The 72,089-nt window shown below is 36.5% G+C and overlaps 1 protein-coding gene across 2 annotated transcripts; it reads right to left on the minus strand.

The window, feature by feature from the left end:
- Positions 1-27,708: 27,708 nt before the first annotated feature.
- On the minus strand, positions 27,709-56,268 carry LOC149815582 (uncharacterized). Of its 2 annotated transcripts, XM_089988453.1 has the most exons (6): positions 56,147-56,268; positions 53,675-55,303; positions 50,754-51,773; positions 49,972-50,197; positions 28,284-28,426; positions 27,709-28,190 (listed from the first exon to the last, which is right to left on the minus strand). In XM_089988453.1, exons 1-6 carry the CDS (start codon positions 56,153-56,155, stop codon positions 27,879-27,881), a joined length of 3,339 nt encoding a protein of 1,112 aa, XP_089844579.1. In that variant the 5' UTR covers positions 56,156-56,268; the 3' UTR covers positions 27,709-27,878. The 2 variants fall into 2 exon arrangements, with proteins under 2 accessions (XP_089844579.1, XP_089844580.1); XM_089988454.1 differs by lacking the exons at positions 27,709-28,190; positions 28,284-28,426 and having other exon boundaries at positions 49,978-50,175.
- Between the last annotated feature and the right edge of the window lie 15,821 nt (positions 56,269-72,089).

A 72,089-nucleotide genomic window follows, 5' to 3' on the forward strand; every position in this document is an offset into this window, starting at 1 on the left:
TTGTTACATGTTAAAGTTTGTTAGAGTAGTTTTTTTATTTTTCTTGATTAAATTATTAAATTTCAATAGTGTTTTTTTTAGTGGTTCTGCTTGTTTTATGATTTTTGTTTTGCAGGAAAGCGTTCAGAAGTGCGGTAAGCCCTCAAAAGTACCCTTGAAGGGCCCTCTGAGGTCCCCTCAAAAGGCCCTTCAAGCTTTTTAGAGAGCCCCTCAAGAGGACCATTCACAATAAGCAATTGAAGCAACAAGAACTATCAAATAAGGGACTAGAAGCTCAAGCACTGAAGCCATTTTCTTTTATTTTTAGATTAAGATTTATTTTATTTTATTCATTGGGTTTGTAATAAGGCTACTTAATTATTATTTTTATTTGTTTAAGCCCTTTGTAGAGGGCCGCACTCTCATTTATCAATAAATTTACAAAACATCTTAAGCATAAATTCTAGGCATAGAAATTTGTTAAAAAAGCATGCATTAAAACAACTGTCAATGTATGGAAAACATTATCAGAGTATGTGAAACTCTAAACATACAAAAAAAATCAAAATATATGTTAATTCTGGGCATGCAAAAACAGTCTGCTCATGTTTTGAACAGGGTCAAACCGATTCAATCACCCAAACTGGTTCATATTGATCAAACCAAACACAGAAAAATTCCAGATTTTTACACGATGGTCTGATCATGCTTAAATAATATTGTAAAAACGTGACAACAAAATTTTTTTATACCGAGATACCTGATTCAACATAACCAAAGAAATAAATATATTTGTTCTTGCTGGGATGTTAGCTACATAACTTTCAAAGCAAAATAAAATACCAGATTTCCATTTTAGGCCAAAATATCAATCGAGAACCATCACGAACCGGGTCGTATTGAGATTAAACATCTGTACATGCCTGGATAAAAAAAAACAATATACATATCCTACAAATTGAAATCTGGACCTCATGATACTTCAAATGCAAACAGAATTTAATGAAATCAGAAATCATCTATCAAAACTAATTTTATTTTTCCCCTTTTTGTCACTCAAGCATGGGATCGAAAACACACATCCTAAAGAAGGTTAGAAAATTTTATTTCTTAAACCTATATTTTTTATTGACTCATACTAGATTCCTCACCTATCGAACCAAGGGAGAGAGACCCGTACCTTGCAATTGATTCCTGAAGAAAAGAAGAAGATGCAGGAGACGTAGAAGAAACAACAAGCACACTGCCTGCAGTCGGACTCCCACTCAGGGTTCTCTCTCTCTCTCAAAGTCGATATTGTGAGAGAGGCATACTGTCACAGTCTTATTTTTTTTCAACAAGCCAGTGTGGCGTGACGGTCCTTCCTTACCACCGCAAGCCTTTCTATTGCTCTGTCATGGGCATAGAATGCTTCACAAACCCGCGACGCACCAAGCTGGCCAGCCTAACGGCCAAAGGCTGCGCGCACCAACACTTTTCTATGTGCTGAATTCATTGGCCATGCACACTACCCCATGTGTAGCTGTCTAGCGAAAGCGATCAAGCGCATTTTCAAATGCGTATTCTATGTAGTCCATGCCACTTAATATATAGTTGTCCCATACCAGCTATCACTTTCGAAAGAGACAAAAACTTTTGCCTTAGCCTTGTGTGCCATGGAGCGTATTGCGACTCTATACGCACAACACAACAAAACCTCACCACCAAAAGAACAAGACTTTGTTGCTCCCAGTCCGAAGACTAGTTGATGATTGAACACCATAGTGAAAAGCACCACCCAGACTCATTCGTCGGTGCCTAGGCATTCACTCGCCTAGCCCCGAGTCACCATACTCGGTTGGAATCACCTAATATAATCTCTCAGGGAATTAGCTTTAACCCACATGCATCTCCGTGCATCTAACCGCTACGCATAGGACATCTTTCAAGCTAAGAGGTCCTTAACCAAATCTCCAAAGGCAACATACTCTGATCCGCTAGCACTGCTTAACCAAAGAATGCTCCTCGTTAGTGCTGCCACGCATTGATGTACTAACAATGATACTGATACCTACCACATGTCGTGCTACCACCGCACATCACCGAGCAAGTGAACGCATACTGTGTGTTCCTACACTCTATGCATTTTCCACTCAGTAGAGCTCCACACTGCACATGCCCTATTTCGAAAGATCGGCCCGGGACATTATCCCCCACCCAAAACCATTATCATCGTCGACAATGCTGGTGCAGGTAAGAACACATTCTTCACTGATATGTCACTTTCTCTTTTTATTTATCTTTGGTTTACTCATTTTCTTCAGCCTACTCAACTTGTTCTGGTTTACATCCACCATCACCATAATATTTATTACGCCAAGTTTCATTCCTTAACGCATCTCCAATCACTTAGACAACGGTCTTCTGCTTTATCAACATCGAGCATTCTCTGCTCGTGAGACCCTACTATAGTCTCGTACACAAGCAGGTCATACTCGCCCGCATGAAAAACTTGCCTTCATCATACTCATGGTTGGGGTGCCTTCCAACCCCAGCAAGGGCAACTTCAAGCCCTTCGTGGTCCTCACAGAGTAAGACGACCACCAATGCGTGTCGCGAGAATATCAACTCCCTTAAGCACCAACTTGCAGTTTTTCAATGGTCAAAACTAGTGCTCATGTGGGGGATGCCTTCTTGCATATCACCCTAAAGTGGTCATTCAAAGTGTCTTCCTGAACACTCATCCTTACAAGGGCACTTTGGCCCAATGCTGCAACTTTCCTCCCGAAACCAACACACTGTACTCACTTTCAGAGTCAGTAAAATATTTCTGTAAGAACCAACGAGCCACGAACAATAACTTTTCTGCATACACAATTTGCAGAGTATCTGCCAACTCAAGGGACCAAAACAACGAGCATTCTGCTAACCCACAATCTTGGGAGAGAATCTAGAAGTTTACTTAAGTCTTCCATACCCAAAAGTGCAAATCCATCCAGCCGAATCCAACGTGCATTCTCTGCATGCACAAGGAAAACACCATGCTCCACCTATGAGCCTAACACACAATTGATAGGAATCTTGTGGCTTATATACGTTCCCTTAGCCAACTAAAGCGCAACCTTACATTTTTGCTTATCATTGACAAGATGTCCCATACCATCTTGGCAACATATTGCTTCTGTGCTCGGTGAACCACACTTTAGCTGCAAAAATTTGTGTAACTAAGGAAAACCATTTTTTTCCTCTTCATTGTCGCACACAATGAATAACAAGTTCTCCGTGAATCTTTCTGCTCTGATGTCAATTTATCACGAGCTTATTTTTTTTAACAAGCCAGTGCAATACGATGGTCCTTCTTTACCACCACAAGTCTTTCTATCGCTCTGTCACAGGCATAGAATGCTTCGCAAACCCATGACACACCAAGCTGGCCAGCCTAACAGCTAAAGGCCGCACATCAATACTTTTCTATATGCTGAATCATTTTTATTGGCCCTACACACCACCCCGTGCATAGCTGTCTAGCGAAAGCTAATCAAGCACATTTTTAAATGTGTATTCTATGTAGTCCATGTTGTTTAATGCATAGTTGTCCCATACCAACTATCACTTTCAAAAGAGGCACAAACTTTTGCCTTAGCCTTGTGTGCCATGGAGCGTATTGCAACTCCATGGGCACGACACAACAAAATCTCACCACTGAAGGAACAAGACCTTGTGCCCTCCAATCCAAAGACCAGTTGATGATTGAACACCATAGTGAAGAGCATCACCCAGACTCATTCGCTGGTGCCTAGGCATTCACTCGCCTAGCCCTGAGTCACCATACTCGGTTGGAATCACCTAATATGATCCCTGGGAGAATTAGCCCTAACCCACACACACCCATGTGCATCCAACCACTACGTGTGGAACATCTTCCAAGCCGAGTGGTTCTTAACCAAATCTCTAAAAGCAACATCCTCTGATCTACTGGCACTACTTAACCAAACAACTCTCCACGTCTGTGACACCACACAACGATGCACTAACGACGATATCGATGCCTATCGTGTGTTGTGCTACCGCTGCATGTCACCGATCAAACGTACACATACTGCATGTTCCTACATTCAATGCATTTTCCACTCGGTAGAGCTTCGCACTGCACATGCCCTATTCCGAAAGATTGGCCCAGGACACACACACCTTTTTTATAAAACAAGGACTCCTCAGACGTCGCATATAAAAACAGAGTCTTTATTTTTTTATGAAAATAGAAGTCTCTCTTAGACAAAATTCTTAAATAAAAAATATATAATATATATTGTCTTTTGAGATCCATTATAAAAAATATATAATATAAAAAAATAAAACCCCTCTTATATATAAAAATAAATATAATATTAAATAAATTTTATTTTTAAAACTTATTTATCCTATTACAAATAGGTCATGGATCTCGGCCTAAAGGGTTCAAGATCCAAGGTAAGATCAACCACTATATACATATATTATACATATTATATCACTTTAAACAACTATAATAAATTTATTTAATAAAAAATATATTTATTAAATTTAAAATTAGGCATAATTTTATAAGATAATACAAATAAGGTGGCTATACGATGGTAGGGTAAAAAGACAAACGTACACCTGTATGAGAAAAAATAATTAGGTATTCATGATGTGTGTGACAAGACACCATGTTCTATTGACAGAATATGAAATTGTGTGTCAAGACACAATGTTTAGTTAGTTATAATTAATGAAACTCTAACAATGTGGGTTTTGAGCATACTTTAATTTGGTAGTGCAAATTTAGTCAAACTTTTGTCTCCAATAAGTACTTTTATAATAAGTTGCTTGAAAAAGGGTCTGCGAAAAGATATAAATACCATTACTATAGAGTGGTCGGGTAGGAAGACAAAACTATCATTGAAATTGATATGTATGTCGATGTATACATGGTGTCATATTCAACAAGATTGTGTGAAAGTGTGAATCCCAAGATATGATGTTCAATGACTACTACTCTGTTGATGGATACAATAAGAGGTTGACCATATGAAATAAGAAAAAATAAAAGCGCTATACGATGATGAGGTAAAATGGCAAACTTACCCTTACATTATAAAACAACAACACATTCATAATGCCAAAATATGATGTTCAATTACTTATTATCCTCGAAACTCTAACTATATAATGTTTGTGAGTTTTCACCAACCTTTAATTTTCATTAGCGAACTTAGTTGGTCTCTCATCTCCAAGGGAATACATGGTGGTAGGGTAAAAAGACAAAATTATCCCTAAAAGACATATCTATGTCAATGTATACACGGTCTCCTTCCTGAATTATCAAGGAAATGATTGTTTTTAACTTTTGAAAATTAATATTATTAGAACGCTATTACTACTGTTATAAATGATCTATAGGAGAAATGGTTCATCCCGAACCAACCATGTTTTCTAATATAAAGATAAAATAGTGACTACAAAATCACAAAAAAGATTATAAGCCTTCATATATGCTTTGGTGAAAAGAGGGAGCCCCAATTGATTACTAATAATTACTATTGAGTCTTAGATATATTATTCAACTGCATTACGTTGACACCAATAATGAAATCAATAGCACCCAATCCAACTCTAAAACTTGTCATTAAATACTACGAGCGTGGCCAGCGGGGTGGTTGTGACTTGTAAGCGTATTGAGATAAACATGGTGGATCAAACTCTGTTGGTGCACGAGTGTGTTTGTAGCTTTTAGGGGTGATTCACGTAAGGAAAGCAAGGTGGTCGTGGAGCCCTACCACTACAAGTAAAATGCGTATTAGCGAAGGATGCTTTTCGTCTCTAGCGTGTTTAACGATGGATGAGCGACAGAAAGCACCAGTCGCATAATCCTAGTCACTAAAATATGACAAAATTTATCTATCTCCAATTCATCGCTAATTAGCGATGAATTAGAGATGGATCATGTCTACCGCTAATCCATCCGTAAATAAGGACTGATTTGGTTTTGCGAAGGAATGTATTCTGTCGCTAAAATTTAATGATGAATACGTATCTGTCACTAATGTTCATCACCAATTTAGCGAGGGATTAGTGATAGATTAAGTTTCATCACAAAACATAGATTGATTTAAATTGGCGACGGATATTAGCGATGGATAATATCCATCGCTAATCCGTCGCAAATTTTTAAAAAAAATAAATTTTTTTGAAATATGAATATCAAGAAAAAAATTCTCGTTATAAAATTTATGTAACCTGTGTATAAAAAACAAAATACACATAAAAATACATATACAAAGTAGGTGAAAAAAATTTAACACAAGTTATAAGTTAAATAAATTTAATAACCCAATACTGTCTTTGCCAAGTTCTAATTAGTTACACATACGTGAAACAAATTAAACACATGAATCAAATCCTTGTCAAGATTCGAGGCATCATCCTCTTCATTGTCTCGATCCGCCCCTTCATCCATGCCTCTATCACCTCCTCTACGCTGGTCATCTTTAGCATCCTACAAGAGAACCAAAATGTTAGTATTGATAAACAAAATATAATGAAATAAATTATATGCAATGCACCTAATCTAATGCAATCAAAGTAAATGGTTGAATGACACATAGAAAAGCAATAAAGTGAAGGAGAATAACAGAATTCAGATATGTGTTCTAAGACTGACAAAAAAAATTCATAGTGATTCAATCATGCAAATATGTGTTCTAAGGTTGTCAAAAAAAAATGTCACAGTGATTCACACATGCATATAATGTTTATAAGCCTATCAAATAAATGTGTTATGTATCACAATCATGCATATATATGTTATAAGGCAGTAAAAAAACTTTCATAGTGATGAAATCATGCATATATGTGTTATAAGGCAGTCAAAAAACTTTCATAGTGATGAAATCATGCATATATGTGTTCTAAGGCAGTAAAATAATTTCATAATGATTCAATCATGCATATATGTGTTCTAAGGTAGTAAAACAATTTCATAGTGATGAAATCATGCTTATATGTGTTCTAAGGTTGTCAAAAAACTTTCATAAGACTTTTATAGTGATTCAATCATGCATATATGTGTTTAAAGGTTGTCAAAAAACTTTCATATATGCTAATATCATGCTCATATGTGTTCTAAGGTTGTCAGAAAACTTTCATGGTGATTCAATCATGCTCATATGTGTTATAAGGCAGTAAAAAAACTTTCATAGTGATTCAATCATGCTCATATGTGTTCTAAGGCAGTCAAAAAACTTTTATAGTTATTTAATCATGCATATATGTGTTTTAAGGTTGTCAAAAAACTTTCATAATGATTCAATCATGCATATATGTGTTCTAAGGCAGTAAAATTTTTTTATAATGATTCAATTATGCATATATGTGTTCTAAGGCAGTAAAACAATTTCATAGTGATGAAATCATGCTTATATATGTTCTAAGGTTGTCAAAAAACTTTCATAGTGATTCAATCAGGCATATATGTATTATGAGGCAGTAAAAAAACTTTCATAGTGATGAAATCATGCTTATATGTGTTCTAAGGTTGTCAAAAAACTTTTATAGTTATTCAATCATGCATATATGTGTTCTAAAAGTGTCAAAAAAATCTAAAGTGATTCAATCATGCATATACTAGCTTGAAATCTAACGACATAAAATAAATTACATGAATCTTTATACCTGACGGGCACCGGAGCTCATGTTGAATGCAGACGAAGTTCTTCTGTCTCAATAAAAATTGTACAACTCATATGGACAAGGTTGAGAATGACTTCATGTAAAAAGTCACACATTTTGTTTTCAAGACTCTGACAAACACCATCCCAAGACATAGCAGGGTCAATCGAACCGTGGGAGTTGATGTTGGCGAGAGAACTCTGAGAGCACTGACTGCAGAAGGCAATGACTGGTGTGGTGTTCATGTTACTCTCAAACCCGAACACACAACCCTTTTTGGGTTCACCGGTTGCAGTCACCCATGCTACAGGATCAAAAGGCAGATGCTGAGTGGAGTCATCGCCATATCGCTCTACCATCTGCTGCTCGTATGACTCCTACAAAGTAATGATTAAAATATAAATTAATAAGTAAGAATTATAATGTTTATGATAATGTAATTTATAGTACATTATATATTACAATATTTATTAATATAATAAATACATACTGATGTCGCTCTCGCCTTCTCTGATATAAACTCTTCCATGCTCTTACGTTTATGTGTTTCAACAAACACATCCTTATAAGGCACAATGCCTCTTTTTTCTGCTTCTTGCATGGTTAAATGATAAAAAAATTAATTAAAAAGTATACATAAATACTTATAAATTTGACAATATATATATATATATATATATATATATTGATGAATTACCATTTTCTTATGGTGGCTCCCAAAAGTCCTAGATCCACCTGTGTGTAGATGGGCATCGGGCATCTTCGCTCGGTTTTGTGCAGCCTTTGCTGAGCGGTTTCAAAATTTATTGCTCGCCCACTTGTCGCACATTCTCTCCCAATAGTAGAAGGGTCATGACCCTTCCACTGCAGTGGATCATCTATCCCACCAACTGCTTTTATTGTTGTAGTCTTCATATTTTGCAACATATTGGTAAATCGATTGATAGCCACCTTCTGCCACACTACCCTCGCGTCCTTCTCCTCGTTCGCAGTCGCAAAGCGATGCGAAGCCTACAAATACTTTCAGAAAGTTAACACACATGACTATAATAAAAAATTAAATATGAAACACATTTGTTATGATAAACGATTGCATACCATGAATGAGGATAATAATCTATCTAACACCTCCTTCGGATACTCTTTCCATTGAGGGACCGGTTCTGAAAGATGCCGAAGTAGTAACTTCTTAATTTCTCGTATTACTTTTTGTGGCTCAAACCTTGCATTGCATATGAATTGATACACATTAACAATCGACTGTCGATATACACTATTTATAAGATAAGTATTGAACATGTGACAATGAAATACTTATGGTCGACTATCGATATACACTATTTGAATCAGTCATCGTGTGTCAGACTGAGAAGACCCTGCATCCGGTATTATCTCGTGATATATATGAGTAGCTGGTGTAGATGGGTCATGTGTAGGTGAAACATCACCTACAGTTAAATAAGTTAGAAATTCACACAATGCATATTTAAACTAATCAAGTATACAATTATTTAAATGATATACCTATCAAAGCATTACGTGAAGATGAAGGTTGAGACTGACTATCACTAAGCTGGGATCCTATAAAGACGATTAACAAGTAACAATTTTTATATCAACATATAAGCAAAAACATAATGAATGCCTATATTTAAATATAATACAAATACATCTACCTAATGATGTCCCACGGCCTCCACTTGGTCCTCGACCACTGGCTGCTTGACCACTGTTACCTCCACGAACCATATTCTAACAAATAAAAATGTTATTTGGATCAGTCACATGATATGCAATTTCATGGATACATAATCAAATAAAAAATAACTTCATGCATGCATGGATACAGTCACATCAAATATGGCAATACATTCAAATCATTCATATCACATCAATGTCAAACATGTACCTCCAACAAACATATTCAAATATCCTGCTAACTACTACCATGACTAGCATAGTCTCCAAACTACAAAAATGAGAGCATATGAGAAAGTGATGTGGTACGTATTACAAGATATATTTTACTAGCTCGAGTATGCTTCTTCATCACTTTTTTTAACTTTCATATTCTTATTCTTCTTCCTTTTCCTCTTTGTCTTCTTCATTAGGCGCCCATCCACTTGGTATATCATTTGGATCACATTCTTTCATACGTGTGCTATCGGACAATGGAGATGTGACATGCAGACCATGTGTGACATCGTGACCATAAAAGAAGTCATACATATCATCTGATTGATAGTAATCACCCTCTTCAACAATCTTGTCTTCCTGCAACTGATCATACTCGGGGTATAGTTTAGACTTCACCTTGCAAACCGCCCACCATTCATTTCTATCTGACTTCCTTGTATTCGAATATGAAGTATAGTAAACTTATTAAGCTTGTGATGCTAATATGAATGGTTCATATGTTCCAAACCTTGATTTATGATTCACCTCTACAATACCTGAGGCTTTGTCGACTCTTGTTGCTGTGGGATCAAACCAATGACACTTGAATAAAGTTACCTTGTTATTTAAGCCTAAGTAAGTCAACTCCATTATTTCTTCAATAACATCGTAATCGTCAAGTTCATTTTCATCGTAATTGTTACCCTTGACACACATGCCACTATTCATCGTTGACTTTTTTACACCGTGATTTTCTGTATGAAATCGATAACCATTTACGATGTATCCGTTGTAACATTGCACAACTTTGGTCAAACCATTTTATAAATCACATATTCCTTGGTCATTAACATCACCATGGCGGACCACAAGCATAAACAATGACTGTAAACACGACCAATTAAGTAACATATTGTTGTTTACTAGGAAAGAATGCATGTCATCATCCTTACCAACTCTTTCAACCATGCCACAAACTTATTTTCACATTCTTTTTGTAATTCTGAATCAGTGAGATGGAAAAGTTCTCTTTGCAACTCCAGATCAAATCGTCTGCACTTAACAAATAATTATATTACCGAACCATGTACGTAGAGAACTTAGTGTAACATATTATGTATACTTACTCGATGTAGGGGTCGATCACTGAGCAATTAAAAAGGATATAGATTTGTGTTGTGTCTTGCTCTCGATCTTCCAAGAGTCTTGACAGACAACTACCAAAGGCATGCTCAAGTGGTTGAAATATCGACAGTTTGTCAGCTACAGTAAATTGTTCTACATCATCATTACGAGGTGTGCAAGTGTAATATGTTGGAATGTAAGGCTCAAAGTACATAGATGAGAAATTTGAAATCTCTTTTAAAGTGTATGCCTCACAAATAGAACATTCCACTCTTGCTTTATTCTAAACCTTTTTTTTGAGGTCAAACATGCATCTGTCAACAATATATATCTCGTAATACAATAATTTTCCAATAGCATTAAAGAGAAAAATATAAAAAAAAATATACCTTTCAAATGGGTACATCCACCGATATTGCACAGAACCACCAACCCTAAGTTCATATGGCAAGTGTATGATCACATGTTCCATAACGTCGAAAAATGCTGGAGGAAATATCTTCTCTAGCTGACAAATAGTAGTGACGACAAAATCTTTTAGATTCTTTACCTCAGTTACTACAACTTTCGATACACATGTTCTAAAAAATTGACTCAACTCGAATAATACCCCCATATAGGTTTGTCTAACATATCATGGAATGCTAGGGGAATCAACCGTTGCATAATAACATGACAATCATGGATCTTCAACCCATATAAGTGTTCCTCGTCTATCTTCACAGCCCAAGCAATGCTAGAGATGTATCCATCTGGAAATCTCAACTGTCTCAACCACTGACATACCTGCCTTACTTGATCTGGTCCAAGCACGTACATTGCCTTTAGTTTCAGTAGTTTGCCATTATATTCTTTGAGCTCCAATTCTAATCTTTTACATATTATTTTTAAATCTATACGCACCTTCGGATTATCCTTCGTTTTTCCTTTGACATTCATTATCGTATTGAATACATTATCAAACACATTTTTTTCCACATGCATCACATTCAAATTATGTCGTATCAATAAGGTCGGCCAATATGGCAATTCCCAAAATATAGATTTCTTTGTCCAATTGTGATTCTTCTCAAATTCAAGGAAGGGCGTCAGACTACGGCATCTGTCAATCCATATAGAAAGTATCACAATCGTCTTAAAATCTCTATGCTAGACAACCGTGTAGGTGGACCTTCTATTTCAGTTGTACCTGCTTTGAACACATTCTTTTATCGTCGAAATGGATGATCGTTGGGTAGAAATCGACAATGACAATCAAACCAGCATGACTTCCTTTCATGTATCAATCTAAAAGATTTTGTATCCTCTATGCAGTACGGACATGCCAACCTCTCATGTGTGCTCCAACCAGATAACATACCATATGCAGGGAAGTCACTGATTGTCCATAGAACAACAACCTTCATATTAAAGTTTTGCTTTTTTTGGGTATCGTACGTGAGAACACCATCATCCCACAGTATTTTAAGTTCATTAATCAATGACCTTAAATATACATCAAGATTTTGGCCCGGAGACGTCGGGCTAGGGATCAATAGAGACAAGAAAAGATTTTGATGCTTCATACACAAGCTTGAAGGAAGGTTGTATGGGGTGACAAATACTGACCAACACGAGTATGAGGTTGATCTACCCCCAAATGGATTAAATTCATCTATACATAAACCGAGCCTAACATTTCTCGCTTCCATTGCGAAGGTCTGATGAGTACAATCAAAGTGCTTTCAAGCTTCAGTATCAACAGGATGTATGATCTTATCTTCATCATGTCGAACTTTATTTGCATGCCATCTTATATGTGTAGCTGTCCTCGAAGACATATACAATCGTTGCAATCTAGGGGTAAGAGGAAAGTAGTGGAGCGACTTGTATGGCATTTCTTTTGACCTCGTGCTATCATTGCCCCTTATCTTTATCTTGAACCAAGGATACCCACATGATGGACATAATCTGTTGTTTTCTTGATCTTTGAAATACAACATGCAGTGATTTGGACAAACATTTATCTTTTGATACCCCATACCTAAAGCGTTGACCATAACCTTCGCACGATAAAAAATTTATGGCAATTTCTTATCTTTGGGCAACATACTTATCACAATAGAGCACAAACAATCAAAACATGATTGACTTAAATTATACTCGGACTTCAAATTCATTAGTTGAAGAACTGTAGATAAGATAGTGTGACTTGCGCAACCATTCCAAAATGGCTCATCAACATCATTGTTATAGGGTATTTCACAGTTAAAACAACCTCGTCGTTATAGGATACCTTGTTGCTATTAGTCTTCCTAGTTTTGGTGAGATTCTTCACTGGTATTGGTTCATCCTTTAACAGTGACCTATTAATGTCATCGTTATTGGTCAATAAAGGACATTTTTTGACTTATCGGTGACAATGCTCACCGTTATAGGCCAATAGCAATGAGAAATAGAGTAATAGCAGTGAGAAAACTTGCCACTATTGACCCTCATCCTTGTAGTGTAATTAGCATACAAAGATAGTACACAATGTTCATTCCTCTTGGCTCGCTGACACCCAAATGATCAGGTATTACCCCATTTTGAACCGAGTAGAATTGGATAGGATCCAAGTTTTGGCAATTAACTATGTGGGTCAGACCCGTAGGGTTTAAGTGGTATATGGATTCATATATTTATGAGATTTCACATGCAACATTGATGTACAAAGATCCATTGTTCTTCAGTGTAAAAATAATTCTACTAGGTATGAACTTATGTAGTCAAAAGAGCTAGGCGATGCCTAGTAGGTGGAGCCCTAAAAAGATTAATTGAATTCTAGGTGGTACTTTAATTAAAAATATAAAAATATACAAATGAAATGTTAAAATTAGTAACAAACATGCATGAAACATAAAATTAATCAACAATAAGCAAAAAAAGTATGTCAAACATTATAAAATCTGCCCAAATATTAAAAATAATTGAATGAGCAAATCAAACAAATATCAAAAAATTTAAAAATAATCTAAATTCTTAAAATAAAGTGATAAAACTAATAGCAAACATGTATCCAATATAAAATTAATCGACAAAAGATGCACGAAGCATAAGATATTGCAAGCATACTAAACATGTTATATAATTTAAGTATAATATCAAGTCTTAAAGATATTAAAATAGCATCCATGTCATTGATGCACCATCAATAAATCTAAAATAAGACAACCAATTGACCTTCAAATAAAATATGCATATGTATATTCATTCAATGTCACATCCACACACATAACAATTCAATGTCACATCTATATAAACAAACACGTATAACAAATTAATTAAAAACAAATCAACAAATACACATAACCTACTTAAACCTAAAGTCAAGTCCAACACATAGACACAATAATCAACAACAAAGAATAGGGATAGAGCAATTACAACAATTACTGAACTAAGAAGCAACATCAAAAAATAAAGAGAAGAAGAAGAAGAAGATGCAGAGAAAGTGTAACGCCAAAAAAATTTAACCCAAAACTTCATAGATTTTTTTTTTAAAATATGAGGTCTCATCTATGGAATTGCCTTAAACAAATTGATCTCTAATGAGTCAGCCTTCACAATCTTCAGCATTTAATAGCTCCTTAGAACCAAATCCGATAAAAAAATATCCAATTGATAAAACCCTTTATTTTGAAATCACATATAATTTATAATTTATAGCAAGAACATTATTTTAAAAATGGTTAAACATTTTGGGCAAGTTATAGGTATTTAAAATAGTATTAACAATCCATAAACTAATCTAATTCATTCATTCCATAATCAAATAATCCATATCAATTATTCAAAGAAATAAGCAGTAATCAAAGTAAACATTCACAGGATCTAAATAAAATAAATGGTTCTCATGGCACCCCCTACAACATTCCACAACTACTCTTCAGCTCATTCATTATCTACACATTAGGGTGTCAGACTCGTAAGACACACATTAACATTTCATGCATACACAATATCAGGCATACATATGCATGTATCAACAACAACAACATATAACATCAGGCATTCAAATGAATACTACAACAATTAAATTCAGGAAACACAATTATTAGAACATGGCATCACTAAATATCATTATAGGCATGCTTTTAACACAACAATAAAATAAACATAATTGTATAAACATAAAGTGTTCCTAATCAACTATTTAATTATTTTTCTTGTTTATATCTTTTATGTACGTCGAGACAACACCATCATTTCAGTTGAGACCACTCAAGCATTTATTATGCTATGTATTTTATTATAACCCTAATGACTAACTGCATGGCAATCGAGAGAAAATCTTCAGAGGCACACAACAATTGGATTGATTTAGAAAAGACTCTATAGGTCAAGGAAACTACCACTTAAGCTATATGGTAATTATGACCCCCTAACTTTTGGGACTGGGGACTAAGTGAGATGCCTCGCTCTTACAAAACAACAACAATGTCCTAGGAGCATGTATCCTCTACCCTTTCCATGGTATACTTGGGATATTGGATCTCACAAATTTCGATAACCCTTCCACGATAATCCATGAATCGTCAAGTGTAGGGTTATCTTCATTAAGGTCAGAGGTCAATGATATTTTTATAAATTGATGCACAATCAACACCTCATGGGCTCACAATTGGGCATTCCAATGTGTTTGCGTGTCATACACACCTTACAACAAAAGAATATTGTTTGACCACATCCACACAGTCGTGCACACAAGGCACCTCAGTGGTTCCTTGAACCACACATCATTAATCAACATGTGCATATATGTCTCTACATGCTTTACTACACGTCCATATGGGCACATGCAACACAACATTTCATGTTCTCAAGCACCGATCAGTTCCTTGAACTGTAAGCTCACTCATGATCATTCAATCATGCATAATGCAATTTACGTATCGTAGCATATAACAATAATAATTAATCATCATGATGTATGCTCATAATTTATATCATAAACATACATTGCATATCATACTCATTGAAACATGTAAACATAGCATGCATACATTCATTTAACTGTGCAATTAAAATTCATCATATGCATAATCATCACATTGCATATCTTAAACACCATTTAAAATACACACTGGTCTCCAACAATTAGTGTATCTATTTGGTTTAGTTTTGGAACCAGAATACACAGATCGCAAGAGTTCCAACTTGAAACCGTAGTGATATAATTTTATCAATTGGTATAAAAACTATCATAGCCAGATTATAGTGAGTAAAAATAAAAATTTTTTACAACAGACATACGAACGTGTTAGCTAAACATAACCATAAACCTTGCCTCAATAGGAGTCTGGAGCAAGGATAAATAAATAATTTACCAAAACTGGTTTTTTGTTCACTAAACAGACATGTTCGGTTTAGTCCCTCCGAAGAAGCATCAACCATTAAATTGATATAAGAAAAAAATTGCAAAATTTCTTGTAACTTGATGGACATGTCTGGAAAAAAATTTCATAGAGATCAAGTTGACACTCCATCCCAACTATAAATTATATGTTTGGACATCCATTAATATCATAAATACTACCAGTTATATGAGAGCATTCATTATAATAAATTAAATGTTGAATATTCATTAATGACATTTCTCAAGGCATATTCCAAGGCTAACTATAGTGCATTTGCATAATTTAAAGAGCAAGCATCATAAGAGATTAAATGTCCGAACATTTATAGAGTCAACATATCTCAAGCACATCACAAAACTAACCATAGTGCATTTACACAATTCATTATGTAAAAATCAATTGCATTCAGAAATGTAAACTTGTAAGTTATTATTTATGTTTCATAATTGACCCTCTATGGGTACGTGCAGTTCACTTATGTCGAGACATATGAGACCATTCAGGGGTTTATTATGCTTGAGTGTTTTAATACCTCGAATGACTATCTGAAATGGATTCCTAAAGGGGCAGCGTAATGTTCGAGATAACTCCTCTAAAGGCTGAAATTTCAAGATGCATCTGACTTTTGTAGAAGTTGTAGGACCAGGTTTCCTAACTCTCTAGGGCAAGCAACCATCGACCTATTTCCGCTCATAGCAAGTTGGGCATATACCTCCAGTATACAAGAGTTTGTATCATCTACCCTCTCCAAGGTAGCATCGAGACCAGATGAGCATCAACCTTATCAATTTAGTGTTTATGACATTATTGTACCTGCCTTATTAGGCAACCAGTCTTCGAGAGCCCACGTACTACACTAGGGTATGCAAAAAGTTTGCCTTCATGGCAAGAACACCAACTACTCTAGTGTGATAGTCAATACATTATTTTATGATACATTATGATCACTAATCTAGTGTACTCATGGTTTCAGAACACCGACAAAGTTCGAAACCAAGCCCCAGTACAAAACCAGTTAGGCCATAATTTATATTTATGTTCATGCACTTATTCATTATTACTACCTTAGACATATGTAGAGTACCACATTGGTCCAATTCGACCACGTACCCAGCTTGTGGGTGAACACACAAGTGCACTCATGACACTGCCATATAAGTATTGGTATGACACACAAACACAATCTCAAGTACTTGTGTGACACTATAGAGGTTCTACTGAACCCGTTTTGGTCATCTTTGAGCTTTCACATAATCATGAACCATACACAAGTTCCCAACCATACAATATATCTGGCACATGCAAATAATAACATTCAATCATAATCATAACTATGGTTATAACATGCATAGGCGAAATAAACATAATTTAATGTAGAACAAATATGCATACCAGTTATCACACATTCTCGCAAAGTCAAATAAAAGATACCTAAATCTTTTTATGCATAAGTAATAGAATTCCAGCTTATGAAATATCACATTTTTGCCAAGCTCAATGATACTACCCGAATCAATTCATGCACAATTGATGGAATTTCATCTCATGCCATAACACATTCTTGTACACTAATAAATGCAACATTAATTTCAATGCAAACACACATACACATTGACGTATATATCATATGTCTCACCATATATATATATATATATATATATATATATATATATATATATATATATATATATATATATATATCAAGAGTTACAACTTAACTCTAGGCATACATGTCAAATTGGTCATGCAAATAGGACAAAATTTTCTCTTCTGTTGTGACAGTCATATCTCTTATAAAATAGGTTTAAATAAATTAAAACGATATACCAATTTGAAGTCTTAAATGTGTAGATTATGATAGAATCCTTATTTGCATCTATTGGATTAGTTATCTAGGAGATACAAATTTTATTTCAAAGCTAGTTGGGTTAGAAAATCTAGTCAATCCTGCAAACAGAACAAAACTTAATCCCTTGTTGCAACAGACATATCTCTTATAAAACTGGTTTAAATAAATAAAAAAATCCAAGTTCTGGATGTATAAATCATGATATAATCATTATTTGCATTTATTGGATTCATTATCTAGGATATACAAATTTTTTTTAAAACTAATCTAGTTAGAAAATTTGGACAATCCTACAAACAAAACAAAACTTAGTTCTTTGTTGCAATGAATATATCTCTTATAAAACAAATTCAAATAAATCAAAACAATATACCAAATTTAAGTTTTGAATGTGTAGATTATGATAAAATCATTATTTTCATTTATTGGATTTGTTATCTAAGATATACAAATTTTCTTCTGAAACTAGTCGAGTTAGAAAATCTGGACAATCATGTAAACATGGCAGAACTTCATTCCCTGTTGCAACAAATATATCTTTGATGAAATAGATTCAAATAAATCAAAATAATATACCAAATTCAAGTTTTGGATATGTAAATCATGATAAAATCCTTACTTGCATTTATTGGATTTCTAAGAGATGCAAATTTTCTTTCAAAATTGGTTGAGTTAAAAATAATTTGGACAATTTATGCCATCAATCTGACCAGTCATGGTGGATCGATGCACATAGGGATGTGCATCCAACATGGTCCTCCCTGCTGGTTCGTCATCTATGAACAATGGTACAAGAAACCCTACCTTTTTTATGCAAAGATGGATAATAGTGCAACCTACATGTGTACACCCTTTACTAGCACTAAACTGCGCAACTCCTCTAATGGAGGTCCTTCACTCAAACTGTGTGAGTGAGATGAGAGGGAAGATAGAAGAGTTGATAGAGAGAACTCGTTGGAGAGAAAGAGAGAGAGAGAGACTTGATAGAGATATAGAAAGGGAGTATGAGAGATAAAGGAAGAGAGAGAAAATAAAGAGAGTAGGAGGGTTGTGCGTGAGCCCCCTCCTTCCTTATAAAACTCTCTCAGCCCCTCTTTCCCATATAGGTTCAACCTATTACAAGGTAAGTATTGAATATTTATCTTTGCTTAATTTTTTTTTTCAGATTTCTTCCTTTTCTTGTAGCTTTATCTTCTCTTGACTTTTTTTTTATTCACTTTTATAGAGAGAAGGGGGTGTTGACCTTCATTTCTTTAGTAGGTAGGTCCCACTAGGGTCGAGTCACCTTATGCTCTTATGGTAATTTAACCTAAATTAAATTTTAATGGATAATAAAAATTGTCTCTTCCTCTGCTGATTGGCGGGCAGGGGCGCAACCCTGCCCTATTTGGGGACTCAGACCCTTTTAATTCTGAGCATTTTAGTATATTGGGTTAAGTTCTCACTTTTTACTTTTCGCAGCTCATGCAACGGATCTTCGCTCATGTCTGAAGCTCGATCCTTCTGTCACCTACACTCGAAGGCGTCAGCAACCCCGACATTCCCTGAGGTAGGGGAAAGTTGTGCAAAGAACAATGAATGAACTAAATTAAGCATTTAACATTTAAACAAAAATAAATATATATATATATATATATATATACATATATATATGTGAAATTTAACTCAAAGATGCAGTTTTGCAATCCTTGTCCTTTCCTTTCTGTTATTTACTGCTTTTTGTCTTTACTTTGTTGTCGCGCTTTAGTGTACAGGCTTCTGCTTTCGCATTTACTGCTTTCTGTTTTTACTTTGCCGCCGCACTTTAGTGAACATGCTTCTGCTTTCGTATTTACTGTTTTTTGTCAGTCACTTTGCTATCGCGCTTTAGTGCACAAGCTACTGCTTTCGTATTTACTATTTTATGTTGTTTACTTTGCCGCCATGCTTTAGTGCACAGGCTACTGCTTTTACATTTATTTAGCCGGGGTATATTTTTGTACCACGTGCACTACTTATAGACTTATTTGCTTATATTCTTGCTGTCACGCTGCAATGTGCACAAGTCTGTATTATGTAGTATATATATAATCCTCACATAAATACAACCTCGTAGGACAAGCAAGTGCATGTTCTATTCTATCAGTTTTCCCACTTGCGCTTTTTTGAAAGACACGGGTTTGCGCATAAGCGTTAGAGCTTTTAAGAAAAGGGGATTCCTTGCAGGAATCCAACTTTTCAAATGCATATCTTTGCAAAGCAAAGTATGCTTGCTTTTAAGTTGTGAATTTGCAACCAAGCTTTTCCAAGTCGGCGCATTTGGGAGAAATATTTTTCAACTTCGGTTTGAGCTTCTGATAACACCGATTGGGGGCGTGAGCATGTGCTTCGGCAGGGTTTTGCTGAGAAACCCATATATTGTTTATTACAAACAATATGGTAAGACATGCGCAGCATGATGATATTGCGATAAATGGATGGGAGATCTATAATGATCTTGTATCGTGCAAATTGCACAAGGATACACAAGTGTTTTAAAAAGACTAGATCATGTCAAACTAAATATGTATTGCATCATTTCTTTTACAAAACAATTGAGTCGGGGTTTCTATTAAGAAACCAATACCCCTCTCATCGTAGCCATACTTTTAGACAAGCACAACATGATAGTACTACGATGATTGAATGAGAGGTTCAGGTAACCTTGATGCTTGTGAATAGCACATTATGAAAATCATTTACATAGTGATGTTTCGCCTTCACAGGCAAGATGCTCGTGTTGGTTTAAAAGATCAGAGCATGTCAAATATAAATTAAAATGACTACATTGTTTCTTTCACAACACATTAAAGCTAAGGTTTCTTTTGAGAAACCAATACCTCTCTCATCGTAGTCATACTTTTAGACAGGCACGGCATGTTAGTACTACGATGAGTGAATGAGAGATTTGTGGTAACCTCAAAACGTGTGATTGGCACTATGTTGAAATCACATAAATGGTGATGATTCGTTTTCATAGGCAAGATGTTCGAGTTGGTTTTAAAGACCAGAGCATGCAGAATGGGTCTTCAGTTAAATAAAATTTGATGCATTCATTTGCTATGTTGTTTTCCATCAAGGGAGAAGATGAGATGGTATAAAAACTCCAATGAACAGGTTGTTGACAACCACCTCTCGGGCAAATGACTCAGTGTCTTCAGTTATCAAAGTTAGGGGATAGGACTACCAAAAATTATCCTAGGTGGTAGATCTCATGGTCTTCTGCAGAAGTTGGATGCATCCCTTGAATGAGTGGCCTTTGGGGAATCCTCTCTCAATCACCGACCATCCCCTTAAGAGCGAACTCAGCTAGCTACTCAGAGTATCGAAAATATATGGCATAATAAACCACCAGATTAGTCTCAATTGTTTCTACATTTTTCGTTTGTGCGTACCTGCAGGACAACTAATATCGAAACAAAAGTTATCATGTTCACAATCTTCATTAATTATGCATCTTGTGTTAATTAATTGCTTATTACTTGTGTTAATTAACTTTTTATTACTTGCATTAATCAACTACCTAAGATAGATTTAGCTTATTACTTGTTTAAAATTGCTTATCATGTTAGAATGAAATGCATATACTTACCTACTAGTTTTTCGTAAAGCTGACCCATTTTATAGATACAAGTGATGATTTGGTCAGTACGACAAGCGATGAAACAATGATGTAATGGTATCAAGATGAGACTATTTCCTTAATGTTTCTCTTCTGAGAGCATTTCTATAATTTTACATAAGAGTTTCCTTGAAAATTCTTCTCTTGTATAAACTTTAAATTACTAAAACTGCATTTTTACTCTATTTGGTTTTGAATATACAGAGTTTTAAATCTGTTGTGTAAAGAAAAGGTTTCGCAATTAATGCACCCAAGATCCATTGATTTGTTATTTCAAAAACACTATTTTTTTGTTGAATTACTATTTAAAACTCCGATAAAAGAATGATTACAAAGTTTTCAAACTTTTCATAAAAAGTTACAAGTCCAAGATTTTGGAGGCGTTACAGAAACTTTAACAACATAATGCATGTGGGTTTTGAGCATACTTTAATTTGGTAGTGTAAATTGAGTGGGACTTTCAACTCCAACAAGTACTTTTATGATAAGTTGCTTGAAAAAAGGGTCTGCAGAAAGATATAAATACTACTACTACAAAGTGGTGGGATAGGTAGACAAAGTTATCTCTGAAATAGATATGTATGTCGATGTATACATGGTGTCGCATTCAACACAATCATATGAAAGTGTGAATCACAAGGTGTAATGTTCAACAACTAGTAATCTGGTGATGACTACAATAAGAGGCTGACCATTTGAAATAAGAAAAATAGGAGAGCTACAGAAAGGCGAGGTATAAATACAAATCTACCCTTATGTGAGAAAACAATAAGACATTTATAATGTCATCTTCAGCAAGATAGAGTGTGAAGTTGTGAGTGGCAAGATACGATGTTTAGTCATTTATTATCCTTGAAACTCTAACTATATGATGTTTGTGGGTTTTCACCAACCTTTAATTTTCATTAGCGAATTTAGTTAGTCTCATCTCCAACAAGGATTACATGATGGTAGGTGTAAAAAGACAAAACTAGCCCTGAAAGATATATCTTTGTCGATGTATACATGCTTTTGTGGTCAACAAGAATGAGTGTGAATATATGGATGATACCATATATTGTTGAGCAAGAAGAATGTTGGTGATGGATTTTGTTTAGGGATTAACCAAATAAAACGACAGAAATGGGAGAGCTACACGAATAAAATGATAAACTTATCATTAACCCAACATTCATAATATCATTTATGACAAGATGAAATATGAATGTGCCATTGATAATTATGTGACCATATAAAATAATAAAAATAGGACAACTACACGGTGGTGGTGTAAAATGACAAACCTATCCTTAAGTGAGAAAATAACAAGTCATTTGTAATGTCATCTTCTACAAGTTGAAATATAAAAGTGTGAATGACAAGATATAATGTTTAGTTACTTATTATCCTTAAAACTCTATCTATATGATGTTTATCGGTTTTCACCAAACTTTAATTATCGCGAACTTAATATGTCTCTCATCTCCATCAAGGACTACATGATGATCGGGTTAAAAAGATAAAACTAACTCTGAAGTAAATATCTATGTCGATGTGTGCATGGTGTTGTGGTCAACAAGAACAAGTGTGAAAATTGTTGATGACACGATATGATATTCATCAAGAAGAACATTGGTGGTATAGAAAGATAAACCTATCCTTATGGTGGTGGTGTAAAAAAACAAACTTACCCTGACTTGAGAAAAACACAACAAGCTATTCATAATGCCATCTTCAACCAGGAATATGAAAGTGTCATGTAACTTGAAACAATAAGCAAGGCATTTATAATGCCATGTACGACAAGATGAAATGTGGAAGTGTCATTGACAAGGTACGATATTAAGTTACTTATAACTTGAAACTCTAACAATATAACGCATGTAGGTATTCACTATACTTTAATTTTGATGTATTTGTTTCCAACTAGTACTTTTATTGATGGCTAATATGCGAAAAACCACAAAAAGCTCAATCTGGCAAAATTAAATGCCAAAGCATACTGCTGCAAATTCCCAGTCATCTCAGTGACCTCACAGAAATGTATACTTGAATGATAAGCTTACCCTAGTTCACCTAGAATCTTCTTTTGGAAAAAACATCATTCCCATGGACCTCTACCAATTCCCAGAGTCATCCTTGCGACCTCACAGAAATAATGTATACTTAATGATAAGGTTACCCTAGTTCACCTAGAACCTTCTTTGGGGAAAAGATCATGCCCAAGGGCCTCTAGCAACGATGAGTAATTCTAGGAGGGAAAAAGATGTAAACTTCAACATACCAGACTGAGAGAATGGTAGTAGAACCACGTGAATGGTTAAAAAAGTTTTCCTACTTTAGTAAGGTTGAGAAGAACAAGTATAGAAGATAAATAAAGCTGAAAATATACTTCAATAGCATAACGGGGCTCATATTGGGTGCAGGTATCACTTTTTCTGAGCAAAAGATAAGCCACTAATGAGAAGCTTCTGTTGTACCTCTGACAGAACCTCACAGCTTACTCGTCAATAAACAGTTATTTGGTAAACCCAGAAAAAAATTTACCAACAGAATTACCACCTAATATAGAAATTATATGAAACTGTCTTCTCCACATTGTAGAATTTTGGTTGTTGAAAACCACTTGAAGCTTCAGATATGGAATCACCAATAGTATATTGAATTTTAAGTGTAGAACCATACACATTATTCTGTTTCAAGATAGCAAGGTCAACTGACAGAAGCGGAGGGACAACAGAGAACAAGCATGAATAACGAAATTAGCCAACTGACATGTCCATAAGTAGATAAAATTTAAGATTGCTTTCTGCAGCATGATAATTGTGGGAAAATCAATAACTAACCTAGCAGATAAGATAACAAACTCCCCAACAAAATGAAAGCAAGACATGGAAGACAACCTGATAGAAAATTACAGTTTTTCCACCACCACTTAATCCTGCTAGGACTATTGTATTGGATTTTACTCGGCTTAAGAAAAGAGCTGCAAAGAAGTAAAAAAATGCTTAAGAGTATGTCCATAGATGGGTTGGGGTCAGCATCTTCATCAAGATCCAACTATGACTCATTGTTGGATCAGGATATATGACCTTAAATTACAAGGTTCATGGTCTGATCAGATATAGAAAAGGTCATATTCTGAGAACGTATAGAACTCAAGACATGGACCCAATCAGATCCAACACACTGGACCAGACAAACACATTAGAAAAAATGGTTCAAATCCATGTCAGATGTGACTTTTGACTACCCAACTTACAAAGTTTCAAACCAGGAACACTGGAATGCAGTTCCAATCTCTACGATGAACAGCTCAAATTGACAACTGTAAAAAAATTGGAAAAGAATGCATAAAAGAAAAAAGTGAAAAGTTAAACTAGTCACTCACATAAAAAGAGTAGCACAGTTTGTCACAAACAACACTGCCAAAGCAACATACACTTGCAGAGAGGTTAGCTGATTAATCAAATTGTTCCACTTCTCCATGGTTGCGGATTGCAAATTCATGTTCTCCTTACAAACTGGAATCACATACATGAGGAGGAACCTTTAAAATTTTCAACCCTTGCATTTATCTAAGGTAAGTTTTCAATCTGACCTGCATTTATTACATGCCAAAATCATTCGAGCACAAGCACAAGGTTAATCCCTTGCTGCAAACAACTAGCTGAAGTTATAAAAAAATATTGACGTTTAGAGCAAATAGACAATTATCACTCGAACAACAAGAACATCTAGGACAACTACGAGAAATTAACCACCAAGAGAACAACACAAAATCAATACCATTAATCAAAAACAGAAAACATGTTGGATTCAGATTGGATATTCGACCATATTTGATCTGTTTGCAGCTCTACGGCATTTGTTAAAAAAAAATGTGAAAAAAATGCAAGAAATTGGCCGGCTGATTTTTTCTAATAAAAGTGCCAGAAATTAATGTATTTTTAGTTTTACTTTTGTAAAATAATAAAATGATTTTTATTTTATATTTCTTATTTTGCTTTTTTGCTAAAAACTAAAAAAACAATTTATCGTAAGATTTTTGCTGCCGATATTTACTAAAAACACATTTTGTCACTATGCCTACTGGGCATCACAAAATGGGCTAGGACGTACTATTTCCCATCCGCCTACTAAAAGAGAAGAGAGGGGAAGGTGGCAAGAATTGGGGTTGTCAATGGGTTGGGTTTGTGTTGAATATTTCACCCGACCCAAACTCGAATATTCGGGAATGATAATGTGCTGTCAGAATACTTTTTGGGTTGACCTGAACCTTATTCCGAGTAGCATGCTGGCCAAAACCTGGCTATGATTTTTGCTAGATATCTGATCTGACCCAGTTGACCCTAGTACTATGTGTATTTTCAAGTGATGCAAACATGCTATATGAGTTTTTCAGCTTTTCAATTTCTTTTTGCGGTTCCGACCCCATAAATATGTTTGGCATGGTCAATTTACTAAGAATTGACAGTATCATGTGTTTTCAATGAAAAAAGATATTTGGAACCTTGAAAATCTACAAAAAAATTGGACCATTGATTTTTTGAACCTTATAAAAACCTCATCCATGTTTCGGAATGGAAAGCTCCAAGAGCTGATCTCTACAAAATCAAATAAGTAGATCACACTGAAAGCTTAGAATTGCATCACCCTATTATTTAGTACCCTTTAAATTATACAGGTTTGATTTGGGTTTTTCCCATTTTCCCCTTCCAATGTAACCAGAAGCCTATAGGTTGTTACTTGGGCAGGGTTGGGTAAGTCCTGATAGGTCAGATACCCGGTCGACTGACAGCCTTATCGAATCAAGGAGAGAGAATGTGAGAAGCCATTTTTGCGTGATGTCAATTTGACATGGCATTGTATCTGTTTATGAAGAGTGGATCTGATCATAGAACATGTTCGACTTTGATGTCATAGTAGAGTCTTGAATATGGTTATGATCCGAGGTTCCTGTGGTATTGAATTAGATGAAAGTGAGTAAAATCTATTGACTTTTATGCGATGAAAGGTAAAACCATTCAGTTTAAACTTGATGCAACCCAAATCTAAGCATATTTATTTAATTGATTCTAACCCCTAGATCCAATCATATTTGTTCCAAACCCAACCCAGATACTACCAAATCTGATAAGGTGGGTAAGTAGTGGTTTGAACTGTGGTAAGGACTCTGACCAGTCCCTAGCCTTTTCGTCCACTCCAATAAGGATTTGTTTGGGATTTGGTGTTGGGAGCAACGATGAGGATCTGCAGAATTCCCACCAGCTTCTTTCATTTCGTGTTTCAGATATGGAATGAGGGGAGATTAGAAGAGATTTGGCTTCCATCTTTTGATTCCAACTACATCCATGCAATTCATCAAATAAAAAAGAAAAGGAAAACTACTTCCATGCAAGGATGTTATGAAATCCACTCCTATACATCACCCTTTCCCTATCCCTCCCAACAGTGGTTCTCAAACAGAGCCTTTTAAATATTTTTCAGGGAAAGAGCTCTTGACTGAACCAACCAAGTCTATGCATCTATGTACCTCAAGAAAAGAAACAAAACCATATATCAATCTGGGTTGGGATGTGATTGCAAGTGATGAACCCTGAAATAGACCTGAACTCGCCTATACTTTGTTCATTCGGATATAGATTCAATATGTTGATATGATTTGTCATTAGACTGCACATTCCTTTAAGGTTTGTTGGAACACCAAGGGTTAGAAATCCTCGAAATGCCAAGCAACATGAGCTTTTGCCATAGCATAGGATTAGGTTTATCTAAATTCTAGAGGTAGCAACCTAAGAAATGCTAGTTTGATTCGTCTGGATAACAAAGGAAACCAAGACAAACAGTGTGCAAATCCTCAAAGTAGACACCTAAAACTGCTACTTAAACATGGGAGACTCTGGATTACACACTTTTCATGAACACACATCTATGGAAGGAGGTAATAGATCATCTGCTTTGGAGATCTAAACCTACCAAATCATTCTTGAGAGGTTTACACATAAGGCGCATAGAGAGTTCAATTATACTGAAAAAACATAGTTCAACCAACAGAACACCAGACCTTGCTGCTGATTATCGAATCACAACTATTATAATCTTTGCCAGAAATTCTGGTATAAAGTTCATGGATTTTTTCAAGTTCACATGGAAGAAAAATTGATAGTTCCTGGCACAACCCTGGTGATGACTTTGAGATTTTCATTGACCTTGATTACGTGTAACACGTATAAATAAGAGATGCATACCGTCTGCTACACGAATGATACAACATAAATATGATGATATAATACAAGCACAACAAAACCAATATAAACCCCATCAGGGTCAAACTTAAAACCATGTAACATGCCCTCTGTTAAGGGGGTAGACTGGATAATGAACCCATTAGAATAACAGGACTGCTCTTAGATCTCCATGGATTTTCAATCTTTACCATTGAAAATAGATTAGACAACACACTTTTAGCTGATCCTGAATCCTTGTTCCTTGGGGACAAACCCAAAATGCCTCCCAGTTCATTGTCTGATCCATGCTTCTGATCTTCCACAGAGTCGGCTCTTGACGTAATCTCAGCAGCAGCCATGCCACAAGGGCAGCATGGAAGCTTCTTGAAACAGTGATCATGAAAAACTGACCCACAAGAGCTGCAATGAGCTACCTCACTCTCCTGCTAGTTGTCAACAGGGTTGTCGATGAATGATAATCAGAGATGATTTATCTTAAAAGCAACAATTTTTGTAGCAGCTCAAAAAATACCAACCTGAAAAGGAAATATAAGTGAAGATGGATCATCACAGGCCAATCGAGCACCACATGGCTCACCTACATCGCAGCATACAAGACATTGCTGTGTGATGTGCTCTAGAATTTTCTTTGACAGTATCTCCATCATAACTGGCAATGCTGCAAAGAAGAAGGCAGGGCAAGGACTTGTGGAGTGAGATTAAAACAATGTATATGGCATCACAAGTGCATACACGAGAGAGAGAGATGCTAATGCCAAATAAGCTTGCTAAACAATAACGTTCATCACCACAAAAGGATGATATATATATATATATATATATATATATATATATATATATATATATATAATATATATATATATAGGGAAGGGAGACCGTCCAACCAAAGGAAGGTCCAAAATTTACAACCGATCCATGATCTACGGCATTCCTTCTCTAACAATCGAGTTTTTCATTGATCGGACTTTACATATTAGATTTTTATCATTCATTTAGTAGGCAACATGTTTTAGATTATGAATTTTTTATATTTAGATGTGCTTTTGAAAGTGCTAAAAATCAACGGCCCACAATACTTTCTATTGTAAAGTATTAAATTCATTGTGAGCTGTCAATTTTTCAAGTATCGAAAAACATGTCTAGATGTCATAGTCTCTGCATAAAGTATATTTCTTACTAAATAGGTTATAAAGAACAAATATATAAGGTATGATCAGTGAAATGCTCAAACAATGGAGAAGGGGAGCCGTCATTGGTTGTAGATCTTGGACCATTATTTGGTTGGACGGTCCCCCCTTCCCTATCCCTATCCCTATCCCTATGTGTGTGTGTGTGTGTGTGTGTCATACTTGAAATTGTGGGCATGATAATTTTGTCAGGTAAGAACTTCAAAAATCAAAGAATGCATCTGATAGTCCATGGGAAAGGAAGTGGTCCACGTACTCTATTCGGTCCAAGAAGCAAAAGGCTTGTAACAAGCTTCAGAACTGTGTTTAGTGTAGTGCTCAAAAAATCAGTCACTAGATGAAAACTTGGACCTTGGATGACTTCTCCAATCCCAAGCCTGAGATGATATTACCGAGTCACCGTCCACGGAGTTACACTGAATCACAATCAATCAATCTGATGGGCTCTGAAACTGGGTCAAGGCCTGCCCAAAACCCAGGTAGGACAACTTGCATGAATCTATGGTTTAGATTTATAAGATAACCCCTGGATATAAGAATTCAATCCAAACAATTTTACTCCATGTATCGTCTTCAGAAACAGCAACTCAATTAAGGATCAAAGTTTGTTTAACTTTAACTAGAGGGGTATCATTTACAATGACTCCTCTCATCATTTCTAAAAGACCATCAGACTTAGGACTTTTCTCTAATGCAGATTTAAGGGATATAATGTCTTGATATATGCTTTCCTCAGACAGCAAAAACAATGATATCTTCTACTTCACTATCTATTTTTGTTGGTTTCCCTTCAGACAAAAGCACGTTCATGATATACAACCTATCAAGTCTAAGCAGCACATGCAACGGTTAGAAATCCGGAGAAACAGGTAAATCATGTTGAATTCCAAAGATCCTGCAATCTAAGATTTGCACTTCAGCCAAGCAGGATAGGTTTTTGTCACACAAACTAAGTGGTCCCACCACTTTGTCTGACTCTGAGTGCTCTAATCTTCAAGCACAATGCCAATGTTAAATCACAGAGGCCACTCTAAGAAAAAATGAAAGAGCAAAAAACACTATTCTGAAAGATGCTGAAATAAGGTAATGCTAATTGACGACAGTGACATATAGAATCATACTGTAATATCGTGTATTTTGGTACTTATTCATTTTATGCGATTTTTGAAAATTTGGCAAAGTCTGAGAGAAAAATCATTTGAGGCTCGATTTTTAGACAGAAGTCTTTGAGTCTGGGCTTGACCCAGGTCTCACCGACAAGATCGAGACGAGCCAAACGAAACGTGAGAAAGAGTTTTAATTTTGACTATTAAATTCAAGCGAAAATCAAGCAAAATTTGGGTTATTTTAGAGCAAAATTCGGAATTTGGTATTTGTGTAATATATCATTGGATGTGTCTCGGAATTCTGAGCGCAACGATATTTTGTTTTCCTGAATTCGAGTTTCGGTTGGCCCAGAAATCGCGTTTTTGTGAAAATTGAGCAGTTTGTCGAAATGGATCCGGAGTTGGATCGGATTGGATCCAAGGCCTACGATCCGAACTAATATGGATTTGGGTCCTATTTAAGTCCTACTTAAATCTGGATTTGATCCAGGCAGTGTTGTGAAAAGCGTTGAGGCGTAGCGAGGCGCTCCACCAAAATCTGAGGCGAGGCGTAAGCCTCGAGGGGTAAAGCGTAAGCCTCAAAAAAAAATTTAACTTAAGAAAACTATAAAAAATATCTAAAGTTATAAATAAATAAAAAATTCTTTATTGATGAAGCACCAACCAACAAGAAATAATAAATCTCAAATAAATACTGAAAAAATATGAGATTAACATGTAAATAAATACTGAAAAAATATGAGATTAACATGTAAAAGTAACATTAATGCAACAATCTATGTAAGTATCTAAAAAATAAAACATGGGCATTCATTAAATAAAAAATTAACATTAACAACGAAATGCATCTTAGCATTAACAATACCATGTCATAATTAGAAAATGTAAACATTAGAAACCAAAATTCTCTTCAATTAAAATGATCTCTTGCCGCATTTGCAGAAAAAAAAAAACAGAGCTAAAAAAATATCTATTGAGAACATTGCATCTATGCAGAAATCAATATTAAAATCTGATAAGTGAAAATCAATATTAAAAGTATATCATGTCATTAATATTGTGATCTATGAAGAAAATTCAGGTCATTTGACAACACCTTAGAATGATTTTCATTCAAACAATAAATAACATGCAAACATGATATCAATGTCCAAACAAATATTCTAAATCTTAAAGACCATTTAGATTATACTGTATAAGGAGGAAAGAGGATAAAGACATAGCACAATATAATTTAATGCAACAAGAGAGCATCCAATGAACAGATTTTTGTTTTTTTCAACAAGGGAACATCCAATGAAAATAAAATGCTAATACAAATACAGCAAGGGGACAAAAAGTAGAACAATACAGCAATTTATTGTTTGCACATGCTAATAAAAACCATTCATTATAAATGAAATGCAAACGACACTCATTTCAACAATATAAAAACAAATCAGGAAACAAAAAAAGAAACCAGCTAAGGTTTTTCAACAGACACTATATGGGATGTTGTTCATTGCATGGATGAATGGCATCAGGTTGACCTCTACCATCGAAAGTAGAGGTCACGCGTGGACTGCAAAATCCATCAAATGTTGCAACAAATGGTCTGCAAGAACTCACGCGTGGGCTGGACCTGCTAAAAGCATCCACGCTCATCTAAAGGAGATGGGACGCTGCACTAGACATGCCTGTGATAGTACGCTAACAGCACAACAGTTGCAGAGTTGCTGATTTTCGCAGACACTCGTTAAAAGGGGGGAAGAGCATCAACGATTGAGAGAGAGTGGGGAAAGAGCACACCTGACCTCCGAGAGAGGGAGAGCGAGCCGGCTCAATGGTGGCAGTGGTGGCGACGTGGGTAGGTGAGGAGAGGGAAGCACGAGCAGGAGAGGAGAGGGAAGCGCGAGCTGGAGATCGAGCAGGCGAAGGAGGAGCATGAAAATACCTTTTTAAAACTGCGTGAAAACCCCTAATTTTTGGTCAAATGGGGGCTTTGACCCTCATTTGACCAAAAAATTAGAAGCGTACGCCTTGGCTTGAGGCGCGCCTCACCCTGAGGCGTGCGCCTCAAGGCGTATGAGGTGCACGCCTCGAGCCTTTTGCGCTTTATATGTGCGCCTCAAGGCAAAAATCCCCTCGCCTTGAGGCGAGGTGCGCTTTTTGCGCCTTGACGCGCGTTTTTAATAACACTGGATCCAGGTCTTGATCTATTTTTGTTTTGGGTATGGGTTTGGATCTTGGATCCGGATTCGGATCCAAACCCAAGCCCAACGTTTTTTCAGCTTTAAATTCAATGTAAAGCCTTAATTTGGAGTTTATTATAGTTAATAAGACTTTAGAGTTAATTTGGTTATTTTTGGAATTTTTTAGATAATTTTAATTAATTAATAATTAAATAAATAAATAAATAATATCAATTCCGAATTTTTATTTTTCGGTGGAGTGAGACTCTCTAAAAGAGTTTCTATTCTTACCTAAGAGAGGTTAAGAAAGAGTTTTATAAAAAGTGAAAGTTAAAAAAAAAATAGAAAAGTCAACTTTTTGAATAGTTTCAAAAAGTTTGGAAACTAGGTAGAGAAAGAGTCCCTTTTGGGGAACTCTTTTACAAAAGGCTGGAGAAGGGGGAGACGTCACCCCCTCTATCTCACTTTATAAAAGAAAAAAAAAGGGAAAGAAAGAAAGAGAGAAGAAAGAAGAAAGAAAGGAAAAGAGAAGAAGAAAGAGAAGAAGAGGGAAAAGGGGAGAGGAAGAGGAAGAGGAAGAAGCGTGGGAGAAGAAGGTACCCACGTTTTTGCACCTCAGCCCCAATTTGTTTTCGTTTTTCGCACAAGGTACAGGTCTCCTCTCATGAATCAAATGAGATATTGATCATAGATGGGTTTTTCATGCTTGATTTAGGTGGAAATCCATGGAAAAGGAGTGAATCTGGATATTCACTCTAAAAATACATGATTGGGGATGTGTGAATCCTCTTTATTGGGTGTATTTTTATTTCTATACGTCTTTGTCAAAAAAAAATTATATATATGTGTTTGTTTTCATATTAAAATAGAATTTATTTATGCTAAATGGCTTGTTATGTGTTGGCGCCATGAAGTTAGCAATTTTCATCATTGATTAACTTATAAATTTATGTAAATCCGAATATTTTTGGGTTAATAGCATGTTCATGGTTTTTCCTACATTGGTTATTGCATAGGCATGTTAAGGATGAAAGCATGTGTTAATGTAAATATGTATATGCATGTGTCCTTATGAAACTGGTATTTGAACTACCTGTGTATAAGACAATACATGCACCTACATGCTGTTAAAAAAAAACTGTGGGCATGATTCTTTCAACTAGCCTTACCTAGCCATGTGTCAAAAGAGAGTTTCCATTACTCATCACTCCAACTCATTACCTAGTTCAAGAAACCTAATAAAAATATGAAAATGATGATCTTCATTATATCACTATATGGCTACGTGCTCTGTTATGTTGCAGCAACCTCATCTTCAAATTTCTAGTTGCTCTGTCAATGACATTGTCTTGGATACTCCTTTTGTAGAACCCATCATAGGTTTTTTTTTAAAGCTTTCCAACTCACGGTTGTGCTTCCCTGCAGCCTGCTACATCTTTAAAAAAAAAGAAAGGGAGTTTATAAAGAAACAGTTTTTTTAGGCCTTTGCTGGGCTGACTGGCAGCCCAGCCAAGTCATACTCGGATGGCCTGTCAAGCCCCGGTAAACCTGCACAGGTTCAGCCTGTGCAGGGAGGTTTTCTTCTGTGGGTTGGTCTGGCCAGCTTGGTTTGGCAGCCTCCTGCCAGGCCCAGCTGGGTACAGTGCTTTTTAAATATATATATATATATATATATATATAGAGAGAGAGAGAGAGAGAGAAGCGATTTAAAAAGAGTTTCTTTTTGTTTCTTTAACAGACACAGTGCTGACTTAAATCTAGAAGTTTAAAGATTATATGCTTGTTAACTTCCAAACTGTACTAAGGGTATGTATTATGATTTTTATACATGCTAAGAATGTTCTCATGTTTTAACTTGATAAGACATGCTTTACCATTATGTTAGTTCGAGTGTGTGTGCACACATAGAATGAATGTGTTCGATTATATAATATACTTGTCCAGACTTGTTATTTGCATTAGACATGCTTATGATAATAACATTTGTCTTACATGGGATAAGCATGAAGTTTCTTCTCGGCTGACTTGAGTATGCCATGAATAATTCAAGATGTCAACACAAACTTTGTTTCAGTTGCATGTGAATCATGTATGTTTTGCATGTACATAATTGCATGCATACTTGCATGTTCAAAGAGAATGATTTATGAAGTAAAGAAGGCATGTGACATGAATATGTGTATCGAATAAAAACGTACACTTAACATAAATGTATGAACTCATGCACATGACTATTATTGTTTTATGCACATTGTTAGATTGACATATATGAGTGTGCATTGAAAAACATGATATTATTGCATAGATGGTATGTTATGGTTTTTGCGTATTGTGCATCGATGATCGAAATGAATCATCGTAGGCTTATTTATTTTTAAATGCATCGCAAAAATCACATATATTTTTATTGTACTATATTGCACTATTCTGTGTTTCCACAGGCGAGAGTCTCGTGATGGTTCTTGTAGGGGTAAATGCGAGCTTTTGCTTTTGCTTTTTCATGCTGAATTACAAAACTCAATAATTGGCTTTTAATAAAAAGATAATGAATAGTAACAGTGTAATATACGTTCTGAGATCTCCCATCGAAAGAATGAGAATCTTAGAGATTCGATTTTGGAAGACCACGAGGATACAAAAACTCAGTGTGCTTTACTTTTACCCCTGAACCCGATATTGAGGTTTTTTCTCCTTACTACAATTTTATATAGAGTTCGTCACTTTACCTGAGGGTGGTTTGTTCGAGAGTCATACTCGGCTGGCCTGTCAGGCCCCGGTAAACCTGCACAGATTCAGCCTGTGCAGGGAGGTTTTCTTTTGTGGGCTGGTCTGGCCAGCTTGGTTTGGCAGTCTCCTGCCAGGCCCAGCTGGGTACAGTGCTTTTTAATATATATATATATATATATATAGAGAGAGAGAGAGAGGGAGAGAGAGACAAGAGATTTAAAAAGAGTTTCTTTTTGTTTCTTTAACAGACACAGTGCTGACTTAAATCTAGAAGTTTAAAGATTATATGCTTGTTAACTTCCAAACTGTATTAAGTGTATGTATTCTGATTTTTATACATGCTAAGAATGTTCTCATGTTTTAACTTGATAAGACATGCTTTACCATTAAGTGTGTGTGCACACATAGAATGAATGTGTTCGATTATGTAATATACTTGTCGAGATTTGTTATTTGCATTGGACATGCTTATGATAATAACATTTGTCTTACTAGGGATAAGCATGAGTACCGGTTGACTTGAGTATGCCCTGCTTAATTCAAGATGTCAACACAAACTTTACTTCAGTTGCATGTGAATCATGTGATAGAAATGTTTTGCATGTACATAATTGCATGCATACTTGCATGTTCAAAGAAAGTGATTTATAGAGTAAAGAAGGTGTGTGACATGAATACGTGTATCGAATAGAAACGTACACTTAACATAAATGTATCAACTCATGCACATGACTATTATTGTTTTAGGCACATTGTTAGATTGACATATATGAGTGTGCATTGGAAAACATGATATCATTGCATAGATGGTATGTTATGGTTTTTGCATATGGTGCATCGATGATCGAAATGAATCATCGCAGGTTTGGAGAGCCTTGAGTACTAGATGCTCTTTTATTTACTTTTAAATGCATCACAAAAATCATATATATTTTTATTGCACTATATTGCATTGTTCTATGTGTTTTTATGGGCGGGAGTCTCGTAATGGTTCTTGCAGGGATAGATGTGAGTTTTTGCCTTTGCTTTTGCATGCTGAATTGCAAAACTTAATAATTGGTTTTTAATAAAAAAATAATGAATAAAAACAGTGTAATATACGTTCTAGAATCTCTCATTGGAAGAATGAAAATCTTAAAGATTCAGTTTTGGGAGACCACGAGGATATAAAAACTCTGTGTGTTTTACTTTTACCCCTAAACCCGATATTGAGGTTCTTTCTCCTAGCCACAGTTTTAGGAAGAGTCTGTCACTTTACCTGGGAGTGGTCTGTTCGACACGGCTGTTGTTTTGGTGTACCAAGAAAGTGGCACTTGTGAGCGTAGAAGGTCTCTGATGTCCCGACATTAGATGTGGAGGTCTAATATTCCGAAGGTGATTTGGTCGAGGGCTAAGTTTGAAACCTAGTAATAAAATACAACTTGTGTGCTGAGCTACCATTGGAACCTAACTTAACCTCGAGAAATTTTACCCGTTTGGTGTATCTGCGGGCAACACTAATTAAAAAGAGAAACTTAAATGGTATGCATTTAATAGAGCATGCATATGAAAATAAAAACTTTAATGAAAGATAATAGTGTTCATGCATTGCACATAAATCATGCATAATCCTGCTATGCATTAGAACATGCATATTTTACCTGTTTCCTTAATTGTTACATGTTTGTGAATGCATGTTGTATGGTTTCTAATGCGTGTTAAATGTCCTGGTTACTTAAATGATTATCTTTGTTATTGATTAATGTTCTTTTATGTTTAATAAATGCTCTTTGTTGCATGAATGCTTAATTGAGTTATGTAAATGTCATAATTGTATTCCTCTGAATTAGTGTATAAAATTTTATCTGTGTTTTTTATGCTCATTTATTTCATTAGAGGGATTCGTACGCAAAATTCTTTGAATTTCTGACACCCTCTTTTTGTGGTTTTGAGCAACCGCAGGTAATCAGTGAAGCGACTGGCTTCTTGGGAAGTTACGAGTGTCACACACTTGCTAGGCAGATCACAGATGGACAGTGTGACTCTTCTTTCATTTCCTTTTTGTTTCATTTAGTTGTTATTGCACTCTGAATTTTTCATTTATGTCATTGTCTCGAGATTTATCACTTATTATTCAATAAAGATTTGTTTTGATATGGATGATAATTGTAAGCTCTATTGTGGTTGGTTGTTTTATTCAATTGGGAGTGAAACTGTAAAGGCCCCAGGTTTCTGGGAAGATTTCCGCAATGGTTTTAAAAAAAAAAATGCATTTTCAAAGGGTATGAGTTGGGGTCGTTACACATACTCTAAATACCCAATAAATACAAGGTGATCCTGCAATCTATTATAATCGGTGCCTTGTGATGTTCCAGAGTATAAGCAAAGAAGAAGAAGAGAAGACATTGAGGATTGGGGCTGCAGCTCCTTTACTAATGATTCCCAGTGAGGGGACGTTGGCCCTGCTCATTCTATTATATAGAAAATATTACAAGTGGGCTTTCCATATTTGCCCATAAGACAAACTTTAAAAAATAGAAATTACAAAAGGGTAATATTGGAACCAACGAAACCCAGCACAATAGGGAAACCTATGACAACAAGGAAACCTTCATCTAGGGATGCACACGAGCCGAGTTCTAGCCGAGCCTTGGTTGTTCAAACTCGGCTCTCTTCACAATGCCCCTTTCCAAGCTCGAAACCGAGCTTGAACAGCATTGTCCAGGTTTGGCTCTGATCCGATCTCGAGCCAAGCCGAGCTTGGCCATTGTTCCAAAAAGTAATTTACGAAAGAAGGTGGGATTCGATCCCCAACCTCTCCAAAAACTACACAAATGACCCATTGTTAAACTAGAACATGTATTTTGCTTATTATGACCCAGAAATAACTTATATAGACTAAAAATTTTGTAGATTATCGTACAACAGAAACAATATAAGGTGCAAGATTCGAACTAAGCACCTTCCACAGAAGAGACTGACGCTTTACCCAATGGGAAACAATGATGTTATTGATTTATTTTGCAAACATGCTATATATACACATTATACGAGCTTAATCGAGTTCAGTGACTTGATCAAGCTTGGCTCGTTTAGGCACACTGAGCCTAGACTTGTGTACAAGTTCAACTCATTTATATTATCGGATGAGCTCCAGCTGAGCTTAAACAAGCCAAACCCAAGCTAAGCACGAGCTAGCTTAGCTCATTGTCCATCCCTACTTGTATCAAAAGGAAACCTATCACAACAAGGAAACCAACATGTAATGTCAGTTGTATTGGATCTAGGTTGTGGATCTGGATCTAAACCTAGATCCAATGTCATTATATCTTAAAACAATCTACTTTAGAGCATTTCCATAGAAACTATCAATGTTAAACAGTACCTCAAATGCTCAATTTACCACGAGAGATGGTTTTCTAGTTAACTGTAATGAAACAACAAAACCAATGTGTCCCATCATTAATCTTCATCTTAGAGTTAATAACTTCAGGTGTGCACACATTTTTTTCATCAATAATGCCTAACCTATCAATAATATCATTAGCAAACTTAGTTTGAGAAAGCAAATATCCTCAAGGAGAGTAAGCAACCTCGATTGCAAGAAAAAATCTAAGAAATCTAATGTCAGTCATTTCAAAATATTTTTTAGGATACATTTAATATCCTTTACTTCATGTTTGTCTTCACCTGTAACGATCGTATCATCAACATAAAGGAGCAGTATAGCAATACCTACATCATATTTCTTAGTAAACATAATAGTATTAGTAAACCAAGCCTTAACATAACATAACTAAAGCGATCATACCAGGGTTTAGGTGTTTGATTCAAATCATAAAGAGCTTTTCTCAATCGAAGGACCTTATCAGAGGGAACTTCATATCCAGGAAGTGAATCCATATTAAGGTTGCCAAACTAGGAAGCAAAAGCGAGAAACGATGCAGAAAGCGAAAACGAGAAGCGATGCATTTTAAAATGTATAAGAAGCGAAAAGCGATGAATAAATATATATATATATATATATAAATTGAATGAGAATCAAAATGAAACACAAAAACTAAAATAAAAGTGACAAATATTAAATTTCATGTTTTTAGTGTAAGAATTAAATTTTTAACAAAATTTAAAAATGATGACTACCAATTTAGAGAAAGCACATGGAAGTGAGTAAGAAGAGTGAGAGAAAACACATAAAAACAAGAAAATTTGAGTAAGAGAACATATTAGAAGAATAAATGAAGTGTGTGGAAAGCATAGGAGAAGCGTGGGGGAATAAAAGTTCTCATCAAGTTTTGGAAGCGAAGAGTATAGCGCTTTCGAAGCGAGTTTTCGGGAAGCGAGCTTCCCACCTATCTAAGAAGTTGTTGGTAACTTTGATCCATATAGACCTCTTCTTTTAAATCTCCATTTAAAAATACATTTTTAACATCCAATTGATATATAGGTCAACCTTTAATAGTAGCAACAACAATAAGAGTCCTAACTGAGGTCATCCTCGTTGTAGGTGCAAATGTCTCATCATAGTCTATTATGTATTTTTGTGCATACCATTTGGCAATTAATCGAGCCTTGTTTCTTTCTAGGGTCCCATCACTCTTGGCTTTAACCATATATACCCATCTATAACCTATAATTTTCTTACCTTTAGGCAAATCAGAAACTTTCCAAGTCATGGATTTTTCGAGTGCTCCTAACTCTTCATTCACAGCTTTTACCCATTCAGGATATTCTTTTGCTTGTTTATATATAGTTGGTCCAAAATAAGCCAAAATCCTAGCTAGACAAGACTTATATTGAAGTGAAAAAGATTCATATGAAACAAATCTATAAGGGTCTAGAAGTCCTATACAATCTTCTGACAATTTCAGTTTGTTGATTTTCTAAGGTAAAGTACCTTTCTAAGGCATTTGGTTGACTATCATTGTCACGTCTTCTATATTGAATTATACTAGGTCTTCTAGTTTCAATGTGTTCACCATCATGACTTGATTGAGGCTCATCTCTAGCATTTTCATACAAAGAATCACTCTTACATTGAGATAATAGCTCAATAAAAAAAGAATACTCATAGTCTTTCTCAAACACATTTTGAAAGAAATTTTCATTTTTCAAAAAACAAACATTTTTGGATATATATATATATAGTTTATTTTTTAAATCAAAATATCTAAACCCCTTCTGAGTTTCTCCATATCCAAAGAAAGCACACGGTATGGCTTTGAGAGAGAGTTTATCATTTTTGTCAGTGAAAAACTTTAAAGAGTTTTCATAAGGAGAAATATTTTGAAGCTTAAATGATGGGAGTCACTTGATGATATATACAGTCGCCAACCATGCTTCAGCCAAAAAATGTTTTGGAACATCTTTTGCAATTAAAAGAGTTTTAATAGTTTAAATTATGTGCCTATGCTTTCTCTCAGCTAATCTGTTTTGTTGAGTATAGGCACACGATCTTTGATGAATAATTTCATTATTTTAAAAATAAGTTTTAAAATCATTCGACATAAATTCTCCCCCAGAGTCTAAGCGGAAGATAGAAATTTTGGTCTCAAATTGATTTTTGATAAAGTTATGGTATTTTTTTAAGTTCTCAAAAACCTAATTTTTGTGCCTAAGAAAATATATTCACGAGTAACTTGTATAGTCATCAACAAATATTACATAATAAGATAAACCACCTTTAGATAAAATAGGAGAGCGTCCCCACACATCCAAGTGCACTAATTCAAATGGTTTAGAAGAAAAGAAGGTTCCTTTTGGAAAGGAGAGAGCCTTCATTTTGCCAATAATGTAATCCTTGCAATAAAATTTTTCATTACAAAATTTGTTTAGATGGGGTATGTAAGATAATTTTGTCAAACTTCATTTTGCCAATAATGCAATCCTTGCAATAAAATTTTGCATTATAAAATTTGTTTAGATGGGGTACATAAGATAATTTTGTCAAACTAGGATGTTTCAATCTTTGGTCCCACAAAGTTAAATTTACATTTTGAATATTATAACAAAAATGGATTTTTGGAAGAAGAAGATGATCCATGTAGTAAAGGTTTTCTTCTCTATAGCCTTCCCCCGGAATGGAGATCCTGCACAAAACATTTTTTGGATGAGGAGGCATTATACCTATAGTCCGTGACTTGTGAAATAGATAAAAGATTTAAATTTAGTTTGGGGACAATTCTAACTTTTGGAATAGACAATTTCGAAGTGTTTTCAAAATTTTCAATGCTTTTAATACTAACAAAGGATCCATTTATAAAAGTGTCTTCAAAAAGACACTACAATCAAGACACAAAGTTTTTTATGAAAAATGTGTGCATACATGCACAATAAGAACTCTTAGAACACTTGTGCACAAAGGCACAACCCACAATATCTCACAAATGCACTAAGGCATAAAAAGGAATGAAAAACGCTTGGGCTTTGTCCCAAAGCCATAAAAAATACACAAGGGGAGAGCCCCTTTAAATAGAGAAGTGGAGACCTTGGAGGGGCTCCACTTCTAGTCGTTGGAGCCCCTCCAACGGTCACATTTTATGACCGTTGGAGGGGCCCAACGACTATAAGGTGGGCCCCCCAAGGTACACGATATCCTAAAATTAAAAAGCAAAAAAAGATAAAAATAAAATAAGAAAAAGGAAAATAATTACAACATATTCAATAATATGAATATGCACAAAATGATTAAAATACCCCTACGACTATTACAAGAAATATATATATATATATTTTATATATACACGTAGGCCGATACATGTCCATATATATGAAATACATATGTGCATGTATCTTTCTATATATAAAATATATATAGAATTGCAATGATTTGGTATTAGAATTTAACACCCCTCCCCAAAAAAAAAACTTAGGGCATGATGACCAAAAGTTTCCCAAGTCAGACATCTCAAATTTATCCTTTAAAATTGATTTTATGTTTTTAACTCCTTTAGCATCACTTCCCGTTATTAGCATATCATCCACATATAAAAGCAGTATTACTATCCCTGGAATGGTTTTTCTAACAAACAAAGCAGTGTCAGTGAAACAGGATGAGAATCCATTTTCTAACATTACATAATTAAATCTATTATACCAAGCCTTGGGGGTTTGTTTTAGACCATAAAGTGTTTTTCGAAGACGAAGCACCTTTCCTTTGAGAGTCTTCATTCCTGGCAGTGCGGAGCATCCATATATACTTCTTCATTTAGATCACCATTTAAAAATGTGTTTTTAACATCTATTTGATAGATGTTACATTTGTTAATTGAAGCAACAGTGATAAGGCATCTGACAGTGACCATGCGGGCCACAGGGGCAGATGTTTCTTCATAGTCAATCATGTATTCTTAACTATATCCCTTAGCAACTAGCCGAGCTTTATATCTCTCAAGAGATTCGTCGCTCTTAGTTTTTACCTTAAATATTCATCTACACCTTATTGTTTTCTTACTTTTGAAAAGATCTTGGAATTCCCAAGTTTTCGCCTTGTTAAGGGCTCTAAGTTCACAATCCATCGCTTTTAACCATTCATCATTCTTTTTTGGCTTCTTCGAAGTTATGGGTTCTACATAGGAGTGAATGGCATTGAGACAAGCTCTATGTTTAAGTGTAAAAGAATCGTATGAGATGAACTTAAAAGGTACCTTTTTATTTCTCTCAGTTCTTCGTAGGTTTTTTTCATTTGTTGAAGTGGAGCCACTAGGTTCATTGTATTTTTCAATGGCACTTCTAAAACTGCTTTTGTCTCTATGAGTATAGGTTATAGGATCTCTCGATGCTCTTTCATCATTGTGTTGGTAGGTAGATAAATGGAAGAAAATATTTTCCTCATCTTCATTATCACTAGCCTCATTATGAGTGAGTTTATCATCACTATCATCATTTTTAGCTAACAGCTCAAATAAAAAGAAATAATCCATATTTCCTTTATAAGGTTCACTTCTTTCAAAACCATTAACATTTTCCAGAAAACTCACATTTTTAGAAACATATAACTTGTCATTCTTAACATCATAACATCGAAACCCCTTTTTGGGTTTTAGAGTATCTAAAGAAAGCACATGTAATGGCTTTTGGTGAGAGCTTATCGTTCTGTCAGTAAGAACAAAGCATTTGCAACCGAAAATTCTCAATCGACTATAGTCAGGTTATTTGGTATACAACATTTCGAAAAGCGAGATTTTATTCAAATTTTTAGATGGTAGCCGATTTATAAGATACACAGATGTTAAAGCAGCTTTGGCCCGAAAACCTTTCGAAATATTTTGAGAAATGAGAAGAGTTCGAGTTGTCTCTACAATATGTCTATGCTTTCTTTCGGCTAATCCATGGTGTTGAGGAGTTTTCGGACAAGATCTTTGGTGAAGAATACCATGACTTTCAAGATAATTTTTTAATTCACTTGAAAGATATTCTCCCCCAGAGTCAATTCTAAAGATTTTTAAGTTTTCATTAAATTGATTTTTAATCATCATATGATAGGAAAAGAAACTTCATATTTGTGCTTGAGAAAAAATACCCAACAATATCTTGTGTAATCGTCAACAAAGACTACATAATATGCAAAACCTCCTTTTGATAAAACTGTTGTCGGTCCCCGTACATCTGAATGGACAATTTCAAAAGGTCTTGTTGTAAACATAGATTTTTGACAAAAAGGTAATTTTTCATTTTCTCAAGAATACAATTGTTACAAGTGAAATCACTTTTACATAGATGTTTAACAAAAGGTAAATAGGAAATTTTTACAACATTTGGATGTCTCTTGTGGCATACATTAATATATTTTTGTTGGACAACATTACAAAAAGGGTTCTTTGGAATTTGAAGGGAATCGACATAGTATAGATCTCCCTTCTTAGAGCCTTCCCCAATCAACCTCTCGGACCGGCGATCATGTATCCAACATTTATTAGATGAAAATTTTATATCACACTCATGATCTGAGAGTTGAGAAACCAAAAGCAACTTTAAGTTTAGTTTTGGTATAAATCTAATTTTGGGGATAAAGAACCCTTGTTTTTCAAAAAATTTAATTCCTTTTACTTCAAGAGAAGTTTCATCCATGGTTGAAACAAAGGATGGAAAGAGATTGTTTGAGTATTCAGAAAAGGTACTAATACTTGGGGACATATGAAATGAAGCACCCAAATCTAAGAGCCAAGAGGTCTTACCGGGAGGCGAAGAGGTTGACATGGCGGCTCCGGAAATTGCCCCCTTGAAAAGAGGTTGAAGAGCATCCACAATTTATTGTAAAGAGAGAGATCCATTTCAAGATGATAAGCGCTCTTCCTTTTGAGGTTGAGAAGTGGTAGTCATAGCTAACAACTTCTTCCATTTTGGACAAATTGGTTTGATGTACCCAGGTTCCTTACAAAAGTGGCACACAAGCTTGCTATAATCTCTCTTTCCGCCTTAACCACTTGCTCCTTGGCTTTGATTCTTGAAATGGGGAGGTTTGTAGGTTCTCAAGTTGTTTTTCAGTCTTGAGACAGCATTAACACCTTCGCTTTCTTCATGGTTGAAAGGTGTTGCTAGAACACTTGGGTTACTTTTGCTTGTACTCGTACGAGTCTCTTCCCCACTTAGTTTTGTAATTACATCTTCAAGAGAGGGGGAAGTGAAAGAGGATAGAAGGGAGGATCGAATTTGTTCAAATTCGAGTCTAAGCTCATTCAAAAAGTTAAAAAAACGATCATCCTCTAATTGTTTATGCCAAAGTTCAATAGCCTCTCCACTCCATTTGAGCTCAAGCATAGCAAGCTCATCCCAAATAGAAGATAATTTTGCGAAATACTCTCTAATAGTCATTTCGTTTTGTTAAAGAGTCAAGGCCCTTTTTTGAAGATAATACTTGTGGGACAAATCCCTTGAAGTGTACATCTTTTCAAGGTATTCCCACGTTTGAGAGGCTTTCTTGAACTTGACAATGTTGGCATTAATCTTTGTCTCAACGGATGAGAAGATCCATGATAAGATTTTGAAATTTCTCATCTCCCATTCTTTATGTCTCTTACTATAGTCTTCAAGAGCCTTGGCTCTTTCTTCTCTTTCAAGGATCTTTATTTTTCCTTTTTCCATCAATGTGATTTTAGGCTCCAGTTCCGGAATCGAGCCTTGGACATAGCCCCAAAACCCTTTTCCTTTAATATGGCCTTCCATGTTTTCGGCCCAAACGTGATAATTGAAGCCATTAAGTTTAAAACCAAGAGAGAAATTGAAGTCTTTTTCACCCATTAGAGAGGAGAAATGAGAGAGAGATACATACCACAAAAGGATTTTAGATCTTTCTTGGTAAAAGAGGCTTCTAAAATATTGGATGAAGAGAAGAATCAACGCCAATCATCAAAAAATTGAGGGGCACATTTTTTTAGGCACCCAAAAATGTGAGGAACCACACGATCTTCTTTCTTCAACCTTGCTCCGATACCATGTAAAAGTGTCTTCAAAAAGACATTACAATCAAGACACAAAGTTCTTGATGAAAACATGTGCACAAATGCACAATAAGAACTCTTAGAACACTTGTGCACAAAGGCACAACCCACAATATCTCACAAATGCACCAAGGCATAAAAAGGAATGAAAAACTTTATTAGATAATGCTTGGGCTTTGTTCCAAAGCCATAAAAAATACACAAGGGGAGAGGCCCTTTAAATAGAGAAGTGGAGACCTTGGAGGGGCTCCACTTCTAGTCGTTGGAGGGGCCCAACGACTAGAAGGTGGGGCCCCCAAGGTACACGATATCCTAAAATTAAAAAGAAAAAAGATAAAAATAAAATAAGAAAAAGGAAAATAATTACAACATATTCAATAATATGAATATACACAAAATGACTAAAATATCCCTACGACTATTACAAGAAATATATATATAGGTAGATACATATACATATATATGAAATATATATGTGCATGTATCTTCCTATATATATAATATATATATAGAATTACAATGATTTGGTATTATAATTTAACACATTTGGCGATAAAAACATTTTTTTGTTGAATTAGTGCAATATTCGAAAAGTAAAGAAGAATGTGAAGCCATATAAAATGAGGCTCCAGAATCCAAAAGCCACAAAACCTTACCGAGAGGCAATGATGTAGAGATCGTGGCACCGAATAGAGAATAGTTCTTTATTAGTGGATGAAAGGTCTTCATGATTTGAGTGAGCATGGTTCCAATAGATTTAGAATCTTTATTGATTCGACTTCTTTCTTCGTGAGACGCTCCTACAGATGCCACCTTTTTTTCTTTTCTTCCTTTGAACTTGGGCCAAAATGACCTAATATGGCATGGTTCTCCACAATTATGACAAGTTAACATAGTTCGCTTTTTGTTGTCATCGTATCTAGGCTTCTCATCGTAAGGTTTTAAAAAATTGGGTGGTTTGTAAACATTTGTATTGGCCCCCGGTCTTCAAACGGCCAATACATTATCCTTTGTCTCCTTAGATTCGATCATATCTTTGAGTATTGTCTTCTTTATGCATATTTGAGCCAAGACTTCATGTAAGGAAAGAGGATTTTTCCTATGAATAATATTGACCCGAATTTGTTCAAATTCGAGTCTAAGTCCTCTGAAAATTTGGAACAATTGTTCCTCATGTTTGTATTTCTTTCATTCTTGAGCATCTTTTGGAGTCTCCCATATAGGCTTAAGTTTAGCCAATTTACCCCAAAGTCTCTTGAAGGTACTATAGTATTTCCTCACGGTCTTTTCACCATGTTTGCAATTGTGTACCTTGTTTTTTAGATCCTATTTGTGTGTCACATCCTTTTGAATATATGTTTGTCTAACATATTCCCAAGCCTCATTGACTCTTTCGAATATGTCGGAGCAAGGCTCCTCATGTAAACTACCCATAAATAGGGAGAGGACCTTGGCATGTCCTACTTCTCATTCTTTATAGTCTTTTTTATAGTCAATCATAGCATTTTTCCTTTTTCAATTCATTTAAGGCTTTCTTCTTTTGATCCACCATCGATTCCAGCAACCAATTTTGTGAGAATTGGTTGTGGTTCCAATGATGATCCATCAACAAAATGTCATAAGTTTTTACCTATGAGGATCATCTTTACCGTTGCGGCTCACATATAGTTTTTCCCATCAAATTTAATGAAAATAACCATTACAATTTCTTTGTAGGTTATAGTGAAGATAAGAATGAGACAGAAGAGAAGAAAGTGAAACAAGATTGTTAAAGAAGTTTGATGGCACACTCCTCGAGACAACGAACCAATGCTCCACCAATTCCACGAATCTCCTCTTCAAGCTTTTGCCCAAGAGCACCAAAAGCTCTAATACCATATAATAAAACATGTGCACAAATACAATGCCACAATGTGGCTACAAAGGTGCACACTCACAAGAACAAGAGCCACTAAGGGCTAATCACAGAAACCCTTAAAAGAAACCACGAACATAAAAAATAATAAAGATTTTATTGAACAATGCTTGGCAACAAGCATAAGAATTGCAAGGGGAAGGAGTGCCTTTAAATAGGCACTCCAAGCACCAAGGGTCCAATGCCCAATGTTGTCCAACATTACAAAAACTACGCCTTTCATCCCAAAACAATTGGGGTTGGCGATATGAACCAAAAAAGAAAATCATTCTGGGTCTTCCACATGAATCCTTCTCCTCCAATCATTTCTATCCAATGCCATGTCCTCGGTGAGGTTCAAAGCATTCATATTCTTTCCTATCATCTCCATCCAAGTCTTCTTAGGCCTACCCCGACCTCTTTTAACTAATATATTTTCTCATTTCTCCATCCTTCTAACTGGAGCATCATTAGGCCTTCGCCGAATATGTCCAAACCATCGTAAATGATTCTCTCTCATCTTATTTTCAATGGATGCAATGCCTACCTTCTTACGTATCTCCTCGTTTCGAATCTTATCTTTTATTGTATTTCCACGCATCCATCTAAGCATACGCATCTCAGCTACACTCATTTTTTTAATATGATGTCTCTTGGCAGCTCAACATTCTGTACCATATAGTAAAGCGGGCCTAATTGTCGTCCTATAAAACTTCCCCTTCAACCGTAATGGCATTATACGTTCGCACAACACTCCAGTTGCACTTTTCCATTTCATCCACCCAACCTTTATCCTATGCTTTACATCTCCATCAATTTCTCCATACTTTTGAATGATAGATCCCTATGTCACAGGGATTCGACTAGCAGGGTGTCGCACCCGCGTCGGCGCGACTCGACGCGGGTGCGGCACCGGGTGCGGTCAACCCAACCCTGGGTGCATTGACCGCACCCAGGGTCATTTTTGTCCATTTTTTTGGATTTTTTTTTAAAAAAAAAATTGCCCTATGAAATGGGCTACGGAATTTTAAAAAAAAATCTTTGGGGGGGGGGGGGGGGGGGCTGCCCCCCTATAACCCCCCGCCAAGGGCGGCCCCCCTGGACCGTTGACTGCGCAGCGAGACCCGCGCCTGGGGGAGCCCCCGGACACCCCTTCCTGCAAGGGGAAAAACAATGAATCAGGCTCCACAACTCGTCACTTTCATCTTTGGGGACAACCATATAAGATAAAAAAATGGTAAAAAGTAAGTTGGGCATAAATGTCATGAACCTTAATAGCTACCATGCATTCATACATATACACTATACATGATATATATATATATACATTTTTGCCCCTGCCGCAACCCCGCACCCGAGTTTTTTGGAAGTGTCGAATCCCCGCACTCGTGCCCGCACCCACACCCATGTGACATAGATAGATCCCAAATATTTGAAAAAGTCATCCACCGGTGTTTCTTGCTCACCAAGCTTCACTACACTCCCATCACTACTTGGTTGCTTAATAAACCGACATTCTATATATTCTGTCTTACTCTTACTCAACTTAAAACCTCTTGCTTCCAATGTCTATCTCCATAATTCTAACTTAGCATTAACCCCATCTCTAGACTCATCAATCAAAACAATATCATCAGCAAACAACATACACCACGGCACATTTTCTTGAATTGATCTCGTAAGCTCATCCATCACTATAGCAAATAGGAAAGGACTTAATACAGATCCTTGATGTAACCCAACCGTTATAGGAAAATTGGTTGTCACCCCCTCCACAAGTGCGGACATTGGTTACTACTCCTTCGTACATATCTTTAATTATACTAATGTATTACAAAATAAAATACACAAAAAAGACAAAATATAAAAAGAAGTAAAAAATAAGAGGTCGTCAGTCCCTAATGGACTGACACCTATCACAAGGTGAAATTACTGAAATACCCATAAGGGGTATTTCAGTTTATATACACATTAGAAGACATATATATATATATATAATACAAAAATGACTCATATACAATACATTTTAACCTATGTCACAGAGATTCGGCTAGCAGGATGATGCATCCACGTCGACGCAACTCGACGTGGGTGCGGCACCGGGTGCGGTCAACCCGACCCTGGGTGCGTTGACCGCATCCAGGGTCATTTGTGTCCAACTTTTTTATTAAAAAAAATGCCTAATTTTTTTTTATTAAAAAAAAATTCTGGGGGTCGCTGCCCCCCCAAAGACCCCCACCAGGGGCGACCCCCCTGGACCCCTGCCCGCTGATCGCGCAGCGGGACCCGCACTGGGGGGAGCCCCTGGATCCCCCTTTCTGCAAGGGCAAAAACTTTGAATCAGGCTCCACAACTCATCCGCTCGACCCCTCCCCTGCACAAATTATATATATATATATATATAGATAGATAGATAGATATATTTTTTTTGCCGCACCCCCGCACCCGCACCCATGTGACATAGATTTTAACATTAACAAGTATCTCCACTAATCCTACAAGCAAGTCCTATAAATTTCTAGAACTGAAGCAGACAAGTGGAGATTTAAAATCTTATGGGAAGTTCACCGGAGACTATAAAGGCCTTCATTTCAGGCAATAAAAAAGAACTAGAATTCACATAAGCATAGAATAACACAAACTCTTATCACCAAAAAATCTAGTGTACCTCAGTAAAAGATAAAGAAGCAAGATGAATACCTGCAAATGCCCCTTTTGAAAGATCCACAAGGTCATGGAGAGCGAAGAAATCATTGTTTTCAAGGAGATATTTCCGAGAACCAAGACTTCGCTGAATGGACCTATGAAAGGGACAGCGAACACATTCAAGCATTGCAGCTATTTTCTTTCTGATTCCCATAATATGAAGCAAAGGTGGAACTTTTGAAAAGAGGAACGGATTAACTGCACTAACACAAAGCATTGGCTGCAAAAGATAAGAGGTTCTAAAGTTAACAAAAAAAAACATTAAATAATTATGTAATGATTCAACAATAGCCATTCATGTCACCTGTGAAAGAGGACAAGAAGAATCCCTTGAAGCTTGAGGTGAGCAACCTCAAGAAATGAACATACAACCGAAACTCAATATCACAAACCAATAAACCCTAAGCCCAAGTGCCAAATAACAGGGATGGCATGTCACAACCTGATGACTCAATTTGGGATTCAGAATCATTCCACCCCAACTAACCCTAAGCCCAAGTGCCAAATAACAGGGACTCTCCATCTTCCAACTGACTTGGGCATGCCTGTGCAAAGATGCCCAAGTAGATGCCTACACAGCTAGCCAATAAGAAAACAAAAATCTTACTGGAGAGCTATTTGAAATCTGGGGGAGGTTGCATATTCAAACCTTGTTCCTGATTCATCAGGAGGTTCTAATAAAGTATGGACCACCACAACTGGACTTAGCGCAGAAATGTTAAAAGAACAAATGTTTGATTATCAGAAGAAAGAAAAAATGTTGTCCTACTGATTACCTGGTCATAGATGGAGTCTAAATATGCTTTGGCTAGCTGAGAAACAGCGCATAAAGAGAAGTCCCAATGTCGCAAAACTCGGGCAGGCAAAACTGCAGTGTTATTTGAATGACAAGAAGAGCAAAACAACTGACCAGTATATTCACAAAGACGAGGCTTTCGCCAACCCAATGTTTGTGCAAATTCTTGCATGAGATTCTTCCTGACATCCAAATGTTTGTAACAACCTGCACATTTATAATGTTGTGCCTCGAGCAACTGCTTCATGGACTTATTAGGGTGCATTTCCACCACCAGTGATATGGTTTTGCCTAAAGAGGAAACACCAGCTATACATACATCACTTGGAAATGGTATTCTTTCATCACTTCCAAGATTCTTGCTAGAAAGGGATGCCAATGTACTTAACATGGAAGCTGAATTGGTATTGTCTTGTGATAAAAACCAAACTAAAGAATTAGGTATTCCTATATGAGTATCAGTATACAGGACCGACCGTAGGCACTCTTGGATTAAAGCACTTCTTTCACTGATGACATCAGGGGAAGCATTTCCAAATATCTTTCGAGATGCACGTTCAACATTGATCCATGGAGAGGGAAGAGTCAGATCATGGTCCATGAAAAATATTTTCAATTGACAATAAAGAGAGAAGAAATCACGGTATCGGCGCTCAACCTCCCACTGATTATTGCCACTCCAGACCTTAATTATATACACTGTATATTCCTTAACACCAACTAACCTTTCCCCAAATGAAACTTCTCCCCTTTTCTGCTTTGCACCTACAACTTCGATCTGATCAATTTTGTTGGGACAATGTTTTGGAAGGTACACATCAATGGCACCTGATGTAGAAGCAGTTGAACTCCCATCTCTACAAGGTTGAGATTGTTGGGATAAAACACCATGGCTAACCTGGGCAAAGATGGCTCCATGAGACTCAACTGACTCTAATAAAACTGACGCCATGTCCTGAACCATATCATCATAGGACTCATTGATCTGAAACTTATTGATCTGCAAAATGAAGTCAATATAAATGATGGCAATATTTAAAAAGAAACAAAAAAATAAAATTCCATTTGTAGGGAAAAAAACTTATGGCTGTAGGAGTAAGGATAATCAAGAATGAAAAACTAATTAGAAAAAACATTCCAGAAACAGAATTTCAAAAAATATGAATGTTGTAATATGGTCCCAAAAAAAAAGTAGCAAATAATTACAGAGTCAATAGTTCCAATGGCTCATAAAAGATACTTTAGCCAAAACTGTAACAGCAGCTATGTCACATGGGTACGGGTACGGGTACAAGTGCGTATACGTAGGGTACGACACGGCGATTTCAAAAATTGTGGGTACGGGACACGGCTAGCTATATATATATATATATAGACTTCGGATCGGGTTGGACCCAATCCATCTTATATATATTACATAGAGAGAGAAGCTGTCCTCTCTCTCTCTCTCTCTCTCTCTCTCTCTCTCTCTCTCTCTCTCTCTCTCTCCTTCTTCTTCCCCCCCCCCCCCAAAGAGAGAGAGAGGGAAAACGAGAGCGAAAACCGGAGAGAGAGAGTGGGCGAAGTCGAGATGAGACCAAAGAGAGAGAAGGAAGGGGAAGACAAGAGAAAGAGAGAGGGGGAAAATGAGTGAGAGAGAGAAGAGGGAAGTCGAGACGAGAGAACCGAGAGGGGAAGGGGAAACGAGACTAGAGAGAGGGGGGGTATTATGTGGGGGCGACCAAAAAACCTTGGTTTGACCAAGGTAAAACCCTAAAAAAAAATTAGTTTGGGTCAGGTCTAGGTTGGACCCGACCCGAAGCAGTGCGGGACCCAACCCAGGGTGTACCCGCACTGCGTCCAGTACATGCACCCGTGTCGTGACGTGTAGACACAGGTACAGCACCCATATTGTCATGTCTATGTTACATAGACTAGCAGAAGCAAGAAAACAATGTGAAACAACTACAAGCATATCACTGTATTACATGAATCAGCTATTCAGCTAATAATAATAACCAACTATAACAGATGTATTCATCATTAGCTCAGCTCACTGTGAATCAAACTTAATTCAGGGGAATGGACCAGACTTCACAGAAACACTTTTGCACATAACCTGGTTCTCTACAGAACACTCGTTGGTGTGCCAAGGCATCGCAGTAAAAGCAATTTAAGTGTTCCAATCTTAGTATTAAATAGTAATCAGTACATGGGTAACCAGTGAGCAGCAAGCAGAGAATGATCTAAGCTTTTGCGCTCAGTTGCATTTTACAGCCAATCTTCATGATTCTACTAAAACTAGCCTAATGAACCAACTATCCAAAAGAAAACATGCAAACAGATCCACAACCAACTTAAGCTCAAGAGAAACTCCTCTTCCCAGAAATTACACTTCCTACAGAACAATCAAATAGTATTTGAACCCAAAAGGTCCCGAATCTCCTTTTCCTACATTTCTTGATCATCTCCTGCATGGCTGTTAAAAAAGCAAACTTAGAAACAGAACATGTATTCCCTCTTACAGCTAAAGATACCTGAGGAAAGTATTCATTATTTGCTTATTTTATGAGAGTTCTAATCAAATACTGGGTTGAATTTTATATCAGAGAGGAGGAACAAGAACCATAAGAACTGAAGAATGTCAGATTTCTTTTAAGAGATCAACTGTCTTTATTTAACCAAATCAAAAAAACTTAGGGGTTCATACAAAGCAAACCTCTGAACAACTAGAAAACTTATAATTGGCAAAAACCACACAAATTGAAAGACATTTTTTTTTTCTTGAATAGAAGTGGAGCACAATCTCTTCATCAAAGGAAAGGAAGTTGCTGAAGATTTAGGGACAATACCAGAGGAATTCACCAGAACAATAATCTCAACATAGACAAAATAAGCATCCATTAAAGAATGTTAACCTACCTCATGTAGTCCAAGATTATCTCCATGAAGGAACTCTTCGGACGTTGCCTTCACAATTTCCATAGTGATTTTGGAATCACTGAATTCATGGGTACCATGGATCTCCCTCTCTTTTTCCTGGTCTGTTTCGTTTATCACAGATTCAGAAACTCTAACATCAGAAAAACTATCTAAGGAAATTTTTGATGAGCCTGGGAACTTCTTTGCTGAAATCTCATCATAACTTCCAAGTTCTTCATCAGAAATGCACCGGAGTTCCTTCTCAGCTACCTCAACATGATCGACGTGAGGATCCTGCCGAGAAAATGAACCTCTTGCAGGGTCTGGATCTCCCACATCATCCATACAACTTTGTGAATTTCCTTCAATCAAAATGTTTCCATCGATGCGGCTCTGTAAATCCATCTGGAAATTGTCATGAGTCTCATGCTGACTTGTTGCACTAGTCATCGTACTTGTGTATTGACAGTTGCAAGAATCATCATTAACATAGTGGACAACAGAGCTATCCAATGGCATATCTCTAACCTGTTCCTCAGAAATGCCAGGCTGTCTGGATTGGTTCATACCAAAGAAACCAAAATGGTTTTGTAAAGAATCATTTTGCTCAGTTCCTTCAAGAATGATGTCTTTAGATAAAGTTCCGAAACTAGATTCTACCATTTGCAAGGGATCCATTCCACCCATAGAAAAAGGATTAGACTCCCTTGTCTCCAGCATAAATTCATTCCAATCTTCCGAACCAAAAGCTACAACAGAATTCATAAGCAATGGGCTTGTATTTTCCTCATGATGTGGCAAATCACTCCTATATACAAAGACTCTCCCCTCATCATCTGTCCCAGAATCAAGATTAGAATCTTCCCCATCCGAACTTCCATACTCAGATGAGTGCTTGTCATCAATCATCAGTGCTCCCTTTTCTTTTCCTAACAGAAACCCGTCAACCATAGTGGCATGGGTGCCATCTTCTTGGTTTTGCATTAACACATTAGACCCTGAAAGATTGCTTCCCAAGTGTAGAGTGCCGATACAATTTCTTTTCTCATTGGTTGAAACACAATAAGGGGATGACTCCTTTGCTTCATATATTTCCCCATCATATGAATCACTTGGTGATAGAGATTTATCTGAAAAACTAGTTGATGAATTGTGCCTTAAGGATAACTTTGATTCTTCCACAACAGTTTGTTCATCCAACTGTTCCCAGACCTGATTCCCATTAGCTGCATCAAAACTCATCTTTCCAACAGATGGAACACCCAATCCATTGAAAACATCTTGACCCAATTCCTTACTCTCAGACATCCTCAAGTTCCTTGTGTCAAATCTCCCATATAATCTGTAACTCTTCCCTTCATGTGCATACCTAGTAAATACTGTTTTCTCTTTAACCTTATCTTCCCCATCTTGTGGATTCCTCACTGACTCTGATTCAAGATCCAAAAACTCACTACAATCCCCAGAAGAACTACAGATCAACGGTGTTCCCATGACAGAATTTGCACTGCAGTACTTCTCAAACTCGGACTCATTGCAAGATGAATAATCCGATGTGGGGGACGGGGCACCATCGATTTCATACAGATCAGGACAGGCTAGTCCGTGTGATTCTTCCCCAGTAATCATCTACTTGCACAAAAGTGAAAGCCCAAAAAAAAGGGGGGGGGGGGAGGGGCAAAATGTAAAAAATAAGATACAAAATCTACTTGTTTTGTCGGATCAACTCCAATCCAGAATTTTTAATTCATGATCATGAATTGTGACATTCGGTATAAAAAACTAGGAGCTTTTCAAAAACCAGCAAGGTGCAATTTGAGCACAAGTAATAAATCTACTCTGAAATTATTTCTTACTTACTCATAAATTTAACCTAAAATATGAAAATTTTGTGTTATAAAATAGAGAAACTTTAAGCCAAACTACAGAAGAAATAGGGAATCGTAAATAAAGAAATGAAAATTTGGCTGCAATTAATTCAGTATCAAGACAAAACAGGACTTCGAGATATTAGTATAAAACAGAAAATCACGAACCAATTTCACACAAATCTCGGAAGCACCAATAAAACTAAAGCGTACACCGAATACTAGAATCAGAGAATTTAAAAAGAAAAAAAAATCTTGCTCAATTTCATGAAATGAAAGCACGTCCAGAGTTCAGTTTACATCAGAAACCAAACAAAACAACAAAAAATTCGAAATCTTATCATGGATCTCCGATGGTAAAACCGAGAACGGCATATTCCAAGAACCCATAAAAAATGATGAAAATTCAAAGACTTCCCGATTTGGGTACACTGAAAAAAAAAAAGTAAATACTCGTCTGGTTCTAGGTCTCCAAACGCGATCAAGCATTCCTATCACTAGCTTATTCAGATCAAACTTTGCATGATGATGATGATGATCATCCAATCTAGTGTTCTAGATGAATCAAAGAAACGAGAAGAAAGGGGGGAATTTCGGAGCTTACCTCGTCCATCTTTCAGAGGGAAACGGGATTATCTCGGGGTTTTTCTGATACCAATTGGCCATGGATCTCTTTCTCTCTTTTGAGAGTTCTTGTCGGGGCCTTCCTTTTTCTCTTCATCGACAAGTGTGGCCTCCATCTCACACGTGCCAAGCGGAGCACGTGATGAAGGACATCCGTGAGTCAAAACCGGCAGTTTTCGCCTCGCACCCAAGTTTGGAGTTGGAATTCCCTGGCGATTGAATTCCTGAACCCGGATATGCTTCTTTTTTACAAATTCATGGATTTTAATTCCCACCTTCTCTCGGGTGGAGTTCAGAAAATGCCAGTTTTTCACCTTTCTTTTTTTCTTAATTCGTTACCTTCTGCGGGCTGGAGTCTAAACAATGCGAATTTCATTTTTATTTTTATTCAATTTTCTTTTCCTTCCTCTTACGGTCTTTTCCTTTTTTAGGCAAGTTTTGGATAAACCCAAACAGTTGAGGTGCATTTGAGTACCTCGAATCTCAAGTCCAAGGGAGATCCTCACATTAGACAGTGGAGGTTCTGAGAATGGACAACCCCATCACCTACTGCACATTCGCAGGCCTTCAATTGGTAAAACTAAGGGTGGCAAAACCTGACACGGCCCACCAACCCGACCTGCCAACCCACCTCTTAGGTGGGTTAGGGTTTGGCTTAAACAGGTTCGGGTCATAAACAGGTCGACCCGCCTCACCCATTTATTAAAGGGGTCGGGTTCGTGTTAGGGGTATGCCAACCCGGCTGACCCGTTTAATAAACGGGTTAGGCAGGTGGGTCAACCCGTTTACCCGAACCCAACCCATCAACCTGTTTACCCGACCCGCCCACCAACTCGGCCCGCCAACCTGACCTGCTAACTCGCCAACCCGTTTATTAAACGAGTTAACCAGATCGTGTCAGGTTACCCGTTTAATAAATGGGTCGTGTTCGTGTTTGCCACAGCTGGCCCGTTTAATAAACGGGTCGGGTTCGTGTTGAGGTATGTTGACCCACTGACACGACCCGCCAACCCGACCCGATTGCCACCCCTAGGTAAAACCCTAAAGGTCTAGCTTGCGAACTAGGAAGCATACCCAACTTTGACTTTGTAGCAAGAGACACGCACCTGTGGGGATTTGAGATTTGATGCTTGAATTGCTAAAATCTCTAGACAAGGGCCACATAGGGATCCAAGGCCATATCATTAATGTGAGGTAATTAAACTGAAAATGATGGTACTGTATAACAAAAATGATGTGTTTCTCAAAAATCTTACAATTTTTGAAAATTCGCTCGATGTCTAAAACCACAAATGTTTATGGTTAAAAGGACCATTTTAACCTTCGCACAACAGACCTCCTGAAGTTTGCGTGAAATATCGGTATGTTCGTTTAAAGGTAGAATCACACTATTTTTTTTGTGGACCTCACGAAGTTCGCATAAATATATTTGCAAACCTCCTGTTGAACTGAAACCTCAAAACATCATAAACATTATACTAAATTTGCATATATAACATGAAATTCATGACATATAGTGTAAACCTCATGTTAATATATCGTAACTTTGCAAATATTATACTAAATTTGTGGGATATAGTGCAAACTTCCTATAATCCTCAAGAAGTCAACAAATTAGGTATAAACTTTGCAAAACCTGTTATTGTGAATATGCTTGCTTGTGGATTTTTGTACTAGCATTAAATATAATTTTTTTATTTATATAAAAATTGGTTGTCACACCCCCCATAACTATTTTCACATAAACTAGAGTTTTTTGTAGTCTCCAACCAATGGTCCCCAACGTGCTTTCTCCCAACAAAATTTTTTGGCAACTATTTTCGGTGAATTATCGTTGAAACTTCATCGATGGCAGTTCATCGGCAAAAAATAAAAAACTGAGGCATTTTTCAGTAAGCACCTATGTTGAACTTGTTAGTTTTTTTTAAACAGTGGTTTGAATCAGTTGTTTTTTTGAAACATTAGCATGAGTTAGTTATGTTGTTTAAGAATTGCATGATTCTCGAGTTATCTTTGCATGTTCAATAGTCTATTTCGTGTTTTTCTTTGATTAAATCATTTTGTGTGAGTGTTCGTGTGAATATATATTGTGTATCTTGTATTATAATCATGATTAAGGAACACTTTTTGTTTCTTTTAGCTGTTTTCTTAAAGGTTCAAGTTTTTTTATAGGCTATTATGTTTGTTTTTCAATAGACCATGTCATGTCTCTATTGCTCGCTTGTTTATCTATATTCCTTGTAATATTGTAAAAAAATCTGAATTTGTTTAATATGACGACTGAGAATATTGACTTTAAGGGGGTCACACCCACAACATCTGATATTATTGGAACACGTGGGCAAAAGAAAAAAAATTAATGTACTTGGTGATAGTTTGTATTATTAAGTACATAGTAGGCTTGACACATGGGTAGAGAGAGAGCCTGATCTGTGGCTAAAAGCTTGGTGTCTGATATTTTCATATAAAATACAACAACGATAAATTGATACTCAGACTTCTATGCTCAAACTCGCAGTAGCTAACACCTTTAAAACAAGAGACATTTCAAGCATGACCCAAATCTAAAGATGAATATAAAAAAATTTGTTGACGAGTATATGGCTACATTGATGTCTCCCATCCTAAAAGCATCTAAGGAGGGGGACTTAATGGTGAAGAAGTTTCACCCATTGGTAGACTCTGAGGTTGTCACTAACCTCAATCTCCAGATATATGAAGCTAGAGACACGGCTACCTGCAGTGGCAGTGGCGATATGGAGACGGTACCTCAACAAGGGAAGGATGTGAACCCTAAGATTGAGGTTAATGTGAAGGGTCCTTAGGAAGTAAAGGTTAGTGAGGGTCCTTAGAAAGTGGAGGTGGGTGGATTGGATAGTTAGCTAAAAGTTGAGGTTGCGGTGGAGAGTGCATAGGATCAAATGTAGTGGAAAACAAGGTCCAGTGCTCATGGACAGGTACTTTGTTAATTTGTTATTTTGTATATACACATTTGTAAGATGTTTGCAATCAAATCGGATAAAGAGAGTGACCAACTTAACATATAAAAGTTTATTTCATCTATAGAGGGAAAAAACTCATATGAAAGAATTTTATAAAGTTTTTCATGTGAAATTTGTTCTCTTGATTAAAACAATTAAAAAAACTGGAGTTTTTTTCACTCACATTTTTCCTATATTCCTCTCACTTCCAAATAAACCCTTAGAGATAAGATAAGCATTGTTTGTTGTGTGCATCATGGTGATTGAGGTTGGTAGGTCACAATTCAATTGGATCTAGTATAGGTGGATATGGCTAAGATCCAGCCAAAGATGTGCTAAAGTCAAACTGTTGTCCAAAGATACGAAACAAGTGACCAATGATTCCTTGTTATGCTAGTGTAAAAATTGGTTGAGATAAGAATCCAAGTTCAAAAAATAGAAAGTAAGTTGGTTTGTAGGTATGGCCTGAGACTATAGTTGGAAAACTTGTTCAAAGCTCTACAAATGGCAACGTTATCCAAATAATCATTTGGGTGTGTACCAAAATTGTAAGATATTCATCATTTATGGGGTAGTTTTCACTTATATGATTATAAGATTTCGAGTATACCTAATTGCGGACTTTTATTATTTTTAGTCAAATACAAGTTGTAATAATTTCTTAATTGAGTTAGAATATAAGGTTGTTTGTTGTAATTAGAAGTTGGAGTTTGGGTGTGTGTGTGTCTGATGAGCTTTCATTACTTATCAATAAAATTGTGTTTGGCATTTTCATGTTTTTTATGGTGTCAAATGAATGGGTTTGGTATAACCCATTTAATTTAATGTACTTAGAGGTTAAATCAACTAGAAAATCAAGTTGTTTAGAGATCAATTTTGTAGGGAACTTAGTTTTAGAAGTATGCACACAAAAAGCCATGTGCAATGAGAACTACAAGTGTGGTTTGAGAAGGGATCCTTTTCTCCTATTGAAAAAAAAGGAGATTACCTACTCTATCTGATTAGTTCCTGGTTTGAGTCCTAGGCAAGCAAACCACTACCACACAACAATATCGATCCAAGCCAAATACACAAGACCTGGGTTGGACTTCATGTAATGCATATGAGATTGCATTCACACTTTCCTAAAAATCATCATGAATATCTTGAATTTTTTTTAAGAAGTCTTTATATTAAAACAAAAATACATCTCAAGGGTTTGGGGCACACCATAGATTTGGAACCTACATTCCACCGTCAAACCAATCATTCATCATTAATGAAATGAAATAGTTTAAACTAATAATGAACATTTAATAAACTTTAAATTAAGTTCACAATTTTTTCATTCAACCCATTCACTTAGAAAAAGAACACCACATAATTCATAGATTCGTCCTCTCCAGCACCAATCCTGCCATCATGCCACTCAACTATGTATGAGTCTTACTACCTGCAAAATATGAAACAATTGGTGAGAACCACCGTTCTCATACAAAACTTTACATAATACAACAGTATAGCATAAATCATTAATCTAACAAACATCAATCTTAGAAAACAATTCAAATATGTTTGCAATCACATAAGATACAAAAACCAATGCATAATGAAAGAAATAGCTTTTATCTTTTTTTATTGACACTTACTTTTGAATGCACGATCATGATACTTGCAATCAATTTAAGTTTCCTACTGACCCCACTATGGGTATTGTTCATAAGAAAAAATCAAAATATAAGGCAATCACAGGGGTATATTTTTCACACACATAATTGTATTTTATTAACTTGGTATGCACTTGTTTCTCGGGGCGACATCGGGATACAATACCTTTGGTGGTCAGTTCTTGGTATACCAATAACACTTAACAACTTAAGCTCAAAACCACACCATTCTCGGGTCTCAATGGTGAAAAATATCCCTTACTACAGTGATTGAGGACAACGAGCCCCCATATCGTGCTCTTAGAGAAAAATCACACCATGGAGTTTAGTACCATCATGTCCCCCATGACAGCCATCCAAGGATCTCACCTTCTTAGAGAGCAACCAAGGAGAAAATGAGTACATTGTTTGGATATCTTTTATATCTTTAACTTTCATGTGTTCTTTCTACGTAAAACAGTTTTAGATCCACAACATCCATGCACTCATGCCATAACAACTTCCTATCCAACTCAAACGTGCATATTATATCATGTATCAGGCTATCGCCTTGCTCGGACACAACAGTGTACATGTAACGCCCCAAAAATACCAACTTAACAATCATAGTTTTAGATAAAAAAATTCTTTTTTTAAGTGATTTTCTAATTTTGTAAGGTTGTGTAAAGCAAAAAAAGAGGAAAACAGTTAAAAATCTCTGAGCGGGTTACAGGCAAGGAGTTTGGCATATGCAGAAATACAAAATGATCTTTCCATTACAAAATGAGACATAGGATTTACAAACTTTTATAAAAAGTGTCTTGATCTTGGGACATTCCCCCAAAATGACCACCAGAATCACGTGTCATTTAGAAGCATGGGTCCAGTCCTCGCGACGCATCAACTTCATTGTACCATCTGTCAAGCATCACTTGCACCCCATAAAATGGGGTCAAAACTCTTGCGAGCCGGTGAGATAAAACCATAACTTACCACTAATGAAAAACATGAGCAAACTAGCATGCATATGCAATTATAAATCTTATTCATTTGCAGCAATTAGCATTAAGCAAGTGCAACTATAAGCAGCCAAAGAACAGGAAGTAGTGAGTGGCAACATCAAGTAACTAACATGCTTTTAAAATCACAATCAAGTGCAATTAAGCAATTAAACAACGAACTAAAATAATAATCATATAACCAAAGTATCAGCAATTAACAAGTTAGTTTATTTGTTCTGTCTTGATTACTCCTTCGCGTATGCAAAGGAAAACATCGTATCCATGAAAAATACCGTCAGTGTTTGTTATTCTATTGAGTGTGATAACTGGGGTACCTACAGACCGAGTAACAACCTCATACGAGCGGCCCATGACCGAGAGAAACATTGTATAGGCAACGGATTGCAATCCACACTACTCTAGTAGCTAAGGAATACCACTATTGGTACCCTCGACCTCTCTAACTCTGAGTGATTGGAGGCCATAGGACGCCATTGCTCCCCAAAATGTGTCATAAAATTGACCAGTCACTCAGGGTTATACCATCCACCCTCTCTAAGGTGAACCATTTGTGAATAGGCTACGGGGCGGTTTATCTTATTTAGGCTTGGTTAGTAAACACTCTCTCCTTTCAAGGTACTTAGGCATATTTGCCTTGTGTTCCTTGCAGGGCAACATGAACAACATGATGAGGTCAGCCCACCCATTCACGTGCTCTAGCATATCTAGGCCAAGAGGAGCACTTCGCCGATGAGGGTGACATCAACATACATTAATTTAGGGGTGTATGACATTTTTGAACAAGTGAGCTCAACTCACAAAGTGGGTCTAATGCCCAACATAACTCGCCATGGAGTTTCAACATGTAACAATGATATAAATTCATATCCATATTGTGGTGCTATAAGTCCCCTTTTTGCATGTTTAGGATGAATCAAGTGTCGAATGTGTAATATGCATCATGTGTTATGTGAAATGCACACGATTCTATTTGAGCATACGATGCATGTTATGAAACAACGATAAATTTAAGATACTTGATAAAACGAAGCATGCTTTATTCAAACTATTTTAGTTTAGTGACATGATGTGCCAACACTACGTGTGGAATTTCAGAGTGTGTCAAGCATGCTATAACAATTCTAGATTTTGAACTATGTCATTTCAACCAGACATATATTATTCCACACATGCTTCTTATAGGCAATTCTTGTCAATGTCAGGTTGTGCGAGGTGTGATCTTGCCTTTTTCAGAATATGTCGAGCATGCAGTAATAGTTCTAAAAAATCTAGAATTTGACATACATTGTTCTATTCATGCTGCCATAAGCATTAAACATGCAGAAAATAAAACATTGTAGCAAGCGGGGTGCTGCCATGTACATTCAATCACAAAGTGCTTCCATGTGCATGTCAAGTATGCAATAGTTTGCATCATGCTAAGTGCTGCCATAAAGCGTTGTTTCTGCAGAATTTGTAGCAAACAGGGTGCTGCCCGCAAGTATCATTTCTGCAGAAAACTTGTTGTAAGCAAGATGTTGCAAGCAAACACATTTTTTGCATAAAATTATTGTGCACAAGGTGTTGCCGGTCGAAGTAAACACTCCCTCCTTTTAAGGTATTTAAGCACATTTGCCTTGTGTTCCCCGCAGGTCAACACGAACAACATGACAAGGTCAGCCTGCCCATTCACGTGCTTTAGCATATCTGGGCCAAGAGGAGCACTTCGTCGGTGAAGATGACATTAACATATATTAATTTAGGGGTGTATGACATTTTTGAACAAGTGAGCTCAACTCACAAAGTGGGTCCCACGCCCATGGAGTTTCAGCATGTAACAATGATATCAATTCATACCCCTATTGTGGTGCTCCAAGTCCCCTTTTTGCATGTTTGGGATGAATCAAGTGTCAAATATATAACATACATCATGTGTTATGTGAAACACACATGATTCTATTTGAGCATATATTGTATGTTATAAAACAACGATAAATTTAAGACACTTGATAAACAAAGCATGCTTTATTCAAACTATTTTAGTTTAGTGACATGATGTGCCTACAGTGCATGTAAATTTTCAGAGTGTGTCAAGCAAGTTATAATAATTTCAGATTTTGAAATATATCATTTCAACCAGACATATATTATTCTACACATGCTTCTTATAGGCAATTCCCGTCAGTGTCAGGTTGTGTGAGGTGTGATCTTGCCTTTTCCAGAATATGTCAAGCTTGCAACAATAGTTTTAAAAATTCTATAATTCGACATACATTGTTCCATTGATGCCACCATAAGCATTAAACATGCAAAAAATAAAACATTGCACCGAGCGGGGTGCCGCCATGTACATTCAATCACAAAGTGCTTCCATGTGCATGTCAAGTATGCAATAGTTCACAGCATGCTAAGTGCTGACATAAAACATTATTTCTGTAGAATTTACAACAAATAGGGTGCTGCCCGCAAGTACCATTTCTGCAGAAAAATTATTGTGAGCAAGATGCTGCCAGCAAACACATTTTCTGTAGGAAATTGTTGTGCACAAGGTGTTGCCAGCCACACCAATACTGCAGAAAAATTTCAGCAAGAGGGTCACTGCAAAAGAGCCCGCAACTGCAGCCAATTTACAATAGCAAAGTGTTGCCAAAAGCACATCAAACTACGTGAATTTGCAGTAAGGCACTACTCTGGGAGCCATTGCTGCAGGATTCTGCAGCGAGCTAAATGTTGCCAATAAAATTTATTGAAGTTGCGAAGGGAAACGGGGATTCGACAGGACTGCGAAGTGCAACCCTTGTAGAACACTAGACTGTGCCATAATGGCTGCAATCAACTTACAACATGCACAAGGCGTGGGCCTTGCTCAGTTCAGCAGAAAAGGAATGCTAAGTCGTGTGTGCATTTGTAGGGCAATGCAAGGATTGTTTGCGCCTTCTGGTTGGGGTATGAACTGTGAAGCTAAGGAGAAGAGGTTCTGCCATGGGACTGTGAATACACAGCGTGCAGCAGAGTTGCTGCCATCCTTGTGTGAAGACCAACACACCCATGTTGTAGGGTGCGATGGGGCTGGGCCTTCGTGGTTGCACACGGTTGGTCCATTTTGACAAAGGATGCTAAAACGTGGAAGGTACTCAAATCGTGTTCGCTTGGCGAACAAGCTGAGGCAGGTCTGGACTAAGCACTCAGACCAGACTCGCCATGACTGGCTTGGACATCCTCGCAAATGGCAGAAACATATGTGTTGTCCAGCGGCAAGGACTGAAGCGTGAACACCAAGGGAAACTGAGGCATGGACTAGTCTGAACCGAATCAGACCGGTCATGCCCTGTTGTCGCACAAGATGTGCTAAATGAAGGGTTGTCTGGTCTGGCCTGGGGCTAACCCACCTGTAGCAGACAATCTATTCTGGCATATGGGGGTGTTGCAAGGGTGTTCTCTGCTCTCAACATAGCAGGGACGCATCCAGCCACCTCCACAACGTTTCCCTTGGTGCGTGAGGACCACACGACCATGAACAGGTTGGGGGTACCCAGCTGGCTTTACGGCACCAGAAATGGGCATCCCTTGCTCTCAACAAAGCAAAGAAAAGGCCACCATATTTCCAACAACCCTCGTGTTCGCTGGACCTCCCGCACAAGGTTGAAACGTCAAAATCGTGTGATACAAGAACGAAAAGAAAAGAGGGAAACCATGGAATAAAAATGCATACAACTACGAACATGGTGCGTGTGTGGTCATACATTATGAGATATGCAAGAGAAGCGAAAGAAAGTCCCATTGGGGATTCTAAATCCACCTAGCCTCCAAGCATTTCATAAAATGTCATGGAAGGCTTGGCATCATGCTTGAGCTCATTTTGTTTTTAAAAGAAATGGCAGCCATGGAGGGACAGTCTCACCTTCACTTTCAGATTTGAAGAAAAGAAAATAGAGGACGGTAGGAGGATCTCTCCTTTGCTTGGACGTGTAGAGCGGAGTCCCTTGTAGGTACCTGACTCTACACCTTAGCAAGTGGAGAGGAATAGAAGAGGTTGGTGCCCAAGGGGAAGGAGAGCTCCACGATTGTGTGTGTGTGTGTGTGTGTGTGAGAGAGAGAGAGAGAGAGCCTTGTCTCTCTTCCTTAAGAATATATAGTTTAGGGTTTTAGAGATGAACAACTAGGACTTAATCTACAAAATGGATGGCTATAGTTCATTCACTTAAGTGTCACACGTTTCTAGGTGGTGGCACATTCATAAATACCCCTCTACAGTCCCCCACATGCCCTTCTAGGGTTTCTTTTTTTTGAAATTTTTTCAATAATGCCCCTCTAGAGCACGCCCCTCCTTGTTTTGTCATATCATTCATCATTTCATTTTTTTTTTAAGTCTTGTCAATCAAAGTGGCATGAGCTGCACTCTAGAGTGCACCCATGCGTCCTTGAGTGAGCCCATGTAGATAAATTACATAGGTTTTAAGTGTTGTGTGCTATAGATAGTTATAGTAGTCGACTCTCAACCTTTGACGTAGAGGTTTAAAGTTTAAATCCCATTAGTTTCACTTTTTAAAATACATATTCTCAGAAGAGATTTTCTAATTTTACACAGAGACTCAAGAATTTTCTTAAAAGCTCATTTCTTGTCAAAATGTCTTAAAATACATTGGGTTTAGGCATTTAAAAATAAAATTTAGAGACTCGATATCAATATATTAAGATATATATATATATATATATATATATACGTATACTAAAGTCTCCATTGTCTTAAATATTTCATTTAAAATTTTATGGGTCTTACAGTACACATCACATGCTAATATATACTGATATGTAAAGATGTGTCATTCATCATATGCATCATGATAGAATTTAAACTTCACTTTCAATATAATTTTTACAAACAATTACATCAACACACTTCCTCAATAGGTTCATATGTTGCTCAACAATATGCCATAAAGTCCATATGGTTCACTTTTGGAACCATCACATGCATTCAAACTAAAAACAATTCACTAACAAGAGTGCTAGTGCAGAAATTTACTTGACATTAGAAAATCTGTCATAAATTGTATTAAATGATTTAAGTTATGAGATTTTAGCTTAAGGCACTTACACATATTACATGTATACAAGCAAAAACTCAAACATTAACTCATTATAGAACTTGAAATAAAATTTCTGCAACACTGATTTTTTATCATAGAACAAACTTGTCCAACTTTGTCTCTTTAATGAAAAATCAGTTATAAATTATCCAAGAAGAATTAGATGATGAGATTTTTACTGTGGGTATATGTCAAGTTCAAACTTACAAAATTCCAGTATTTAATTCGATTCCAACTGAGAGATAAAAAAACTTTAAACACATATTGTTTCTGTTATTTGATATAACATGTTTTACAAAATTATAGATTCTGAAATTTCTGTGAATTTTCATTTCCAAACCATGAAGATTCAACATCTTAAATTTTAACCATGTGTTCTTTTATATTTAAATTAACATGCCTTAAAATTTTAGCCACAGATCTTTAGTATTCTAAGAGATATAATTTTTATAAAATATTATGTTTCTACAGACTCACTGTTAGGACAAAATTTCTGTATTGACTTGCAAAGGGCACATCTCACAATCCATAACTCATCCGAGTTTAGGATTTTATCTAGGACTACTTTCATATATATATAACCTTCTTATAAATTTTCAAGATTTATGGGTCTACGGTTTGGGAGAAACAAATTTTTTTACTAATCGGATCAAAATACCATTAAACAAAATATAACTTTTCAAGAATCAACCAAGAAGCTTTAAGATTTCAAAAAGAACTTCAAGAAAACCATCCAATATTTTTAATTTATCAAAAACACATAAAATCCATTCATACAAATACTTAACATGTTGTAACTACAAAAATCCAACACATAACATGAATATAATACCCAAAATTATCTATTTTTAAAAGAAAATGTGTTTGCTCTATATTACAAATAAAAATTCTTTTTACAAAAGAAATAAAATTAATCCAACCTTGATCCTTTGTACACAATCCATAAAAACAATGTCCAATGCTTGATCGACCTATGTTGAACCTCATATATGATGAAAAATATAAAAATCTTGTACCATAATGTAGTTTTGTTAAGTTAAAATACCACAGATAAAAATGAAGCTCAAATCGTAATGTAGCACTCTCGGAACACCTTCGAAACACGAAAGAGATCATAGATACCTTTTTTAACATGCGTGGTTGTTGTTCATGGCTAAGATACAAACCTTGCATCAAACACAACACACAAAAATAAGCCACAACGTGAATACAATCAACTAATATGTTGATCATAAAAAAAAAATTGGAGTAGAAAACTTATCTAGGCAAAAAAGATCTCTAGAAGGGTTGGTTGAAAGGCTGGTCCTCCTCCCTTGCTCTCCATCTTTCTCTTCTAACGTTGATCTTTATCTCTCTCAATGTTAGTCTCTCTCTCTCATAAAATGTGAGTAGAAAAAAAGGAGATAAAGGAGGTTGGGTTTCATCTTCCTATTCTACTTCTTAGGTGACACCCTCCTCTTGGAGTTTCAAAAAAAGTAAACTCTTAATCATAGTTTATGATGCAGACCATCCAGAGATTTAGAGTGCAAAAGCGGAGTTGGATCCCAATCCAACTCTTCAGACCCGATCCGGGCATCGCTACCCAAGGCAATCCACACACTTGCAGGACGTTCCTTGTCCTAGTGGATCTTCCATTTAATCGATGCTCGACGTGCTTCTTCTTTAACTGTTTTGATTCCATTGCATCTTCATGGAATCATATTTTTGGATATTGTATTGGCAATATTTATTTCATATAATATTTTTTTTATTTTTTTTAGGAGCCAAATTCTATGGATCTGGATAGTTTTGGTGCCCTGTAGGATTATTTTGTTGCAGTAGAGGGTGAATGGGGAACATGGGTAGTTTTTATTTTTTTGCATTTACATTTTTTCTAATGCGTTTTTGTGTAGGATCTAGTTCACTGCATGTTTTGGATCTGGATCAAGATCCATTTCTAAAGGGGTCTGTAGTTGGCGCCATTTTTTGAGTGGACCATCTTGGACTTCATTCAAAATTCAGCCTTGACTTGTCCAAGTCAAATATGGTTGTTGGTCCCTTAATAGCCTTAGCCAAAAATAGTCCAGTCAAAATCTTTTTTTAGAGATGGCTTGGGAAGGCCATTAGCCTCTTTAATGTGGCTCTTCCTCATGCTCTAGGGCCTTTATGAGTGGAGGTCGACCAAGGGAGAGGGGGCTGCTTCTTCATTTCAAAATTTTGGTTGTGTGGCTGGTACTAGAGAAGAGACTATCTTGGTGTGGCTGAAAATTCAGTAGAGAGATCTTGTGAGTAAAGAAAAGTTGTTTCTTCTTGAGCGTGAAGGTGATTTTGCCATGATCGACCTTGTGGGTTGAGCAACGTTTGTGATTTGTATTGACTGCTGATTCAAGCTATAGTTCGAGAGTGTTCTTTCCGATGTTGGCTGCTTCCTAGAGACATCCATTGTCATCTTCATCCAAAAATTATATTCTCTGGTTCACTTGTCTTTCATTTGTGTTATTTTTATCATATATGTTTCGCTTCCTTCGTTACATACTGCTTGTAAGTTGTGACAAGTCACTTGTTGATTTCTAATCCATGTTTAGAGGTTTTTATATTCCAATTTGACTATGTTACTCAAAGTATTTTCTGCATTTTCATGAAAGTTCAGAATTCAGTTTCTACTAAGAAACAAGGTTTTCTGATATGAGTTGTCAGAGATGACTTTAAATAGATGGTTGTATTGGCTGCGATACTGATAAGTTTCTAGTATTCTTTAGCTTTTCGGAAAGATAAGACATTTATCTACAACTTTGTAGTTGAGACCATTTTGTGATTCAGTCGTAGAAGTCCCTGGAAAGTGTTGTCAAAGTCCCAGTCTAACGGGAATTCACTGTCACCAATTTGGTTCAGACCACTCCTACTGGTGTTCGGTATTTTTCAATTATCTAGAGATTCCCTGCATGAAAAATCATTTTGTTTGATTCTATAGAAAGCTAGAGTCTAGATCTAAAACTTTGATGTTTTGAGTTTTAACTGAATTTTTGTTTAAGTGCCTTAAAAATATCAATTTCTTCACTATTGTCAAATATTTGGAGTTTTAATTCATTTGATAATACCTCGTACCATTTTCAGAATTCAAAAATTCGTAGAGCCTTGTAGAGAACTCAGAAAATTTTGAATCTTAGTTCATTAGAAAGATCTGGATCTTACCTTCGATTTCTTAGTTGATGGTTTTCATAAACTCTCCTATTTGTAGGGTCGAAAACCCCTCTGAATAGACTGTTTGTGGAGTCTGAAAATCTATCATAGGCTTGTTTGTCAGTCTCAGTCTCGAGTCTGATAAACACCGCTAATCTGAATCCAGTGATTTTAGATTTGCTAGAAAGGCATGTCAGTCGCACACAACTTTCCTTTGAACTACCTCTATCGAAATTGAGTGCATGGGTCCCAAAAAACCTATTTCCTTGAGTCCTATTCGGTCTCATTTTCGTGAGAAGCTTCCGCGCATGTCAAGATTCATTTGAATCTTGGATCGTGGATCGGTGTTCACTGAGTCTACATCATTTTGGTATTAGAGCTAGGGTTGCCAGATTTTTCAATTCGACACGATTCCTGGTATTGTGGGGAGTCCAATTTTTTTTAAGTACCATTCACCATGGCGGGTCGAATGGGCGGTCGAGGTCCAAATAGCTTTAATAGAGGAAACGAAGAACGCAATCATCATTATGAGGTGCGAGATTTGCAAAGACAACTCACTGAGGCTAATCGTCGAGTTGAAGATTTAACTCTTCAAATAGCCAAGAATGTTAGAGTTCACGATCAACGAGTTGAGCAGAGTCCACATAGTTCTCGAAGAACTCGTGAGACTCATTCATATGATTCTGATGAAGACTTTGAGTCACATCAATGAAATCCAAAGAGAAGATATAACCTACAGCCTAGTAGATCCCATTGGGATTCAGGCTTGTGTTCTGATATCCCAGAATTCAAGGGAACTGAAACTTTTGAAGAATTCCTAGATTGGATTAGCGAAGTCTACAAAATCCTTGAATTTAAGGAAGTCTTTGAGGATCAACGTGTGGGATTAGTCTCCATCAAATTAAAAGGTCAAGCTGCAGCCTAGTGGCACCAGCTCAAACAGACATCAGGGTCATACCTCGATTGAGCGTTGGGAGCACATGGAGCAGAAACTTTGTGCTCAATTCCTTCTTTTGAACTATCACCGAGAACTTTATCAGAAATACCAAAGCCTTAAGCAAGGTTCTCGTTCGGTGGACCAATACATTGAAGAATTTCATGATCTTGTTGCACGAAATGATATTCGTAAAAGTAAAGAACATCTTGTATCGAAGTACATTGGAGGACTGGACTTTCAATTACAAGATATGTTTAACTTTGTAGAGTGTTGGACTGTGTTTGAAGCACATCAAAAGGCACACCAATGGGAAAGGTCTACCCAGAGAAAGACCTTAGCTAGGCCTGGTCCTGTGACTAGACCAGCAACGCGAGTCCCAGTGATCCCCACTGTGAAAGCTATCCCACCCTGCCATCACCCTAATGTGTCAAACCCACCTAGGGTTATGAGCTAGAATGGTCCGATAGGAAATCAAGAGAGGATGTCTAGTTCGAGTACCCCCATCAAGTGTTATACTTGTGAAAAACCCGATCACAAGTCTACTGAATGTCATGGTAAAGCCTTATTCATTGAAAGAATTCATGAAGAAGAGGATGCTCAATTCAATCTCGAGTTTGATCCAATTTATGTTTCTGAGATTGAATCTTTTGAAGAAGAACCAGAAGAGAAATTTATGGATGAGGAAGTGTTGCTACCTGATAGAGGTGAGACACTCATCACTAGGTGGATTTGTTTAGCCCTGCGACAAGAAATGAATGCTTGATGACTAAGAACTCACATCTTTGAGTCTGCGTGTATCATCAATGGGAAAGTATGCAGATTCATCATAGACTCCAATTGTTGTGAGAATGTGATTTCGGTCGAAGCCATGACCAAGTTAGGTTTGAGTTGTAAGACTCATTCCCGTCCTTATCAGATGTCTTGGCTCCAATAAAGCATTGATGTCTGTGTCGACCGACAATGCATGGTCAAATTCTCCATTGAGAATATTTATTTTGATCAAGTCTGGTGTGATGTGCTTTCCATGGATGCGAGTCATATCATTCCTGGAAGACCATGGCAGTATGATCGTTTTATTATCCATAATGGTCAATCTAACTCATATTCGTTCACATTCGAAGGATAAAAGA

The sequence above is a fragment of the Nuphar pumila genome, chromosome 15 (genome assembly GCF_984573655.1).
Source record: "Nuphar pumila chromosome 15, dmNupPumi1.hap1.1, whole genome shotgun sequence".
Lineage (NCBI taxonomy): Eukaryota > Viridiplantae > Streptophyta > Magnoliopsida > Nymphaeales > Nymphaeaceae > Nuphar > Nuphar pumila.

What these genes read in the sequence shown, in the direction of transcription:
- LOC149815582 (XM_089988453.1), bottom strand. An exon ending in TTCAAAAGGGGCATTTGCAG is followed by an intron (nt 28,427 to 49,971) that starts GTATTCATCTTG and finishes TCTTCTTTGCAG; the next exon opens with CATTGCCAGTTATGATGGAG. An exon ending in CACTTATATTTCCTTTTCAG is followed by an intron (nt 28,191 to 28,283) that starts GTTGGTATTTTT and finishes GACAACTAGCAG; the next exon opens with GAGAGTGAGGTAGCTCATTG.